At 38.5% G+C, this 57991-nt stretch overlaps 4 protein-coding genes across 6 annotated transcripts; 2 read left to right on the top strand and 2 right to left on the bottom strand.

The window, feature by feature from the left end:
- Window positions 1-13619: 13619 nt before the first annotated feature.
- Window positions 13620-20772, top strand: LOC107100721 (torsin-1A-like). Of its 2 annotated transcripts, none has more exons than XM_015399310.1 (5): window positions 13620-13923; window positions 16282-16547; window positions 16625-16800; window positions 19730-19857; window positions 19958-20772. In XM_015399310.1, exons 1-5 carry the CDS (start codon window positions 13725-13727, stop codon window positions 20200-20202), a joined length of 1014 nt encoding a protein of 337 aa, XP_015254796.1. In that variant the 5' UTR covers window positions 13620-13724; the 3' UTR covers window positions 20203-20772. The 2 variants fall into 2 exon arrangements, with proteins under 2 accessions (XP_015254796.1, XP_015254797.1); XM_015399311.1 differs by lacking the exon at window positions 13620-13923 and adding an exon at window positions 14073-14370.
- A 4968-nt stretch (window positions 20773-25740) lies between these two features.
- gfm2 (G elongation factor, mitochondrial 2) lies at window positions 25741-34025 on the bottom strand. Its single transcript, XM_015399314.1, has 20 exons — window positions 33748-34025; window positions 33578-33662; window positions 31547-31592; window positions 31349-31446; window positions 31142-31267; window positions 30963-31051; window positions 30793-30881; window positions 30639-30699; window positions 29793-29978; window positions 29632-29712; window positions 29409-29557; window positions 28252-28392; window positions 28048-28147; window positions 27769-27955; window positions 26956-27032; window positions 26739-26877; window positions 26481-26654; window positions 26211-26326; window positions 25956-26138; window positions 25741-25869 (listed from the first exon to the last, which is right to left on the bottom strand). The coding sequence occupies exons 1-20, from the start codon at window positions 33787-33789 to the stop codon at window positions 25741-25743; spliced, it is 2298 nt and encodes a 765-aa protein (XP_015254800.1). The 5' UTR covers window positions 33790-34025.
- Window positions 34026-34203: 178 nt separating this feature from the next.
- nsa2 (NSA2, ribosome biogenesis homolog) lies at window positions 34204-36965 on the top strand. Its single transcript, XM_015399313.1, has 6 exons — window positions 34204-34348; window positions 35536-35723; window positions 35806-35956; window positions 36042-36221; window positions 36308-36500; window positions 36708-36965. Exons 1-6 carry the CDS (start codon window positions 34346-34348, stop codon window positions 36773-36775), a joined length of 783 nt encoding a protein of 260 aa, XP_015254799.1. The 5' UTR covers window positions 34204-34345; the 3' UTR covers window positions 36776-36965.
- A 1665-nt stretch (window positions 36966-38630) lies between these two features.
- hexb (hexosaminidase B (beta polypeptide)) lies at window positions 38631-51391 on the bottom strand. Of its 2 annotated transcripts, none has more exons than XM_015399344.1 (14): window positions 51063-51391; window positions 50818-50963; window positions 49157-49222; window positions 47467-47513; window positions 47266-47376; window positions 47077-47178; window positions 46864-46996; window positions 46607-46787; window positions 46438-46524; window positions 46292-46364; window positions 43130-43310; window positions 40477-40567; window positions 39089-39193; window positions 38631-39001 (listed from the first exon to the last, which is right to left on the bottom strand). In XM_015399344.1, the coding sequence occupies exons 1-14, from the start codon at window positions 51314-51316 to the stop codon at window positions 38938-38940; spliced, it is 1641 nt and encodes a 546-aa protein (XP_015254830.1). In that variant the 5' UTR covers window positions 51317-51391; the 3' UTR covers window positions 38631-38937. The 2 variants fall into 2 exon arrangements, with proteins under 2 accessions (XP_015254830.1, XP_015254831.1); XM_015399345.1 differs by lacking the exon at window positions 43130-43310 and adding an exon at window positions 44304-44478 and having other exon boundaries at window positions 51063-51390.
- Window positions 51392-57991: the final 6600 nt, after the last annotated feature.

Below are 57991 nucleotides of genomic sequence, written 5' to 3'. Positions count from 1 at the left end.
GTAATTTTTTCTTTAAAAAAAAAGCATTAGTTCTTGCAGTGTGCAGCTTACTTATATTTTTCATTCATAGATTTTATTGTTTTAGGTTGAATTACAAAGAAAAAAATATCCTACTAAATTTGGAAAAAGTTTTAATGTTATTTATTATGGTTTTATGAAATTGCTTCAACTCTCGCTCCTACATTGCTGTGCCACAATAGCAGCCTAAAGTATTTTTTTACACTCTTTCAGCTAAAGGACTTGGAGATTTCCTTTTTTCCTTGTTTGCTCAGACAGTTCAATCTCAGTAGCTGATATAGAACAGCTGTTAGAGCAGGTGGATGTAAAACTAGCCCTATGTTTGTTTGTTTCCCGTCCCAATCTACTCCTGCTTCCCCCTTTCATTTATTGTGGGTTTCCTCCTTTCGGCCTCCCTGCTCTGTCTGTTGCAGGGTGTTCCCAAGCCCCTCTCACAGCAGGGAATCACACATGGTACAATAGTTGATGGTTAAATGATCTACTACTTCTGACCTTGTGGCAGCTCAGCATGTTTCTCTCAAAAAATAAAAAATGAGAGTTGTTACCTGTGACTGTCCACAGATTCTAGTTTCTGGTGGTTGAATAAAGTGTAAAAAAAAAGTATGTTATGATGGTTGATTCGTAAGGAAAATATTTAAGACTAAGACACCTGTCTGAACAACTTGTGACCCCAATTCACTTTTGTTTGTTTGGATTTCAAACCAGAACAACACTCAAATACTCCAACAAAAACAAGTGAAAAGGCCCGTTAGCTTGAAGGTCGCCACAGATTAGTTTGATTACCCTGTCCTCTAACTGTTACCGTTTCTTTAAAACAAACCTAGTATCTCAGCTGTCTTTTTGAGTTCCTGTTGGGTCTGTGAACTTTTTCACAGGATTTCCATGTTTCCACAAATTAGATCTGAAAAATGAGGTCAGTTTTCATACACAGTGAGAGTTTCAGTTAGTAATAGCTGTGAAAATCTTTTTGTTTTAGTGGATTTTTGCAACTTTAAAATCCAGCATGTAATTTAAAGGACTCTTAACCCTCTTATTTAATCCTTTTGATCATCTGATATCATTTTAAGAGAAAAAATAAACAAATAAAGCTCATTGGGAACCCTTTTCATACACCTTTTATATCTGTGAGAGAGAATTTGACTTGTGTTTATGCTCATTCATGTGAATGCAGCTTTAGCAACATTAGCAGTTTAGCAATATTACCATTTTTTAATCAGTTTAGCAACATTACAATGCTTTTTTCAATATTGTAAAGTAACGCAAGCAGCAGCACTTGCTGACTGGAATTGAAATCAAATCGAATCGAAACAAAAATTGAAGGCTTTTCTGTTTTAAAAAAAGAGCCTACTTAAAAAAACAAAATAAAAACAGAGAAAAACCAGGCAATTTCACACTCCAGATTGTTCAGCATGATTTAACAGAAGCCCAATACCAACACACAGGTTTTAACATGAAAAAATCTGATTTTCAGGTGATGACTTCTTTAAATGTGTCATACACTTTTATTAATGCCACTTAGCATCGGGGCAATGACGCTATGGTTTTACAATATGGATGATTCATTAATCCATGTTTTTTATATATTCTAAATTCTTATCCACCCAGTCCTGCATAAATGGAAGATGATGAGGTGTGCAATCTAAATCATTGTCTCTCTCTGGAAACAGCTCCCATAAATTCATAACTTAACCATTAAAAATAAAATAAAAACAGCAGAACTCTGAAACGAGGACCAATCAGGCCGTCTTTAGAAGTTTCATTAAACCTTTTTTTTTTTTTTACTTTAGCTAAAAGACATTAAACTGTTTCATAGAAAGGCCTTCATCCATTGTTTTACCACTCCCACCTATCAGCAGCAGTGTGTGTTACTGAATATTACATGTGGATTTGTTTTAAACTGTACCATAACTTGACCCTAAAAGCTTCCTCTCAAGTTCTCTGAATGTCAGCCAAGTATGTCTGCCTTTTCGTCAAACTGTTAGCCCTCTGCTGGTAGTTTGGCTTTGCTCCATACATGGTTCAATGTAATCTGAGCTAAAGTTGAACAGACCAAGAGTTAACATTTATTGGCTTTAACTCAAAATGCAATTTTCTCATGTACTATATAACAAAACCCAACAACAAGCAATTCAGCCACTTCACAGACTGAAGTGATCTTTCCAGAATCATAGTAAAAAAAGTAAACTGTTCTGTATTACTTCTTTACATCAGAGGTAAGAAATCTATGGTCCCTTTTCCGCTGTGCAACAGCACTCTTGTATTAATCAACTTAGGTGTAAGAGTCAACCACGAAATCCCGTCTATCACAGTTAGAGCCAACAGAAAGAGGCAAGCTGCTAGTAACTTTTATTTGAAATGATTGAAAAATGATCATCTGTACCTCAACAAAATAAACCCCCGAAGGTAAATTTAGAAAGGGAAATTCAAAAAAGGCTTACTACCCATCAAAGCTGATTATAGGTTGTACCTTTTTAAACTGTTATAGTGGTTCTAACCTGCTAGATGCAAAGAAGAAATCATTAGAGTTTGACCACAGAATTACAAAAATCTCCTATTTAACCAAAAGAGGAGAGCTTAAATTACCATCTGAAAAAAAAGCATTTCACCTTTTCCAGTTTCATTAATCATCACATAATCTCCAGCATAGGCTGATGTGTAAATAAAACTTGCTTGACATCTGTTCCTCCTGTCCTTTACTTGTGAACCGATGCAAGATTTATCTATTGGACCAATTTCTATTAGCAGTCAGTCAATGAATTCATATTTCTTTTGTAGATAAGAAATTGGCCAAAAAAAATGTCCACAATAGTCCTCTATATAGCCTATATAGTGATTGAGGGACTTAGAGGTTAGAGCGGACGTTCGGGCACAATAAACCTGTATGAGCTGTATGAAAACAGCAACTTTTAAAGACAGCGTGCATAAGGAAAAATGGGCTTCTGCATGCTGTCGCACACGTTTTATAGACGTTCTCTCTGGGGAGCGGGTACAGGGTTGTGCATGTGCTTTTTTTTTTTTAAGTGGAGAGGGCAGGTCTTTTCAAAAATTTGCAAAATTTCTCCACCATACCTTTAACTGATGTTCCAAGTGTCTTTTTTTCTGAGATGATTTGTTGTTTGCAGTATTCAGTGGCATCACCTCAGTCTAACCATCCCTGCTTGCTTGGCCTGGGAGGTCAGCGGCCAAGAATGCTGTCCACCTGAGAGAGGAAGAGTGCAGCGGACGCTGGACATGAAATCACTTCCTGTGGGGAGTCTGGATATAGTTGCGCCTCGGCATGGAGAGGATGTTTACATAATGTGCTGCTGCTCTGACACAATAGGAGCAACTCAGGGAATGTTTGTGAAATCACTGCAGGCATTGTACTGAGACACATTTTCTCCTATTCACAGCCTCAGTGTAGAGTTTGGGTCGGTCCTTTGTTGCTTTGTATTCTCCTGGTGCATGATGGGATTTTAGTGTACCATCTAACGTGAGGGGACACTGCGTGGCGACACAGGAAACCGTCCCAAGGTCGAGGGTCGCTGTTGTGACCACAGTGATTGGCATCGAACCGTCCCTACAGAGACGTCATTTTTCATTAGCCTGGAAACCAGAAGACCAAAAAAAAAAATCATAACTCACTCCTGCTGAGGATCCCACATGTGGTGCATCAGTTTGGATCTGACAGCAGGTGTTCCAGATTATCCGTGAGAAACAGAGCCCGGGATCATTCCGGTCTCTTTCCTGTCAGATGAGCAATCCAGAAGACAAGAAACAAACACAGTTGGTTCTGGTCTTTTGAGTTATCCTTGTCATATTTTATAAGAGTTAACATGGTCTGCATTAAAAAAAAGGTAAGCAAAGACCAACCCTTCAATGACCATCATCCATTCCAGAGGGAATACCTTTAAAATGTCTTATCTTCATCTCTTTGTATGACTAGATATGCTTTTCTTCCTAAGCCTTTAAGCATTGTTTAATTTAATAGTGACATAATTTCCAACTTTATTACAAGACAAAAAAATCAGTTGTTTAGTATCATGTTTTACACTCTGTTCCATCCATCTGTCCATTATTCAGGCCAGTTGTTAGACTTCAGTCAATCAGTTAAAGAGCAAGTGTTAAATCCAACTCTGGACAGAAAAGACTTCTTTTACTGTTTAATCTTATCTCATTAAGCAGAATAACAAATTACTCATCTAAAAGGCAGCAATAAACCTCTGAGTACGATAGATTTATGGCAGTATCCTGCGAAAAACTTTTAAACTATAACAATATTGGTGCAAAAATGAAATATCTTCCAAAGTTATAAAACTCTAGACTTTACAAGTATTACAAATTTAAAACATTATAAAGCTTTGAAAACTCTGCAGATTTTATTGTTTCTTAAAAAAGGTCTTAATATGTTGGTTTTACTGTATTTTTGCATGTAAAACAAGTTTCTTATAACTTTCTATCTATCTATCTATCTATCTATCTATCTATCTATCTATCTATCTATCTATCTATCTATCTATCTAAAGATAGATAGATAGATAGATAGATAGATAGATAGATAGATAGATAGATAGATAGATAGATAGATAGATAGATAGATAGATAGATAGATAGATAGATNACAAGATCCTGGATAAAAGCAGCCAAAATTAGCTTCCTCTGTAGGGTGGTTTGGCACTCACTTTTCTCCTTTTGACAACACTTATGTTGCCTTCAGTATAAAGCCATGCGTAACTTGATTAGTTAAAGCAAAGTTTTCGAAGAGCACAGTTTCTATATTAGCAGAAAACAGCTAACAATACACATTAACTGTGGCCTAAAGAGGTAAAGCAATGAGTTCTTGAAAATAAATGATTGCTCTCTGAAACTAAGGGCTTAAATAATATTTTACAGGTGCTGTCATCAAAGTTTTCCTGAGTTTTCCAAAGACTTTAAAAGGCTTAAAGGCATTGACTTACCATTCCACAACCCTGAATTAGAATTGGCCACCTTATTTTCCAAGACTTTGCTCTATACTTCTTCAGAGTTACACTGAAATCACTTACATTACACACTGCCATTGTTTGATTTAATAAATATGGAAATACTGGAAGGAGAGGTAAATTCATAGCAAAGTGCATGCTATTTTTATGTTAAATTACATAAAAAGCATTTGTTTTTAGTGTTGTATCCATTTTACAGCCGGAAGTAAAATGGATAAAAGGCCTGGGTCCTATAGATCAAAATGATGCAATAATCTCCAAATCTGGTAACAGCAAAAGTTTATCAGGACAAAGTAAAACACACCTTTTTCCTTTCTTGTCTCACCTATTTTGAATTTGCCGAAGAGAAATTCTCCTCTGTGTTCTGTCAATTTTTACACTGGTAGTTGTGGATGATAAACTGAAATATCCAAAACACTAACATACAGTTGTCAAATTTAAGTATAACTTAAAAGTCAGCATGCCTCTGTTTAGATTTCAAGCCTCAATGATTTGATGAGGTCCTGGTAAATCATTAAAAAAATGTTTTTAATTGCAAAGCAAGGTTGTTATGTGCAAATCTGCTCCTTAACCTTAAATCCACATAGCCTCTTAAATCCCACTGATTTAATGACTTTACAGTTTTTTTCTGCTTTCAAAGTGATGTTTCCATAGTTATGTTTATTACCATTTTTCACATTTATCAGTTAATCAGCTGATGTTTTTTTTTCTTTTCCTTTTTACTCACTTTTAACTTGGACTTTTTTTTTTTTTACCTGCCAAACCTTTCATAGAAAGAGGCAATCAGTTTTTTTCCTCACTGAGAGGTGTTCATTCTTTTTTTCTAACATGTTCTTGGTAGAAAACCCTTCAATTCTTGTATGCTTGGACCTCCTTTCTTAACTGATACATTTCTCTGATGACATGGTTTAAATCCTCTGTGAAATCTGTGGGTTTATGTGACGACGGAAGTACAAAATTGCCTGGAAAGTCCTAGTGTAAAAACTATACTTAGAGAAAGTTCATGATTCCAAGCAAGTTCAGAATTAGTGCACTAAAAAAAATCGAAATCTAGCCAAGTAATTTTTTCTTTAAAAAAAAAACATGTTATTTCCTGGTAATGAATGCTAACTCATACTGTAGCACAAAGCTTTTTTAAAATATGGTCAAAGTGATTGTAAACGACCCCTTAAGAGATTGTTTAAGAGATACCTCTGAGAGGCAGAACATGATGGATCTCTCATAAATTTTCCACAGACTGCTTGTATCAGTGAAATGTACCTGCATTCCTAAGCGCCACTATAAGGACAAACCAAGGCCCTCTAAGAAAGGACAAAAAAAAAAGTGGACCACCTAGAAGAAATAGTAATATGCATTAAGCTCAAGTGCATGTATAAAGCAAAACGTTGATCTGAGGCACGTCACACCTGTAAAAATCTTGCAAAAAGATTTGCAGTGGTCCAGTATTAATGCCTGCTTAAACTCAAATAAGATGTTCTGCATGACTTTAACCAGGTCATACCTGTTTGAAAATCACCTACGCTAATTTAAATCATTCTGGAAACTATCACAGCAATGAAGCACTTGATGAGAAGTGCTGCCACCAAAACTGCTGAAAACACACTTTAGAGTTAGGGATCTCTTTTGTAATGAAAGGTTAATTTGATTTAAGCTGATTTTTTCCCCCTAAAAGTTAAAATCATTATTTGGAGAATATTCTCTTTATACTCAGGTTATATAATACATCTTTGCAGCAACTTCAGGTTTAGGTCTTGATTTGTTTGTTTATGAATTTGGCTGAAGCAGATTTACTGCTCTTACAATCTGCTATACTAGTTTGCGAATTTATTTTGTGATATTTGTTAGATTGATGATGAAGATATATTAAAAGGGATCAAATTATATAATTTAATAGGTTAGTTGCTCAGAGATGTGACTTTAAATTCATTATTATATCCAGACCCACTGATTTAGAAACATATTGTCAGCTGTAGTATTAGGTCAAGGCCTTTTTGTTTTACACTTAACATTGTTAAATAATAGTAAAAATCCTCAAATGCTGGATTTAAAAAAAACTTTGTTACTTTTCTATATGGTATTTTTCTCGCCAATCATATTTATTCATCAAATCACCAACTAATAACTGTTTAATCTTGTGATGCTGGATAATTTTCTAAAGAAAACATGAAATATTTTCAGATAGATCTGGCCAAAATCAAAAGTGCTACACCCTCCTGGTGGTGGTAAGCAGCACCACAAGTGAAAAAGACAACTTTCTCCCTTCTCTTTAGACATACACACAGATTTTCTGATATGTTTCCGGTCATCAATTTCTGAATCTCCTTTTTGTGGATCATCTCATTGTTCATGTCATAGGAATGTGCTTTGATTATTTGATAGGATGTATTTTTTAAGCTGTCCCATTTGTGAGATAGGGCGAACAGAGAGGGGAAGTTGGACGGTCAATGTGTGGGGTGGCGTTTCTTTCTGTTTATGGAGGGATTAAAGATTGACCTGCACCTTCTGGGAGCCTTCTCCTAACGGCTGTGGGTATAAGCACCCAAAAAGGGGCAAAGAGCTCCAATCAGGTTTAGTACCAATACATCTCATCCACACCAAATCCTGTTGCATAACCTAAAAATAGACTGACTTTTATCTATTTATTTATCTCTTCAAAACACAGTTTCCATTGTTTACATGTTAATCTATACTAAGGAGACATGATATCATATTCACCTGTAGTTCAGAAAATCTCCTCATTTTCAGTACACCACACTAAGAATATCTCTGAATTAATTTTAAATAATGATGTTTTAATAATGTATTTTCTTTTGATTGATGCTTTTTTTTGTCTCAGTCTTTCTGAAGAGAAGTTGTTTTGTTTTTTTCTTTGTTAAACTTTTTGTAGGCCATGATTTTGCTTCTGTGTACTTTCTTTTTAACTCCATCACATTTTCTCGAAACTTACGTCTGGTCCTTAGTCCTTAAAGACACGCTGTCCCTCTCTTAAATCTTCCGAGGTTAAGTTGATAATCTCACAGAATTTCATTGGATAAAATCTGATTAAATTTAAACAAAACTAATATATACATATCTGCATTCATTATTATATTTTCTTTATACACCATTATGGTAGTCCTTAGACATTCCCGCCTTGTTGAGTGAAAGAATAAGCCACCGGTACCTACATTGAGCCTTAAATGCCTACATTCCCTAATTTAAATGCCCAATTTTTTGTGATGTGGAATAATGAAACTATAATAAAGGTTTTAAAAGCTCTTTCAACAAGTAATGTGACATTTACCTCCTGCAATTCTTTAGTTTTCCCCTTACTTAGCTGTTGCATGATTAATTTGGATGGATACAATAAGTCACTATGATGCTTAAAGATGGTTTGTTTTTTAAATGGTAAATGGCGTGTACTTATATAAAGCTTTTTAAAGTCAGAGGACTTGACCAAAGCGCTTTACACATCCACCCATTCATGCACACACTCACTGTGGAAAATTACATTGAAGCCACAGCTTGCCTGGGGCTCAATGACTGACAGAAACGAGTCTGCCGTATACTGGCGCAACACAAGGCCTTCTGACCACCATCAGTAGACAATGCAGGTAAAGTGTCTTGCCCAAGGACACAACGACTTTGAAAGAATACACAGGGACTTGAACCAACAACCCTCCAGTTGCAGAGCAAACTCCTTCATTCAACGCCCCTGTCGCCCCATTAACATTTCCATTTGTTTTTTTTGGCATTTGATCTAATAAGACAATATATAGATTATAATAGAAAATCACTTTATTGTCCCACAATGGGGAAATGTTGGTGTTACAGCAGCAAAAAGATTATAGAAAATGGTCACACAAATGTGGACTTTAGAAAAGTATATAACAATAACATAATAGTGAAGAGTTAAAAACATTAACAAATAAAATACTGTATCACATCAAATCTGCAAAAGATTTAAAGAGATTGATCATAGCCTTGATTTTATTTTCCCATCACAAAAGCATGGTATGTTAACAGGGTAGGGGTGTCTACAAACCTCCCAAGATCTGCAATACATCAGAAATAGATGAGATACTAAACTTTGAAATCAGTTTACAGGTTGTAGAGCTTTAGTTCTGTGTATGGTTCTGAGGCGCCATCTATTGGTGAAAAGTAGTTAATGCATGGCAAATAGCAAAGATGAATGTATAGGATGTGTGTTATTCACTTATGTAGATAGTTCCCTAAGTCACACCCTAAACTGTGCACCATGTTACCTTTTATTTTAGTTTCTGTTAGACTAGATGAGATCATATTGGTTAAGGAAGTATTGCCAGGATCCTGCAACATTGGCCCAGGCCCACGTAGTAGTAGTTTAATACAAACATTGATACCACTTTGCAATAAGCCCCCCTTTATAGATGGCTCATAAATAGTGATACATTATAGACACATTTTTAATCAGTAAGTACTTAATATCTCTGTTAATTTTAAACATTTTTGTCCTCAAACGAGTGTCCTTTGTCCTTCAAGTGTAGATGTACTGCCAGGTCTTGTCGGAGGAGGTAGCTCTCCTGTGTTCAGCCATGCGTCTGTGAAGAGGTTGTTTAGTTTCTCCAATATAAAGATCAGAGCTTTCCTCACTGCATTGAACTGCATACACCTCTTCGATCATCTTTGGTCTATGGCTTTTGTCTTTAGAATGCACCAGTCTCTGTTTAAGGATCTTGTTTGGTTTGAAATGTACTGGGATTTTGTGTTTGGTGAAAATCCTTGTTTTTTTCAGAGACCCCAGCAACTATGGGGATGCTGATATTTTTTGGTTTCATTTCCTCACCGTTATGTTCTGCTGCGTGTCTTTTGGATTTCCTTGTTGATTTGACAGATGCACAGTTATGAAATCCACAGGTTTGGATAGCATCTATGATGTTTTTCTGTTCTTTGTGCTTCCTTTCTGTTTTATTGGGGACATGCTCGGCCCAGTGGGTGGTTTGATGCTACTCCAGACATTTTGAACTGAGAAAGCTTTCTGGATGGGAAGCAAAACCTCTTAAAACTTGGAATACAAAGTTCAGTGGTTTGTTTTTAACTTTTTTGGAATGGCTTGAGAATGAATCATTGAAGTGTGAGCAGAGTTCGATCTGAGGTGGAAATCAGAGAAGGTGATTGTTGGGAGGCTGCCAGCTGGCATGAATGCACGGCTATTTTTTCTGAAAACACTTGAATCTGGTTGTGAGAAAGCGATCAATCTCTGGAGATTGAATCCAGGAACACAGGGATAACCTGAGAGGGAGACCACAAAGACAAGGTGAGAAAATTTGCTGGAAGGAAGAAACACTGGAGACAAAAGGCTGGCTAGCAGCAGACCACACTGATAAACACTGGCAAAGAAAGGCTGGCAGCTAAAACCTTTTAAACCTCCACCTAATGAGTCACACCTGTGAATCCTCCTCTCAGAGTCCACCTGAGGAGAATGAAGGAAAAAGTAGCCCAAAAACAGAGGGAGGACTCCCAGGCCCCAACAGCCCTGGCTGTCACATGATTTTTTTGAGTGTGCTAAATCAGGTTATTGTCAATCAAAATGTCTATCATTGCCTACACCAGGGGTAACCAATTAAAAATCTGTGGAGTTCAAATAAAGAAAATCATCAACTAGTAAAGGTCCAGAGACATTTTTAATTATAATCTGTTACTTTAAACAAAATTTAACACTTAAATAAAATTATTTGTTCATGCATCCATGTTATCCATTGACTTTTTAAATAAAAAAAAAATATCTAAAAAAAAAAAAATAGAAAATGTTTTCCATTTTAAAATCTAAATTGTCCTTTGAAGTAGAGAACAACAATCTTTCAGTATGATACATAGACAATTTCCTGATTTAAATATATTTAAAAAAAAACATCTGAACTGATAGTTTATTTCTTTTTTTTTATGACTTAATGAGAGAAGTGGGCTTTATGCTGCCCTGCAGGGCTTAAATGGTGACAAAGCCATTCTCAAGCACATATCAAGGTGCTCATTTTGAGCCTGGATCGATATTTATTTTTGATTCTGTTCATGGTGGAGAATCCTGCTTCACAGCAGCAGGTTGAGCCAATCATACTCAAAATGTGCAAGGTGATCTTTGAGCACACCATTTCACTTTTCTTTTCACCATTTCACTGCAGTTCTTCCAGCAGTGCACATTTTCTCTGCTCTCTGTTTTTTCATCGTCTTCTCCTTCTTTCCAATCGCCCGGCTATCATCAGGTTCTCCAACCTGAGCTGTGGCTCTCTGCTGCTTCCCAAGAGCTACCATGGGGTTTGCCACACACAGTCTTTCAGTTTAGGTCAGCCTTATCTTGGTAGATTTGGTATTGCACCCACTCTTGTTGTTTTTTCCCAGTGATGCCCTAAACAGTGCTCTGTTAACAATATCCAAGGTTTAAGATATTGCGTTAAAATCTGACGTCTCCACCTTTATCTCTAACGTGTCCGTTGAATTAAAAATCTAACAATTCATTGCTTTATACGATGCAACAAAAATGAAACCTTGATGTATTGATTCTGGTTTTCTTGCCACAGCAACGCAGGAAGAAGATGGTATCGCCCAGATGGCTCTAGATGTTTGAAGGCAGCTCAAGACTTGGAAACCACACTGTGTTCAATGATAACAAGCCAAGGCCGTGCCATCATATGTTTCCATATCGAGTATCACTCTTGCCATTTTCTTCTGAAAGCGCTTTTCTTTTTGTCTCTTGCTGCAGATGGCTTATTTCTTGCAACTTTGATTGACAAAAATTATTTGGTCCCTTCCTGCCTCTGGATTAGAAACACGTGGTCCGGTCAAGAATCATTCAACTGAAGCACGATGTGTCGAAAAAAGGGCATCAGAGATCTCCTCTACTTCCCTGAATTTCTCTGTAAAAAGCTGCAAAATAATGGAGGACTGGACTTCAATAGATAATATGAATGTCTCAAGGACATGAGGATTAGAGAGCGACTGATATTAAAGCTCTTTTCTTGCATCGGCTGATACATGGATGCATTCGCCAATTGATTTGTGCTTTCAGCGGCCTTGAGTTCACGTGAAGTTCATGCATTATTGCTCCGTTTATTTACCACCCACTTTGTTTGATTTGTTGATAAATGTTTGTGTTTTTGTCTACATGAAAAACTTGAGTGACATTTAGTTATATATGTGTCATTTTTTTTTATTATGTAAATGCAGAAAGAAAAGGCAACATTGGCCTCATGGATAGGCCTCCAAAAATCTTCAGCACATATCAGAGATCGGTTAGACCAGGGGTTTCAAAACCTCAAGATCTACTGTCCTACAGTTCTTAGATGTATCCCTGGTCAAACCCAGATTAATCAAATGAGTGACCCATTGCTATACCTCTTTCCAAACTGGATGGCATCCTGAAGAGATAACTTAGTAATCTGATTGAGCTGTAGTGGAATAAAATATGTATTAAAGGGATTTATTTTCCACTGTGTTTGAACACAAAAGGAAAACGTCTTTGTGTGGGCTCAGGGTTTCGCCAATCACAGCACAGAATTGTGTTTGACCTACTATTTTTACAAATCTCTGTTAAAACACCAGGCTTTATAGGGCTGCACTATACTTTTTAAATGAATTATAATCATAATGTTGGTATATTTACATCCTGTCCCTCTGATTTAGAAATTTACTGTGAGCTTCTAAGTAGTAAAAGTCCAAGAAAAAAAAAAGTTTTCAGTCAACATTGTTTTAAAATAGTAAAAACCCTGAAAAAGTATTATTCATAATTAAAGAAAATATTGATTAAAAATATTTTTTTCCTACAGGTTTTTTTTTGCCACCAAATGATACCAGACGGTGCTTTATTGCCTAATCTTTTGTGGGGACACGGCCTTCCTCTGTGTATCCAGCAGAAGTGTCAGAAGTAATAATATATAGGCCTATTACTAAAGTATAAATCCTACTGTTTAAAAACAATTTTGTAGAAGTAAGATTGTTAACTGAAACGTTTTACTCAAGCAAAAGTGTAAAAGTACAATTTTTAAAACTACTTAAAGTATAAAAGTAATGCAGGAAAAAATGTTATGGGCAGATGCTTTACACCTCATATTGGTTACTGTACCACCCTATTAAAGGAACTTTTTTCTACCATTCTGGATGATAAGTTCCTCATCATTTTTGTGGTTTTATAACTAATGGTAGCAGTGTCAAATTTAACTTTACATCATCTGGAAAACTGTTTATTTTGGTATGAGGCGAATAAGAAGTTGGTGCGACACTGAGTCCAATCACAAAGATATTGTCTGGATGAACAAATTTTTTTATGTTTTTTTTTTAATACTAACAGGCCATAACTAAAATGAAAACATAACTAATTAGTCTTTTTTTATGTATCTATTTATTATTATTTATCTATTTCTATTTTTGAGTCTATTTTTCAAATGTAAGGAGTAGAAAGTAGAGATAACTGAAAAAATAAAAATAAAAAAATAAAAAATTGAGGAGTAGAAGCAAAAGTTGCCCAAAAAATGATCAATTCTGAAAATAAGGGATACATATAGCAGTCAATTATGCCTGTTAATCTTTATTTCTTAACTTCGGGGTTTCAGATTAAAACAGGAAACTGTGCGCCCCTTCAAAGTAAAACCATGTGAGCTCCCTTAAAGATGAAGAAGAACCGCCACCTTTGGACCATGACGTCATGAACTTGACAACCAACCCAGTTCCCCACCGAGACATTTCGCCATAATAGTTTGCGCCTCTCTGTTTAAATACGACGTAACTTTTATTGAAATGCAGCCGAATAAGCGGCACGTTCTGCTTCTCTGGCTGCTTCTCTGCTCCGGTGTGGCAGAAGCGCTGGAGCCCATTAGCACCACCATCGCTGTGGGAATGGCTGCGGCTCTCACCGGGATTTTAGCGAGATACCAGAACATATTCTTCTATTTCCACGAGTGCTGCCGACCCGAATGGATATCCTTCAATAAAACAAGTAAGCAAGCAAACAAACACTACAGCCGCGACGACTGCCATACATAACCGTTATTTTTATGTGTTTAACACTTGTAAGCTTCAAGTTTCAACCACTCTGCAACCAGTAGGTGTTTTGAACGTAGCTCGAAATCACGTGACCGTTACGTACGCGGAAACACAGCAAACCAAGCTAGTTCTTTTTTTCTGCAGGTTTACCGCGGTTTACTTTTGGCCGTTGGTTATTAAGAAACGGCTCATGTTGAAGACAAACCGCCGGATCTGACAATGAAAGTGGCGCATATATGTTTCTGGTTCCATGTCTCTTTGACAGCCAGCGGGCTGGTTAACGCCTTCGATCCGTTCACAACAACATTGGTAGTCGGTCTCGGGGCTACGCTGGGCCGGACGATCTACAAATACTTCCAGGAGAATTGCGATCAGAAATGGATAGCTTATAACACAACAGGTGAGGTTGGAAGAAAACTAAAACCCTGAAATGTTTGTATTTGTTCAGCTGCGTCTTCTTGTGGCACATGTGGCAACGTTTCTACATGCTGTAGATAACAACTGTAGACACATCTTGATTCATCTGATCATATTTAATGATCCTCGACAAGATATGTTTTTATGATTGAATTTACAGCTTAAGATTATAGAATACACGTTTTGACCATTAACTTTAAAAAACAATGACCAATATCTCGTTTGGTTTGTGTATTAAGGTGTACTGCTTGTAAGGGTGCCTGCTATGGACATGCATAACTCATTTATTTGATTGTATCAGATTGTTGATTGCTATTGTGACACACGGGGTTAGATGCTCCCATCTACTCTAATCAGATAAATAATTTTCAAAAAGTTTTCATTTAAAAAAAAAAACAGCAGCACACATAAACACATCTTTGAGTTCAGCATCCTGGCAACCCTAGCAACCATATAAGATGCCCTATTATTTAATATTTGATTTCATGCTGTTTTTCTTAGTGTTTTCATCACTTCGGCATTTTTTCAGATTTCAAAATGATCTTAACATAAAAATGCAGCAAAAGTCGGTTTTACTGTACATGAAGTCTTACTCTTTTAGGTCAAAGGTCAGCCGTGGTAGCACTTCGAATGACCCTGCACCAAAGACACAGATCTCATGTTTAGGAGTGTTACCAACGGTTCTTTTGTCAAATTAGATTCGGACTTTGACTAGGCCATTTAAACTGCACAACATCTCTGGTCTTTAAAGATGTTGTGGGAGATCTTGGAAAAACGGTTCCAGCAAGCTATATTTTTGAACATACACAACCATGCCTCTCCCTTCAGACCAACCCTCAAAACCAGGCCTTCAAAACACATGAACATGCAGCGTTCTGCAGCGCATCTAGAGCAGCCAGAGCAGCACTGATGATGCAGAGCACTATGATTACTCCTCTGAAAGTTTTTTAACGCCTAAGTTAACTTAAAATGCCGAAATCTGTCGGCATCAGACCCACTTTTAAACAGCGCAGCTGGAGAAGAAATGGTGTTTTCAGCCGCATTAAGCTTGTAATGCTTCAGAATTAAGCTTGTAGAAGCATAAAAAATGAAGCAGCACGAGCATTTTTGCTGCTGTTGCTGCTTTAGGTGTGAATAGGGTGACCAGACGTCCTCTTTTATCAGACATGCCCTACTCTTAAATACCAAAAAAATGAAATGGAATTTCAAAATCCTCCAGGATTTTGGTCGACCCCAGGGCCGCCACTGTCCAGGCTAAAAAAAAAAGTGTCCTCATTTTCAGAAACCCGAATCTGGTCACCATAGGTGTGCAAGTAGCATAACACTGGCGTCCTGCACGAGCATTGGGGGTTCAATTAGTTCATGTGTCAGGGAACGCGCACAGGGGGGAGGGACAAGCAGACGTGTCAGGAACCAATCGTGTGATTGGTTGGGGTTATTCAGTGATTTCTCACTGGGACCATTTATTTTAGTTTTATTTCCAGACCTTCTATTTTACTGCTTGCTACACGACTGTGGTGAGATCTTTAGACCACATGGTAAAAAATGTATTAGAAAAGATCTCCTACTGCACCTTTAAGGAATAGTGTCCTGTAACCTTTGCATCTGTCCCTGGACCAGCACTCCTGAATCATAAGAGGCCGTTGCTCCATCATTGTGCAGTTCTAAGGACACTGACCCTGAAAGGCTGGAATTTAAACCAGCCTTTATTGTAGCTCTGATTTCATGTGTAGGATCATCATTGTTATCACTTACAATGCAGATTTTATCAAATGGGAATCACATCAAGAATTAAGGGAAACAAATGTGTGGGATTCCTACCAACCTTGGGTCACACGTTTATTGGTTTTCAGCCGCTATCCCTCCTGATGACCTTTATTTGTACATTTTCCAGGGCTGAAGAGCGACCTGGACAGCAAGCTCTTCGGACAGCACATCGCGTCCCGCATAATTTTAAAAGCTGTAAACGGCTTCATGAGCAACAACAACCCGAAGAAGCCCCTGGTGCTGTCTCTTCACGGATGGACCGGCACCGGGAAGAACTTTGTGAGCAAGCTTATCGCTGAAAGCGTTTACGTCGAAGGGATGCATAGCCGCTTTGTCCACGTGTTTACATCCACCCTTCACTTCCCACATGCAGAACAGATTGCTACCTACAAGGTGACAAATCCCCAGCATCTCTGGCTCTTCACCGTCCTGATCAGCTGCCTGACTTGTTTTTAATTTCTCGTTCACAGTCACAGTTACAGCAGTGGATTAGAGGCAACGTGACCAACTGTGAGCGCTCCATGTTCATCTTTGATGAGATGGATAAAATGCACCCAGGCTTGATTGACGGGATAAAGCCATACCTCGACTACTATGAGAAGCTGGATGGAGCTTCTTATCGGAAATCCATCTTTGTCTTCCTCAGGTAGACGTTTGCTTTGCATTTTTGGATTATTTGTATTGGCGGGGTAAATTTTTGTTCTGCAACAAATTTGTGAATCTTGTTTTTTTTGTTTTGTTTTCCTGCTTATCTGAGAAACCGCTACTTCTGACCATAGTCTATAAAGATCCTTGAATATTTTAACACACAACTTCTAGAGCTGGATGAAAAGGCCAAATCTTCTGTCATAATATATCTCTCAATTTTAGTCGACATGATATAATTTCAATTAACAAAATAAAAGCCTCAGAAAGACTAAAGAGAGCCCACAACAGAATCCTCTACAAATTGTTGACGTGTATTATTATTATTATTACGTGTGTTAACCCTTCCAATTTAACATTTCAGGAATATTTTCTTTAGAACATAAACGACATAAAACCCTGTAAAAAATGCTCTAATTATAGACTGTTGAAAGAACCCTGAATGTTGAAATCTGTAAATCATATACAGTCGTATGTTTACATTTGTCAATGCTGCTTACCTTTTACCACTGCTGATCTTTAAAAAAAAAAAAAGAAAGAAAGAAAATGTCTTGAGGGCTGAACTGAACAAAATTTCTTTTTGTATCTAAATGTTTTAAAAAGTTTAAGGGGTTTAAAGAACATGGTTGGATGGTTAGAAAGGTCCATTACTTAGGGGAAAAAAATGTACAAAGAGGGGTACGGATTCATTTAACTTTATGGAGAAAAGATACTTTAAGTGATTTTATTTTTACTCAGTAATTACAGAGATTTTTATATATTTTCTATAATGCTTCTTTATATAAAACTCTAAAACAGCCCTAAAAGTCATTAGTTTATTGCATTTTAGGATTTAGATCTGGACTTAAATTAGGCCGTTGAAACCATTTCCATTTAACTGCATATTAATGGTCATTATCACTATTTATCTGATCTCTAACGGTTTTTCCTCTTTTACTGCCCTATATTCTGCTCCATACCTCCCTACTCTTGTTAAAGAATTTATCCCCACTGCATAACACTACCTCTGCCATGTTTCACAGTAGGGGTGGCATGTTCAGGGTGAGGAGCAACTAATGATTATTCCATAAAAATTCAAAAATATCCACTGGACGAGGGACCTACTCGCTCCAGCCGGTGAACAATACCTCCTTACGACCAACCCTTAACAATCATAGACAGGTTTCAGGTATTACAGGAGACAATCCCCCCCTTAATGGCAATCCCCCCCTTTAACGACCAACCCCTAGAATCATAGACAGGTTCAGATATTACAGGCTAACGATGGAACTAAACGACCCATTCATCGGTTACCATTGCATGTTTCCAAGCAATACAAGGCCTTGTCCATATAATACTCAAACTCACGGCGGATCCAGACATTTGAATTGAGAAAGCTTCCTGGAGAGGTGGCGAAACGTCTTCAAATCTTGGAAACCAAGTCCAGTGGATATTTTTGAAGTTTTACAGAATGACTATGACCTGGATGACTGAGAACCTTCATCAGCAACTAATGATTAGTTTTCCTGCTAAAAAATTCTCCCAGCTAGCTCTCTGCTGCTTCCTGAGAGCTGCTGCAGTAGTTTCCAAAGTAGTTATTGATCTCCATGCTTGACTGTTCAGTTTAGGTTGGCTATGTCTCTGTAGGTTGGCTGCTGTGTGATAGATACTTCCATCTTTTGTCAGATCAGGCATTGAACAGAGCTCTGATTAATAGCTTGGGACTTTATAAACTAGCCCTTCTTGAAAGATCTCCACATTGTGCTAGGTTTTATTTAGAGGTGTTAAGGAACTTTGAGGCCAAATGCGAATTTTGCAGTTTGAGTGAAGGTGTCATCTCTTTGTAGAGGGCGGATCTGGAGCGAAGAGAGAAGGTGCCGAATTTAGGGAGAGGAAATGTGCAATTTTGGCTAAATTTGATTGCTGCCTCGCCTTCGAATCAAGCAAAGCAAAAAATCAAAGCTTTTGTTTACATTTGTTCCGGTAACCCCTTGCTCACACTGGCTCCGGTGCGGTTACCGAGCCGACGGAGACCGCAACTCCCGCACACCCCCTCTCACACCGCCCTTTTGACTACGGTGCGGTGCGGCTCTGCGGCTCCAGCAACAGGTCCGGAGATTTAACAGAAGTTCACTTGAGTTCACGTAACTTCACGCGATACCACGGCCCAAATAAGGATATTTGCGAGAGCTTGTTGCGGAGGGCTCCGGCACGCCGCAAGGATAGCTTTCTTGCGGAATTTTCTGCAGCGCCGGAGTGTCTCGGTAACCGCAGCCGGACAGCTCAGCAGCCGGTGAGAGAGGTTTACGTCTTTTTAATGACTTGGAATCACTGCGGCGCCGCACCCACCGCACCGCAACGGTAAGACCGGAGTCTGTGTGAGTCTGTTGTCAGGGTGATTTGTCTCCAAATGTGGGACAGCAAGGCCCCAAACTGGGTCACAGATCGGCAAAAGTACAGCTGAAAGCACCTGTCAACCAGACCTACCCTCTGAAGGAGGAGGTTGTTGTATTCTCCATACTGGGTCCATCTGTGGAAATCTGGTGACAGCCTTGTTCAGCTTTCAATAGTTAAAAACAGCGCTGCCAGTCTGTATTTAAATCCATTTCTGCCATGTTGAGGTGAAACCAACATCCTGCACATTGCATCCTGACGTAGGAGCCTTTCGACCTCTGGGCAAATTTACCTGTCATGCAAAATGCTTTCACTGGCCAGGCGAATTTCAAGGCAGACAGAACTGGTGACATTTTCACAGGTCTCACATTCATTGTGAACGCACCTTTAGATTGAGTCTGAACGTCTCAAAGTTTAGTTGTAGTTATGCTTTTAATATGCTTCAATGTCACATTTTAAATTGCAGCCGTTTGTAAGTGAAATCTCACATTACTTTGCTCTCTGTGATGCAATAAGAGGGAAATCTAGATGTATTATTTCTATTTTGCTTTGCACAGCAATGCAGGAGGAGACGGTATCATCGAGACGGCTCTAGATTTCTGGAGAGAGGGAAAACAACGAGAAGAGATCGAGCTCAAAGACCTGGAAATGGCGCTTTCTCTGTCGGTGTTTAACAACAATAAAAGTAAGGCGCGGCCTTGTCAGCGTATGTTTTAAAAAAAAATCAATTATCCCTTCGACTGTTTGTGTCTGAAAGTGTTTTTCCTTTTTTTCTCTCCCTGCAGGCGGCTTCTTTCGCTCAACTTTGATCGACAAGAACCTGGTGGATTTCTTTGTTCCCTTCCTGCCTCTGGAGTACAAACACGTGGTCCAGTGCGTCCTGGCCGAGATGAAAGCCAGAAAAATTCCACTGAACCACGATGTGGCAGACAAGGTGGCCCAAGATCTGGTCTATTTCCCTAAATCTGAGAGAGTGTTCTCTGTCAAAGGCTGTAAAACGATAGAGAGCAAGCTGGACTTCTACATATAATGTGAGCATCCGAAGGACATGAGGAAGAGTCACTATGAGCACTTTTTAAATGACAAGAACCCTGCAGACATTTGACTCCAATCAGGAGGCCAGTCTGGCTGAAGAGTTTTATGGAGGTTTCTCTGTCTGACCTTGTGGCCATCAAGATATCAGGAGGCCTTTTTCACTTACACTGAACGCAGAGCTCAACGCCAGCTGAATAAAATCACCAAATGATTGGAAAATGATGCTTTGTCGCTGGTTAAAGAGCCTTATCAATGTTTTTTATGCACCCAGCCTCTGATGTCTTCCTGTCAGGGGAACCTTTTCCCTTTGGAGTTGTTCTTCATCTCTGTGTTAATGTGGATGGGGCCACAGGAAATAACTGCCTTAAATTGTAATTTCCATTTTTAATAGAAGGATTAAGCATCCAGTGCAGTTTGTTTACCACAAGCAGCCATAGTTTCTGTTGTGAGGGCAACGAGGCTGTATAGAGAAAAGCATTTGTTAAAAAGACAAACACCTTATTTCTTCTATTTTACTGTTAAATCTTACAAAAAAAAATGCAAAAACTATGAGTAAAATATGTCTGAAAGGATTTATTTTCCGCTGTCTTTAAAAACACAAAGTCTATTTGTGGGCTCAGTGTTTCCCAATCAGAGCACAGCAGTGTTTTACCCAAAGGGTTAGCACAGCCTCGGTAAAACGCCAGGATTTTGTAAAGCCGCAACTTAATTATCAGAAAAAACTGCTTGGAATCGAGTCTTAAATAAATGAACTGATCTTATAAACCGTGCAGCTTGCTGTTGAATGTTTTAGGTGGCAAAGCTTTAGAAGTTTTTCATTAATATCTTGTTGAGATGGAAATATTTCCCAGTATAAACACATTTTTTCCATCAAGATTAGCTTTCCTGACATCATGCAGCCCAAATGTATGAGTCCTGAAAATAAAGCAATAAGGAAAGGGAGAAAAAAAGCCAGTTTAGCCTATTTGGATGATCCTATAAATAAAACCTTTTCAACATATTGATTTGTAAAGTCTGCCCTCTTTAATTTGGCAAAGTTCCACCAACTCTTATCAGGGTTTGACAGCAGCACTCAGTGACTCCACACACTGAAAAAAATAATACAACCGCTTTTGGCATTTCCTTAATCATATTTAGTTACTTTAACACAATTGTTTCATGTTATCAGGGTAGAAAATAAAACAATTGTGTTAAAGTAACTAAATATGATTAAGAAAAAGGCCAAAAGCGGTTGCATTATTTTTTTGAGTGCAGATTTCTTGAACTTTAACCAAAATATAAGTCCTTTCTTTGTGAGTTTGGATGTGTCACCTCAAGACAAACATTCAATCAAAACACAAGCTTGTTAAGTTTTACAGAAAAAAAGTTACTACAGCTTTTTATGTTTCCATTTTTCCACTTTTAAGTATTTTTTTAGATTGTTTAAAAAAATAAAATGGTTCTCAAAAGGATTTCTCACAATTTAACATAATCCAAAACAAACAATGGTGTGTATGCGTTTTAGAGAGACTGTATTGTACTTTTAAATGGGTGGAAGGAAGAATGAGCTCCAAAAGTATGTTTTCCTGTATGACTGCCAAATATAACCTCTGAATGTGAAGGCAAACTGCTGCAGCACATAGAAAGCTCTCTGATTATAAACAAAACCTCCCTAATAATAAAGGTGATTTGTTGAACTGATGTTTAGAAACTTTCATGAGGCTGCTGGGGAAGTTGTCTAATGATCAGTTTGTGTAGAATGACCGCCAGGTGCAGCTTCATGTTGTCTAGAAGATGCAGCAGGAGGTCATTTTAGGCAGAATTAACCCATAAGCTTATTTTTAAATAAATCTATTTTTTCATACACTGAAATAAGGAACTTTAAGACACATCTTCACCTCCGCAGCCAAGCAAGCCATGTTATTTCCTCTGACTTTAAATCATGAAAACTACTTAATGTTTCTGGTTTCTTTTATAGCTTGAAATGAACATGGATGGTAAGGAAGGCAGAAATAGGAAGTTTTAATGCTGGGAGAAAATACATTTCTATCATACTGAAAGATTCTACCCAAAAAAACACCAGATAATACATTTTAAAAGAAATTATTTTTTAAAATGATTTAATGGGCATTTGATAAAAGACATTTCTAAATCAATTTTTTCTACCATTTAAGATAAATGTTTTTTTTTTTGTTTTTTTTATCTCAGGTAGTCTGGAAAAGACTTGATTTTATGGTTTCCCAGGCCTCAATAGGTAAAGAGAAAATTAAGTTTACAGTGGAAAAATGTTTCAGTTTTTCTAAAAACATTAATGTGGTCCTTTCCAACATGATTTATATCTGACATACTTTGTCTTGGCTCACCTATAATTAATTAAAAAGTGGTCACTGAAATGTTTTCTAATTTTTATTAAATGCTTAAATTGGGCCTAAAATTTTGAAATGTTCAGTGTCTTTTAAAACTCAACTCTAATCCCAATTAAAAGCAAATAAAATAAATATATATATATATCAAGACAACCGCTGTTAAAGGTATAGTGGAGGAGTTTTGTGATTTTTTTGGGAATACCTGCCCTCTCCAATTAAAAAAAACCCCCAAAAAACATGCACAAGCCTGTACCGGCTCATCAGAGGGAACGCCTATTGAATACGCGTGATAGCGTGCAGGAGCCTATTTCTCCCCGTGCACGCCCTGTTTAAAATTTTGCATTGATTATACAACTTTACTTTCCGAAAGAAGATTTGCAATTTTTCCTTTATGTCAGACTCACCATCGGTGATATGCCGAGAAGTACCGTATATGATATTTCTTATGCATGAATGCCCTAAAATTTAGAGTTTTGGTGGACAGATAAAGTCGAATGAATATGATTTCTACTTGTATGGAGACACGTTTGTGACGATGAATATATTCTCTGCTCAGTGGATAATAATAATTGAACTTTATTGATCTCACTCTGGAGAAATTCACCTCTGCATTCCATCCATCCCCTTGGGCAGCAGTGGGCTGCCATTGTGTGGAGCCCGGGGAGCAGTTTGGGGTTAAGGGTCTTGCTCAGGGACCCAGAGTGTCAGTCAGTGGGAATTGAACTCAGAACCTCTGGATTCCAGGTGCAATGCCCTGACCTTTAGGCCACCACTCTGCATTTTCCACTTTTGCTATCAACAACATTCTATATAATTTCTGATTAAACATTAGGAATATTTTTAAAAGATTCCTTTTTAATCATATTTCTATCCGTTTTCTCATTGTTGTGCGAGAGGGGAGGTAATTCTCAGCAAGCTGTTACTTCTCACTGGTAAGTGAAAATGGGGACGAGCATGCAGGACGGCCTTATGTAAACATCACCAGAACGATTGATACTTAGGAGAACCACTTATTTTGATTATCCACCTGGAAAAAACATCCTCTACTAAACCTCTAGGTGTTTTCTTGCTCTACAAAACTAGTTTGATTCAATTTGTCTGACCTGAATGAGTTGGGAAAGGAGGACAGAATGAATTTGTTAGTTGGTAGTGAAACCCTGCCATTGTCAATCAAGATAAAAATAATTCTCAAAATTTAGCTTTTCAGTGCCTCCTGTAACATGCAAACACCCTGCTATACAGTAGAAGCAGTTCAAAATGGCCATTTCCATTCAAACACCAGCCAGTGGCAGCAAACTTCCAGCCACTAGAGTACTTGCATATTTTTTTTACTCTTGACTCCACCCTTTCACAGATTTAAAGGGTCGGAACAGAAGAAGGCGCACTCACTGATGGCCATTCACGCTGAGCGTTGTTCTGCTGGAGGTTTCTTCCTGTTATAGGGGAGTTTTTCCTCTCCACTTTCGCTACAAGCATGCTTAGTGTGAAGAATTGCCTTGGATTGGATGAGCCGATGCAATCAGCTGGTTTTCCTTAGATAGAAAACTTTGAATAAATTTGACTGTATGATCTGGTTGAACTGTGAATTGCCTTGAGAGACATGTGTTGTGAATTGGCGCTATATAAATAAACTGAATTGAATTTTCTTTAGATCTTAAGAGCTCTTATTTGGTATAGTTGTGAAAATAGTGGATAGGGAATGTGGTGTCAAAAATTTGATTTTATTAGCTACATTTTATTTATATAAACACAGTTTCTTCAAGTATAAACCATTCATATCCCAATGAAAGAATGACGTAAAAATCTAATAAAAAATAATCATTTGGAAAAAAACTACTAGTAAATTTCTTTCCTACTTTAGATAAACCTAATCTTGATAAATGCCCTCTCCTTTATTATACCATTATAATATTCCTTCTTTCTTTATGTTTTCTGTTCTATGTTATGAATTCTGTTAATGTTTTTATGGTTTGTATTTGTACCCTTTATAATGTATAGATGCCAAATAAAAGTAAAACAAAACAAAAACAAACAGAGCAGGAGTGTGGGCTGCATATTGCTATTAAGTTTAACAATTTCTTAGTGTATGTTGGACTCCAGCAGAGCTGCCTTCTGTTGGCAGTCCTCTTCATAACCTTTAAAGACAGGATTCATAGGCGCATTTAACCAATCTCCTTGGAGAGCAGTGGGCTGCCATTGTGTGGAGCCCCGGGAGCAGTGTTGGGTTAAGGGTCTTGCTCAGGGACCCAGAGTGGAGGCTGTGGGGATCAAACCCCGTACTTGCAACCTTCTCAGAGCACAAGCACGCTGCTCTAACTCCCAAATACTCCCCAAGCATCATTGAAGTCCCATCCGACTTCATAAGACCTTACCTTAAGCTGTCTTGTTGCCAAATGCAAAAAAAAAATTAGGAAGAAATTGTCAAGGATTTATATAAGCATGATCATATAGTTCCACTAAATGTAAATATAAAGTACATCAACCTTGCCTCTTAAGCCTGTATCTATTTTCCACAAAAACTAATATTTATAAGGCATTTCTCATATTGTACATTGCCTAAACTGCTCATCTTGTTATCAACTCACATACAGTTCCTCTAGGATGAAGTGGAAATAAAAAATTGAAAGTAAATTATTTTGGGCCTGGGTAAATACAAATAAAATGGGCAAAAAAAAGGCCCAGAGTAGAAAGATATTTACATACAAAACTTTTGTTTGTGATTTACAGTCAACCTTATGCTTGGGTTGTAAACTGGGGAAATCAAATGAGAAGCTTCATCTTCAAAGTTTCACATTGTAAATCAATTCTACTTGGTTGATTTACAGAGCGGCAATTCACGAAGCGTCATTTCAAGGCGCTTTACAGGCGATTAAACCAGAGCATGGAGTCAGATGGGTTCAAAGGTTTTTATCAAAGGAAAACCGTACTTATTGAATCTGTTTCTGAAATAATATTTTATGTGACATGAAATATATTCCACCTTTTTTTGTTGAGAATGTTTCCACAAACTCAAAAATGTTGATATTTTAATGGCTTAGTGTTTTTTGTAATTATTTGGAAAAGCTTAATGGAAATAAAGTCACATTATTTAATGTGCAAATACTCTTTGCAGCACATTAGGAGTTTAGCAGTTTATTTTTTTATTTATTTATTTTTTTATGTTAAAAAATGTTTTTCCACAATAAATATCACATCAGGCCAGACATTCTTTTAAGAAGTGCGCTCTGCTCCTGAGGGTTCATGGCCTCATAGGCGTCCAGCTCCATGGAAAAAGTGGCGTTTCCAGAGGTCACAGTTCGCAGGACGGTGGAGTAACCCTTCAATGAGTGAAAAGATGAATTAATGAATCATTTTCAGAGAAATCTTACAGATTATTTATTATTCAGAAGATGTTAAATCTCACCATCATTTCAGCCAGGGGCACAGTGGCCAGCAGCACCTTGTTGTCGTGACGAGTCTGGATGTCTCTCACTGTCCCCCGTCTTTGGGCCAAGTCCCCCAACACGGAGCTGAGGTGCTCCTCTCCAAGGGTCACCTCCAGGGACATGACGGGCTCCAGGACCTGTCCTCCTGCCAGCCTCAGGGCCTGCGTCCCACAGTGAGGCTGTTAACAGGGCTGCAGGCAGTGGTACTAACATGAGAAAATAACCAGGTTTACCTTCAACATGCAGCGGGACACACAGGCGGACACCATGGCCGGCGACGTCCCCGGTTCCACAGAAATGCTATGGATCAGAGTGGATACGCCTTTCATGGGGTAACCCAACAGCGGGCCTGCAGAAGGAAGCACAGATTTGGCCCTCAGCATAAAGTAATGTAGATGGAGAACATTTCTCTCAGAAAGACAACCTGATGTCCAGAGTTAGAGGACAATTACCGGTAAGTCTGCTTCTGCTCAGGGGGAAACATTCTTTAAGGCCACTTTTACCTTGCAGAAATGAGCTCTGTACTCCGTTCTCCACAGCCTCTTTTATTTCTGGTGAGATCTGCTCTTGTAGTTCTTCTGTAAATGCTACTTCACACGAGGCCATGTCCACCGGTCTGACGGTCAGATTCACTGATGCAGCATGCCTTCTGCTCCCCACGGTTCGGTCCAGTGTGTCTAAAAGAGTCAAAACGCAGAGCAGTTCATGCATTAGCCTTTAAGAACCGACCAGAGAACACAGCCAGACATGGGAAGCCGTACCCGTAGTTGAGACCTGTTGAAGAATAGTTTCTCTGTAGGCCACCTGCAGTGGCCCCAGCTGCGTTTCAATGCCGTATTCTCGTCTGATTCGATCATGGAGGACCTCGATGTGCAGCTCCCCCATCCCACACAGGACAGTCTGAGGACCCGAAGAACAGGAGCTTCAATCAACTCACTGCCGGAAGCGAAGCCTTAGCTGAACCCAAAAGCGTATTACCTGACCAGAATCAGGGTCAACTCGGACTTTCAGGCTGGGATCTTCTCTCTGCAGGCAGTTTAGCGCAAACTCCAGATCTTTTAGTAATCAAAACAAAAAGTTTTGGACACTTTAAATAACTGGGGTGCAGATAAACACCAAGGAGTCAAGTTTATTAAAAGTCAATATGATAATCTACACCGTTATTTAACAAAATTGCTGGCAGGTACCGGAAGTTTATTTGAAGCCTTTCAAAGTAAAATAAAAGCTAGTACACTGGAAATATTTTACATACATGTTTATTTCCTGAAAAGGGGAAGAAATGGGGAGTGGCGGCCTAGAGGTTAGATTTTTGCGCTTGGGTCACAGAGATTCTGAGTTCAAGCCCAACACACCCCTACAGACTGCTACTCTGGGTCCCTGAGAAAGACCCTTATTCCAACACTGCTCCCCGGGCGCCGCACAATGGCAGCCCACTGCTCCCCAAGGGAATGGGTTACATTTCCCCATTGTGGGACAATAAAGGATTTACATTTAAACCTGGGATTAAATACATGCTCCGAATAAAACGCCCAAAATAAACTTCCGGTCCTGACAGTGCAGGTCTGTGCAACCAAGTGCAACATTAGTGCATTGTGCAGGTCTGCAATGAAGGGTCCTGACAGTGCAGGTCTGCAGTTAAGGGTCCTGACAGTGCAGGTCTGAGGGCAGACCCCTCTTAATATGTGAGCAATCATGTATTCCCATCCAAAGTCGTATTTTATTTTTCTTGGTAGCATGTGGTTTTAATGTTTAACATTTTTGCTCCTATAACAATGTAATTACAGCACCGACCCGCCTGTTTGGCCATGGTTGGGGGTTCTATGGTGCAGAAGAAGACGGGATCAGGGACTTCCACTCCAGAGAGGATGATGTCGGCCTGCCCTCCTCGCTTCTTCCCCACCCCGCTGTCATTTTGGGCTCGACAAAGAGCAGCAGCTGCTGACGCCTTAGAGGAGACGATGGTGTCTCCTGTGACAGTCTGGTGTGAATGTAGGAAACATCACTAGCCTCTGAATTCCAAACAGTTAAAAAAAAATATAGAAATCCCTCTTTTGATGCATGAAGCACTACCTGCTTGAGTCCCACAGTCAGGGCGATATTCCCTGCACTCATTGAGGGGATTTCCACGTGCTGATCAGCAAAGGGCACCAGCAGCCTGCTCATCCTTTCCCTGGAAACAAAAGGCTTCTTTCAATTTGCATTTTAACAAGAATTCATGACTCTGCGGCTGCTTTAAATGTCAGATCAGACGAAGGTGGGATGGAAAGGACGTACGTGCTGTTCCGGTTGATGTTGTGGACTGCTGTCTGTGCTTTTAGAGTTCCGGAGTAGATCCGTAGAAAAACCAGGGGACCACGCTGCTTGTCATGGAGAACCTTAAAGGCCAAGGCACACAGGTCCTCTTTGTACCAGCATCTGTCAGGACCAATGGCATTATATCTGATTAAAATGGAAAACATTCTAAAAAAAAACTGGTGGTGGCCTATACCCCCAATTTTAATAAACACCTTAGTCAACATTGTTTATAACATTTCCAACACATACATATATTGAGGGCATCAGGGTGTGCATATTCAGGGTACTGGAGGTAGGTCAGTCTTCTTCTTACCCAGATGCATCTAGGCCTGTGGGGTGGGGTGGGTCTGCCTGCCCTGGCCCTGTGAGCGTCCATGCCTGCAGTTAGCTGGGGGAACGCTGGGGGGGTGCCTGTGCACCTGTGCTTGGCTGGCTGGCGTGCCATGCTCGGCCTAGAGGGGTGGACTACCTGGGTTGTGATTGCCTGGCAGCCATGGGTATGAGAGGACCATATGGATGTGGGGGCCCGGAATAGCTATGCTTGGCTGCGGGTGGGGTAGGCTCTTCGGCAGGTTAGCTACCTGCTCTTGCCTCTATGGAGGGGCAGGTGTGCAGCCCAAAAAAACCCCCAATTTGCACGTCCAAAAATAAACTGAGAAAAGGGGGGTTCATAATGCTCCTAGTGTGGTAATAACCCCCCGCCTCTCCTTTTTTGTTCAATTATAAGAATATCAAGCATTTAGGATGAAAAATGTGAAAACTATATTTTTTTAACCGTTTAACGTTTTATGTTCAGAAAAGGTTAACAATATATAAATGTATTTCTAAGAAAACTGTACTGATTTATAAATACACCATTCAGTAAAAGAGTAAAGGTTTTCAACATGAAGAAGATGTAACTGGTTTAAGTTGGAGTTTAATCATCAGACTTCCTTTTTAGCAATTTTGTTTTGGTAACCAGTGTTTTGAGGCTAAAACACTTAAATAATACATAGCATTAAACTAAGCTATTTTTTATTTTTTACAATTTATGTTTAAGCAAATTAACACATACTATGTGTGTTAGCTAAATGTTATATATGTGCCAGTGAGGGTGACGACGGTGGAAGGATTATAGGATTTGTATGTTAACTCACACCAGGTCATGGTGCCGTTCGTTGGGATTAGGCAGGTAAGCAGTGATGGCATCTAACAGAGGCTGAACACCTTTATTTTTTAACGAGCTCCCGCAGAGCACTGGTACGCCTTTCCGGGCCAGGGTCACTCGGCGCACAGCTTCCTGCAGCTGAAAGGACATTAAACCCAGATGTAATGATGCCTTAGAAAGCCTTATCTGGCTCTATGCAATGGAAAACTCACTAGGTTTGCAGGAACGCCATCAAAATTGTCACCATAATTAGTCAGCAGCAGCTCAGCAAACTTATCGTCCAGATCAGCCACCTGGAATTTCAGAAAATAAGCCTCATGTGAAGCCATTGTAGCTAAAAGCTAACTGTTGCTGCATACTTGGGGGCATTTACCTGCTCAATAAGCGCTGCTCTGGCCTCTTTAGCAGCTTGCAAGAGTTCTGGATCATCAGACTGGCCGAGATGTTTGACCTCAAATGTTCGTCCATCATCCCGTGTGGATGTTGGCTTCCACGTGAGCTTCTGATTGGTCAATAGGTCAACCACGCCTGTGAAGTTCCTCCCGCTGCCAATAGGGAACTATAGAGTGATGAATTAAGAGAAACAATCAGTATAAACTCGCTAAGATAACAGGTTTAGCAAGGAAGTTTCTGCATCCCTGCTAAAACTAAACAGTTTGCTTTAGTTTGATGAATTTGAGCTACAAATGTGTACAATGAGTTATGGATCTGAGCAATAATTTAAGTATATACTCATAGTACTGGGGCATTAGCATCCTTAAAAACTCCCTAAGGTACTTAAAGCTACTTATCTTCTCTTGTCATCATAATATAAGGCAGATATGATCAATGTAAAAGGATATTACATTACAGCACATAGTTGGTGACAAGCTGCATTGTAGCCAATGTCAAAGTAACAGAAACAAGGCTGCTGACACAGTGGCCACATTGACGTGAATAAAGTGTATTTCCAAAGGAAACCAAAGACTGAGATTGATAAAACTGGGTTGAATTTTTTGTTATCTTTACAAGAGATTTGACCAATATTTCTACGGCTCTCTGAAGCTTTTCTTTTTATGTTTTTCTTTAAACTTGTCCAACTGCCTGGTATAAAAGAGAAAGAAATTTAAGCTTTACAGAAACAAACAAACAGAAAATCTGGACATGACAGTATAAGGAGATCTGTATATAAAAAAAAACCTTGTTATGAAGATGATGTAAGCGTTTTAAAAAAGCCTACCTGCAGGACGACTGGGTTGGCTTTCAGTTTCAGTCTAATGCTTTCAATTGAGAACTGTAAGCTGGGGAAACAAACATGGCTTAATTTTCAATATACTGTAAAAAAAAAAAAAAAACCCATAATTTACAGAATCTGAGCTTTGTGAGTCACTCACTCTGCTGTAGGCTTGTCCATCTTATTCAGGAAACAAACACAGGGGATGTGGTGCTTCTCTGCCTGCCGCCACACCGTCAAAGTCTGAGCCTGTTAGGAATTTTAATATAAACATGTACCGTACGAATTTGCTATAAGCATGTATCTAAAAAAAAACAACTGCCTCCTAACCTCCACGCCTGCAGACGCATCAAAAACAGCTATCGCCCCGTCAAGAACACGAAGCGCCCGTTCCACCTCCAACGTGAAGTCAACATGTCCTGAAAGCAGAAAAGCTTCACTCATAGCTGCTCCTTCACTCTTTCATCCGAATATTTCAGGTCTAAAAAAAAATTTATTTTCTTCTTTACCCGGTGTGTCTATGAGGTTGATACGATGATTTTTCCAATCAAATGTGACAGCTGCGGACTGTATGGTGATACCACGCTCCCTCTCTTGAGCCATGAAATCTGTAACTGTATCTCCATCATCCACATCTGATGGAAGGAAAATGGTATGCACAAGCAAACATGTTAAATATGGAAAACAGAGATCTACAAGCTGCTGTCTGCACACACCTCCTAATGCTCTCGTATAGCCAGAGTAATACAACATCCTCTCTGTTGTGGTCGTTTTTCCTGCGTCGATGTGAGCCATGATTCCGATGTTTCGGATCCTGCAGAAACACACCACATCTCAACACTGATCACACTAATAAAGTTCGAGAAAATCACCACCAACAGCGACTTCTGAATGAATAAAAAAACCCCACTTACTTAGAAATGTCAGGGTTGAGCACCGCCCGCAGTGACTTGATGTCATCTGTGACAGTAAGCATGATTGTAAATAATCAGCATTTGACCAAATATAAGGTAATCAAGATTTACATATATACAAAAGGCTAAATTTGGTATCAAAGCAGCACAAGAACTGGAGTGCGATTTCTTCTACATCACAACTTAGTGAGAAAAGAAAATCTATAAAATGTCTTGAAAAATGTGTGTAAAGTGCATAAATGCTGTATCCCTTAAAGCGACTTTAAAGACTATTTCTCACATCTGAACATCTTACATGTTATTGCATCACAGCGACAAACCTCATTCAATTTTATCATGCTTTCATATGAAGTGGAGAAAAAAAAATGGAAAAACAGTTTTTAAAATACTTTACTACAACTTTTAAAAAGTGTGTTGTGGAAAATGTATTGGAATAATTTGTCAAAACACCCCCAAGTAATATGACTGTGGAGTAATTAAAAAACATTCTCAGAAAGAAAAAGGGCAAGGGGAACATTTAGCAATCTACCATACTGAGCCGTTCAAGCTTACTTTGACCCCTGGTGAACTTAGAGAATGTGGGAAGAGGGACAGTGAGAACAATTCTCAAACAAAACAAACAAACAAAACAAGCAGAACATGTTCTACATATTGGCATTAACTTGGACCAGATCCCAGTTTATGTTAGACTCCGGCCCTCTGTAAGCAATCTACTTCATAACCTTTAAAGACAGGATATATAGGCGCAGCCAATGGCCAGAGAGGTTCTGCTTTGGGGACAAACTAATTTTGTCCCTGCTTTCTGCAGATGATGTGGTTCTGCTGGCTCCCTCCTTCCCAGACCTACAGCATGCAATGCCAGTTCACAGCTAAGTCCGAAACAGCCAGGATGATGATCAGTTCCTCCAAGGACAAGGTTCTCAAACAGAAAAAAGGTGCCTTGTGCCCTTACGGTAGAGTTCCTGCCTCAAGTGGAGGATTTCATGTATCTTGGGGTCCTGTTCATGAGTGAGGAGAGAATGGAGATGTTGTGATCAAGTGCCGCTGATGTAACTGGAACTACTCCCTTCTGAAGTCACACCCCTCTGGCGGAGGGGTTTCAACATCCTATTTTACATGTGGTCCTGGACTGCCAAAGGCTGGATGCTAAAGCGCTTCCAGCTGAAGGCTGGTGGTGTTCATATTTTATCTGCTCTTTTCAATTACACTTTCACACACAAAGCATGTGAGCAAAATAGAAACAATAGCAAAATAGAAATGATAAACAAAGACATGTATGTATGTAGAGGGTTTTTTGTTTTTCCTTCACAGTTGAACATTTCAGGTTTTCAGTTTGTTGACAGATATTTAATGACGATAAATTGCGCCTTCATCAGTAGTGGATTAGAGATATACAATTAAGTTCAAAAGTGGGCCAATTCAATTCAATTCAATTCAGTTCAGTTCAGGTAAATAATTCATGATGCAGAAAATAACAATCTGATTGTGCATTTTATTTATAACGCTTTATAATAATAAATAAGTGCTATAAAATATTTGCTCCCCTGCTTGCATTAATTATCTGTGCCAATGCTTTTTTTAAAATAAATAATTGTCCAAAAAATGTTTTGCTTGCACACTTCGATCTTTACGTGCAAGCAAAATATTTTTCTTTTAGTGCCCTACTGTGCCCCTGCATAGTATTGGGTCAGCTGACGCCCCTGATTCACAGCTATATTATCAGCTGCTTTACCACATAAAAGTAAATTAAAATATGCAGTGACAGCATGAAATAATGCTAATATACAAGTTCTTTCTTCACCTTCCTTCAATTTTCAGTGAGAGGGATTGCCCTTAATCTTAAAACTGCAGACCAGACTTTTAAACAAATAGAAGAAATCCAAATAAGTCGTTTTATACATGTGTATGTAATCATGTTACTCATTCTGACAGAAATACTGGCATAAAACGTTGGCTCAACAGTTCCAAAACTAAAACTATATTTAATGAATGGTATAATTTGATTAATCGGGCCAAGTTAGAGAAACGCACCTTTAGGAGATCCATGAAATCTTCTTAAATGCCAGTTCACATCACACCTGCAGCTCTGTGATCCAGCTTTCAATAAACATCTTCCCTGTGGACAACGCTTTTTTTTTTAAACGAACCCGTAATTATAGACATATGTGAACATATTTATAAAGAAATACGACGTGTCTTACCCAAATGACCCTGTTGAGCGTCTGTAAGGCTCCCACAGGCATCTTTACTGCCTCGTTATAAAAACTCTTTAATTTCTTTCTGTTGCGACTTTAAGCAGAAGGAAACCGGACCAAGAATAATCACCTCAATTGTTACGGACGAAATACAAATGTCCATATAAACAAAACTGGACAAGAGAAGTATTAAAATATCCTTCAGACGAGAATAATTTCTGTTACACATAAGTCACGTTTAGAGACAACCCCAAAATACATCCCCTGGAAAACTTAGGTTACCGACATTGGTTCCGACTTTAAAAGTAAATTCACCTTTTTTATAAATTTGTTTAAATTTAAACATTTGTTTTTATTATTATATATTTTTTGTTTTGTAATGGAAACCTTTTGTTTCAGTAGAGAATGTTTTACGAAAAAAAGAAAAGAAAAACCGGATATGTCGTTTCACAGCAGTGACGCACTTCCTCTAAGTGTCGGCTCCGGGGAAAACAACATCAGAAAACCCCCAGCCTGAAGAAAAAACACCAACAAACACCGTGTCTTTACCTATTTAAACCAGCGTTACCGTAATATCTGGAGCAAGTATCATACTAAGTACAAAATGGTAAGAAAGACGATCGTTTAAATGTTGTTAATCCGTTGTTGGCAAACTATCCAACGCTTTAGCTAGCTTTTAGCTCTGGTCCGCATGTGCTAATCAGGACAGACTGCTCTCATCGAGGCCCTTTTTTGTTCAAATCCACATTATGTTCTGCTGTTAAATGTCTACATTTATTACATTCTCTGCTTTAAATTTTTAACAGACAATTGGTTTCGTAGTTTTGGCTTAGTTACTTTAAAAGTGTGACTATGTTACTAGCTTCTCGTGTTCTTAGGGCCACAGTTTGACATAGCATGATCCGTTACCGACTGTAACTAAACTACCAGTGTTTGGTTTTGAAGATAAAAAAAAGTATTGTAAAACAAGGGCTAATTGATTGTTTCAAATCGCTTGATGTTGTGCAAACCAGAAATAATTTGTGATTTTCATATTAAAAAAATAACTAACTAATGAGATGATCTTACAATCTATGTATTTCCAATGTGTAATCATCTTGCGCTCTGAGCAAGTCACATTGCTTTATTGTAAAAAAAAAAATCAGTTTTTAAAGATATCTGTTTATGGCCCATCAATTATTAAAAAGTTAATGCATGTTGACTCACAACTAGACTGATAGAAGGCTTTTTTTATCTACAACTAAAGGAATTAGTTTACTTAAGATAATTTGCATGAACCCAAGAAAGCACAACAACCCAAAATCAATCCCATGCATTTGCCACTTGATTGTGTAGTAACTGTCTTCATAATAAACAAAAATTATGCTGATTTTTTTTAAACTTATCCAACCGCCTGACACTGTTTTACTTTATGTTGTGTCTACAAAGGGTTAATGAATTATTTGTGGTGTTGTATTTTTTTTTTTTTTTACCCAACAATCTTTCCTTTTTTCTGCTATAACATTTTTTTTTGTGGTAGCACATTGAAAGGCTTACCACAGTTGAAACCTCTGGCACTCAGATACCAGTAATAAAAAAAAAAGTTCTATTTATAACAGACAAGAAAAAGAATGGGATATTTTCATTAAAATGGTACAGAGCTCTTGGCAATAATTGTTTAAAGAGGCCATTAGTGTTTTTTTTTTGTTTTGTTTTTTTTTTACATATTAAGCCTTGAAATTAATTAGTAAATGGTTCGCTTCAGTCCTGATTCAAATTTAGATTAATTATCCAACTCTGCACTTTGTTCTTCAGCCTCAGAACGAGCACATTGAGTTACATCGCAAGCGGCATGGCTACCGCTTGGACCACCATGAAAGGAAACGGAAGAAGGAGAGCAGAGAGGCCCACGAACGGTCCCACAAAGCCAAGAAGATGATCGGCTTGAAGGCCAAGCTTTACCACAAACAGAGACATGCAGAGAAGATCCAGATGAAAAAGACGTGAGAAAAGTTGCTTTTTTGTTGCCGTTTATTTTTTTTGTTTCTTGTTTCGAAAATCATTTTTGGCCTTTGTTGTTTTTAGCATCAAAATGCATGAGCAGAGGAAGACCAAGCAGAAGGCTGATGATAAGACCCCTGAAGGAGCAGTACCAGCCTACCTGTTGGACAGAGAAGGACAGTCTCGTGCTAAGGTCCTCTCCAACATGATCAAACAGAAAAGGAAAGAAAAGGCTGTAAGTGACCTTTAAAAATTGGTTAGATTGGATTTGTTGTAGGGTTATTACACTTGTATGTGCTAAACTGACATAATGTTTATAGGGCAAGTGGGAGGTGCCTCTGCCAAAGGTTCGCGCCCAAGGAGAAACAGAAGTGCTTAAAGTCATCCGGACTGGAAAGAGACAAAAGAAAGCCTGGAAGAGGATGGTCACTAAAGTTTGCTTTGTCGGTGACGGTTTCACAAGAAAACCTCCAAAGTACGAGCGTTTCATCAGACCCATGGTAAGCCCACAGTGCAGTGTGAATAGAAATGTTTTGATTTCATGGTTTGTAATTGGTCACCCATTTCTTTCTGTCTTTGTTTTTAGGGTCTGCGTTTTAAAAAGGCTCACGTCACACATCCAGAACTGAAAGCAACGTTCTGTCTTCCCATCCTGGGCGTTAAGAAGAACCCGTCGTCACCACTCTACACCTCTCTGGGAGTCATCACAAAGGGAACGGTCGTAGAAGTCAATGTCAGCGAGCTGGGCCTGGTTACACAAGGTGGAAAGGTCATCTGGGGTGAGTGCTCCATTTCAGTACCTTCAAGCTTTACTAGCAAAGGACAGCTTGATTGTATGGATTGTCTCTTTATTATGGGGTACATTGCACCTTTAACTGACCACAGGGTTTCTGAAAAAAAGTAGTTTATAACGGAAACCTTCCCCCACTTCTGAATAGATTCTACTAAATGTAGATGATTAAATATATTTATTTTTTTCTTCTTAGGTAAATATGCCCAGGTGACAAATAACCCAGAGAATGATGGCTGTATTAATGCAGTTCTTCTGGTATAAGACTCTTCATTCCTATTAACACCAAGAGGATTGTTGGTGTCACCGATGCGATGAACAGTGAAGCTACATTAGCGGAGCTGTTGGGAAGAAGGCTGGAGCTGTGATTGGCAACATCTACTGCAACAAGAGACACTCTGAAAGGAATAAATGTTTGATAATAAACTTGAGATTAAATAAGATATTCTCCTGACTTTTGTGCCTTTGTGAATTCCATGTAACAATATGATTGCAATATTACCTCGTAATATAAAAATCCCAAGATTTTGATACATAGTTTTTTTATAGTACCGTAGTTTAAATTTCCTTCATATCAGCTTTATCTGTACTTTAGCTTTTAAAGATGGGTTAGAAAAAGCTTTTTTTTTTTTTTTTTTTTTTAAAGCCACTTAAGAGTTGATATTAGCAGAGTTAGGTGGTGTAGCTCAGAAATAAAATATTCTGTTTTTATTGTGCAATATCCTGTAAATCTCACATTTTTTCTTTCCTTTTGGATTTAAATTGGAAATTATGGAAATCCCCTTTGAGAAAATAGCTTTTACTTCAATTCTACCTTCTCAGTGTTGCCCTGAATTCAGAGTTCAACTAAAAGCAACATGTGCAACATGCATGCCAATATTTGCAGCTAGTGGTATTGCACAGTAATAGTTTGTTTTAAACCGACCTAAAATCTGCATTGGATTAGCCTAGATTAAAAGCCTTAACATCAGGGATGCCAAAGTGTTGATGTTCTTTTGCTTCGGCTTCTTATCAAACTGAACAGGAATCTTGGGTCAGGTTTAAAACTCAAAAAGGTTTTTTGACCATTAAAACCTCTCAATTACTTTTTTTCTTTTCATTCTAGTTTTCCCAAGAAAATGATTTGGACTAAATTGTCAAAAAGTATTTTTTTGCTTTTGTAAATTTAGATCCACATTTGCAGGTAATATATAAAATTTAGTTTGCATCAAAATGTTAAAAAATCAACCTTACTTTTTTTTTTCAAACAAAAGTCAAATTGCAAAACATTAACCTGGTTCATGGAATATTTTCACCATCAGTTTGTACTTCATCCATATATACAAATATTCATTCACATTCTTAGTGAATCCTCAACCTAAAGTAATACAGTAAATGAGAGACTAGAGACTCATTGTTGCCCAATTTTGGTAGTTATTGTTTTTGACTCTGGTTTTTGTTTTTGTTCCTTGCTCTCCTCCTTCCTGGGCCCCCATCCACCCACCCTTGGTGGTTGTTTTGTGTTTTTTGCACTCAGACTGTTTGAATTCTGGAGTTCAAATGTTCCTCGTGCATGTTTGGGTTCTCTCCAGGTACTCTGGCTTCCTCCCACATTCCAAAAAGATGGCTGTCTGGTTAACTGGCTTTTCTAAATAGTCCTTAGGTGAGAGCACGTGTGTGCATGTATGTCATTTATTTACATTGGGAGAAACTAGTTTGCATTTCTTTTGTGTGTCCCTATTAATAATGGGATGTGTTTTAATGTATAATAGGTATTTAGTCAAATAAATGACAGTGTCAAACGCTCACCGTTAACTAAATAAAATAGACTCTGATAGCACGTTTGCCAGGCGCAATGTAGTTTTTTAGTTGTAGTGTTCAAGTGGAGTTGCCATATCATGACGTCATCTGCAGGCGCAGGGCCCCGAGTAGATCTGATCACTTGATCTGGTACCTGCACGGGCCGTGGTGTCCTCCTGTTTGTCCCGCTGCATGTTAAAGTCATGTTAGCACCATGAACCCTCAGGACCACAGCGCACTTCTTAAAAGAATTACAGGTCTGATGTGATCACTCCAGAACAAAAAAAAATATATTTACTTCAGAAAAATTTAGATAAAAAAAGAAAACAACCAAACAAAGTCCCAATGTGCTGCAAAATAAATGTACAGCGACTTTATTTCCATTCAGCTTTCCCCAATTAAAAACAGTAAAACACAAAAGCTTTTAAAATATCTGAGTTTGTAGGAACATTCTCACCAAAAAAAAGGTGTAATATTCTTTATGTCACATAAAATACAATTTGAGAAACAGATTTAATAAGTACAGTGGCAGCTCTGAAGATGAAGTTTCTCATTTTATTCCCCAGTCAACAACCCAGGCATACGGTTGGATGTGTTGGTGGGCGTGGATCCCTTTTTCTGCTCTGCATCTAACATCTCAGCTCTGCTCAGATACCTTTGTATTCATGTGGACAAAAGCTGGGAGACAGTGGCTCTGCTGGTATCCCACGCCTTATGGAAGAGAGGGGACAAAAGAAAAACAAGATATACACAATGTTTCTTGACATATTTTGGTAATATCTGGACAGGATTACTTACTCGACCAAACGACAGCGGTGAACAGAAAGTCTGCTGTAGGCATCGCCGATGTCTGTGACCTCTTTAGCGCTCCAGAGCCGCTCTGCTACAGCACTGGCTCGAGGCCTAAAAATAATAACACTGTATAATGAAACTTCAACATATAAAATACACAGTTAAGGGTCATTAGAAAAGGAATCGGCCTCTTTTGAAATAATCCACATTGTGCAAATTTACAAACAAACTATGTATTTTAAATAGTTCAGACACATAAATAATGATATGGATGATTAGCTGAAATGGGAAAGAGAAATTTACCATTTCCAGCAACTCTTACATTTAAGGCCAGCGTTTCTCACACCACTAGTTTACCATTAGACTCACTGCCAAATTTCAGTGAACCTGCACTGATGTAGACTCGCTATATAAGGGCTGAATAAGGCCTGGGCGATACACTGGATTTTTACGGGGTTTTTTAGGGTGTCTGATATTCCCAGCTTCGTGTGTGTAATCACATGACTCCACCCATCCAGTCAGAAGTGTAAAAGAATGGTGGATGAACCCAGTGAAGAAGCGTGCATAGCTGTAGCTGAGCGCACAGAGAAGAAGTCGAGAACACGTTGTCAGATTTGAGTGCGCAGCACACCGGTATTGAGTGAGGGTGTGCAAGTTTAAACAATGCACATCTTTCTCACTGTGTGCTCAGTTCTGTGGTTCTAATATTACGCCATAGATTTTGAGCAAAAGAACACAAACTGCAAAGTTTGTCAGAAAATTGTCGTGGATACCCAAAGTAACACATCCAACCTCCAACACCTACAGCACAGCAATCTGTGGAGTTCAAAGATGTGCAAAAGGCTCCATTACCTTTGCGCAAAAATGTTTGCAGGAGAGGAAACATTTTTCTCCTGTTCAATGAGACGTGTTGAATATAAAAGAAATATTTTTATAATTCCAAAAAAAAAAACTAAAAAAAACCCCTGCCAAACTGAATTGCTGAACATACACAAAAAATATATATATATATATATTGTCAAAGTTCACCTGTAAAAATTTCTCGTATATTCTGACTGAGGGTCATGATTACATGACCCTCCTTTTTGTGTAACACCCATACTTGTGGGATGAGGTTTCAGCAAATAATAATATTTAGAGTTGTAAATTCAATATATATAAAAAAATTCTCATTCAAAGAGAATATATTTCCTGCATATAGTCCAGCCAAGTGCATTTACAAAAATAACATTCCGTTATATTTACTTTCAGAGCATCCATTTCCTTTAGGTTAGAAATTCTACACTCTTTCTTAAGGGTTAAACTCACCAAATAGTATTACATTAAAGTTTGGGGTCAACACAGGACAATATATGAAAATAACATATATTAAGTCAAAAATGTGCATATTTTACCAGAGTCTTGGTGTCAAATTTGTAGCATCCACGTACTCTCCCCAGAGACAGGCCTCTCCACCAATCACCAGCTTCTTTTGTTCTTCAGTTCCTGTTTATTTGTTTTTTTTAATTAGAAAATAACATTTTAATTCTGAAGCATAATAACACATACACTGCCCTTTTTTATTCAACAGGTCTTACACAGTCTTGCACAGTAGTGACAACATGATGGGTTTAGGTCAGGATTTGATTGAAAATGAAATAAGCCTGTATAAAATCTAATAATTTTACTCACCTTTCAAATATTAATTTAAAGTGTTTATTTTATGAAATAGACTGTTTCTCAGAAAACCAGTATTGCTTCTATTGGCTAATTTAAAATAAGATATGACATAAAATTATTCTAACGGTCCGTCGAACTGAAGCTATTTATCGTTGATGGACAGGCATTATCTAGCGCTTATAGGACAGCCAATAGCGGCCTTTCTTGCTGGGGAGTTGACAACACTGGTGAAGGGATGAGAGGAGCGGAGAAGAGAAGCTATTGAAGACAAATTCTAAATTTTGATTAAAAAAAAGTGTTTAAATGTATGAAAAAAAATTATAATTAAATTAAAATGGGTCTTAGAGTTCACAAAGTTGTTGTTTTCCGCACATCCCATACTACTGAGTTCTTTATATATTATAGCATTTTGAAAGTACTGCATTGCAGCCATGCAAAATTCTGCAGGCAACACTTAGGACAGCTCAGTGAAAGCACTAGGGGGGTATTTCATAATTGGGATATTTAAAACATATACAGTAGTTTCGACTAGTCCAAATTAACTGAAATATCTTGATTATAATTCCTGATGTGTGACAATTAGAAAAAACAACTCAGATGACGTCATTTGAGATATCTCAAAGTGCATTTTGACTTTGCATTTCTTTCTAGGCATAATTTAAAAATATAAAAAAAAAATCATTAAAGGCAGTTTAAAATTTAGTATATAATGTTTATCTATTCTATTGAAATTTCTGTATCTGTGTCTTCTCAATTCAGAGGGCTCCATGCCTGTCTTTCCTAAATCGGCCCATGCTTCGATTCTCTCCTCCGGGTTTCCTCTGTTGTGCAGAGAATTACTTCCCCTGTCATGGGAGCGCGCACCGCCCTAAACTCACGGCCATTGATGAGAAAACAGATTGAAATAGGAACGAAAAGGGAAATTTTAAACACGTTCTTAATGTTTTCATATTTCTTATACATGGATGACTTAAAATTGATAGTTTTAGTGGACAGATAAATTGGAATTAATAGGATTTTACTTGTAGGGTGACAAGTTTCAGTCAATGCTACAGTCAGTGTGTGATGAATAAATTCTCTCCTCAGTGGATGCCAATTCTCAATTTTGCTATCAACACCATTCTAGATAATTTCTGACATTTTATTTGTTAAACTTAGAACCTGCAGAAGATTCCCTCCCCTCCTTATTTTCACATTCCCTCANTTCTGTATCTGTGTCTTCTCAATTCAGAGGGCTCCATGCCTGTCTTTCCTAAATCGGCCCATGCTTCGATTCTCTCCTCCGGGTTTCGTCTGTTGTGCAGAGAATTACTTCCCCTGTCGTGGGAGCACGCACCGCCCTAAACTCACGGCCATTGATGAGAAAACAGATTGAAATAGGAATGAAAAGGGAAATTTTAAACACGTTCTTAATCTTTTCATATTTTTTTATACATGGATGACTTAAAATTGATAGTTTTGGTGGACAGATAAATTGGAATTAATAGGATTTTACTTGTATGGAGTCAAGTTTCAGCCGAAACTGTGCTAGAGTCAGTGTGCGATGAATAAATACTCTGCTCAGTGGATGCCAATTCTCAATTTTTCTATCAACACCATTCTAGATAATTTCTGACATTTTATTTGTTAAACTTAGAACCTGCAGAAGATTCCCTCCCCTCCTTATTTTCACATTCCCTCAAATCGTGGTGTCTTTGCCGCTCGGCTGTTCAGAATAGCGCAGGCTTTACACTACTTGTAAGCGCACAGCCTGGCAAATGTTGAAAGGGCAATATTACCATTACTGTTAATATATAATAGAAATGTACACATTCAGTGATAAAATGTCGCAGGGGATGGTCATTTAAGAAGGGGGATGCCATCCCCCCTTAACTTGAGTACTATGTACACCCCATAGGAGCTGTGCTCTAATTGACTTTTCTCAGCTCTTTATCTCAGAAAGACTGTAGCTCATCCATGAGTCTCTCTGTTTACAGGCCTGATCTATGAAACTTTACCCTCAGGGTCAGTTTGAAGGCAGCAGACAAAGCAACTTTTTATGAACTGCAAAAACCTTTAGACTTTGCAGCAATTAAACTTACTGTTTATCTCACGGCTTTTGAAACATCGGATTTAGCGTGGTTAGAAACCCACTACAACAGGTTATCAGACTATAACTTCCTGCCGAAGCAAGCTGTGCTCCAATGCAAGCTCAAACTGTAATTAAGTCAGGATTAAGTTCAGTTTTATTATCATCCCTCTGTTCTTTAGCATTTCCTTATATAGAAGGGGCCCTACTTCTCACATGTTATGTGCTCTTAGCGAAGCCTGTTAATGAAAGGCATCACCAGGTGAGAATGGCAGCCTTCAAGCAATGAGGAAAAATCAATATATTATGGAAAAACAAACCCTTAAAATCTTGTGGGTCGGCTCTGTAATGGCCCTGCCAATCCTGGCCATAGGCGATACGGTTCAGGTACCAGGGCGAGGACAGCAGGGTCTGATACCCTGCCGATGTAATATTTGCCATCTCAAGTTGGTATTTCTCCTGGTTTCCTTTCCAAACGTGGATTATAGTGTCTGGTTTCAGCTACAGAGCACACACAGGGGAGGAAGACAGATGGAAATATGTGATCAAAATGAGTTTTGATTTTCCATCTGCTCATGATCCCTGTAAAGCTTGGGTCTGCAACCTGAGTCTCCACAGCCACAGATGGCTTTTTTTTAACTTCTAAAATGGCTCTTAAAAATCATATAAGGAAACAACAAATGTAGTATACTAACAATTACCAGTCTTTTTTGGGTTTATCCACATAATTTTCACAAAAAAATTAAATAAAGAATTGTCTTTTTAAATGTAGTTTTTTTTTAGTCATTAGGGTTGAAAATTATCTGGTCTTTTTACATCATCAAATATCCTATGAAAAAAAAAATTCTTGCCTTATCTATTTTTCAATGCTAAAATACAAATAAACTATTCATTTTAAATGCACAGGTATCAATAAAAAAATAAAAGAAATAAAAGGATATAAATTATTTGTGACTCTTGACAACTTTTTCTCAGCTGAACTCAGGACAAAATGGCTCTTTGGATTCTAAAGGTTGCAGACTCCTGCTCTGAAGTGTCTGAAACCCAAAGGTTCAGAACGCCTTTTATATTTCTGACAATAGCAAATATCAGGTATTCCCTGCTAGATGAATAGAATTTTAGTTGAAAAGTCTATTGAGCATGCCTGACCCATGTATGGAGGCCTTAGTCATCGATGCGGACGACCTGGGTTCAAATCTGGCCTGTGGTCCCTTCCCTTTCCTTTCTAGTGTCGCAAAAACTCAAAAAGTCTTATTAAAGAAAAAAGTTTCAAACTAAATAACATGCGAAACCACCAACCACACTGCCCCATGTTCACACAGCATCAATCTGACTCTTGTTGTCACAACTGTGCAGTTTCTTTAAATGTAAGCCTGCTGAACAAAATCAGGTCCAAATTTGTATTGTTTTTGTCCCCTTAACCATGATATGATTCAAGAAAAGAAAAAGATTAATCACCATTTTTAATCACCATTATCATCAAATAAAACTGACCGTTAAAGCTGAGCGGCTCAACCTTGTAGTACTTCTGCCAGTCCTGGCCAGTGCTAATATAATCTAAGTACCATGGGGCGGAGAGGATGGTGGTGTATCCTGCTGCCGTCACATTGCTCATCTCTGAGTTAGTCCCACTGCCGATCCACACGTGCACTACTGTGTCGGGCTTCAGCTGCAATAGTTACAAGCCAAACGTAGCTCTTACAAAGTGGAATTAAAGACAGAAATCAACTGGAGGCACAAACCTGCAGGTAAATCTGTAAATATTTTCCCATCAAATTATTTTTAGTTCCAATTTAGAAACATTTATTCAGTTTCTTATCTGCATTTGTATTTGGACATTATTCCAAACCCTCTGCTTTTTCCTTAAATAGGACAAAAATATATACCTAAGGGCAATCTAGCCATACGAACTGACCCAGCTGTCAATAAACTGTATCAAAAAGCTGGAGTACCTAAAGAGCATATCCTTATGCAGGGGGAGAACATGGAAAATCAATTCAGAAATATTCCAGAACGTCACTGCATAGTTTGGATTTTTTCATTATGTGACACAATATTTTGATCCACTTCCATCCGAAAATGTGATTAAGACTGATAGGCACTACATGGGATTGGGTGGGACTTTAAACTATGGTGGCCAAGAGGTCCAAACACAAATAAATGCGCTGCAAGCAGAAAGCAAAGCAAAGGAAGAAACTAAGGAAGAAACTAAGGAAGAAACATGCTGCATTCACAGAATATGGACAGAATTTAAACTACTTTGCAAATCTAGAAATGTGCTGCAAACAGAAAAGATGCCACCAAACAAGCAGAGAATAATAACTGAGAAGCACCACTAATCATTGGGTTTGCAGTACATTGTGTCTGAAGGGCGTTTAGGTATTTGGCAGCGCGTTTGCACCTCTTTACCACCACTAAACAAAACAGGGGGGAAAAAAACGACACGTCTAATGATGCGTTCACACAGGAGGCAATGAAGGCACCACAAGCCTCACAGTTAGTTCAGGAGCTTCAGCTGCGTGTTGCGAAAACCCAACAGACGTGTGAAGAAAAAAATAAAAATAACAAAAAAGGAAATAGATTGAATGGTTCTTGAATTGCCTATTTAGTTCTGCTTTGTGTATTTTAAATGGTCATTTGTAAAAATGAAAAATAAATAAAAAAGATCACATGTGCTGCTGTTGTTTCAGAGATATTAAAGATTATTTTTTAGGTCAGACAGGGGTAAACTATCCCCCATTAAACTCCAAATTGAATCCAAATAACCTAGTCTACTTTTTTATGCCACATTTCTGCAGGTAAAATCATCGTTTGTGCTGATTTGGTTTTTAATTTTTAATTACTGCCAATGACGTTACCATCCCAGCAGATGTTAATGCTGCACTTGTTCCTGATATAAAGTTATAGCATAACATCAAGTCATGTTGGGCATATTTACCCTATTTAGGGGCTGGAATGATTGTTAAATATTTATTAAATCACCAGCCTCCCAGATGCTCTGCTGCAGACCTAGCGTTACCCCTGGCAACCCATGTCATTTCCTGTAAAGGTCCTGCTTTCGGCAGACTGGATTCTGTGCTGGAGGTGATAAACAGTCCTTCTGGCACCAAATCATGATGGCTTTTTTAAAAACCACCTGAATACCTCTTCAGAGCATTCCTTATTTCTATCTTTTTTAACATCTGTATTCCATTTTAAGTGAAAAAAGCTTCACCTACAACCAGTCCCTGATTGGCTGCCTTGTCGCGATTTAATAGAAAAGTTCAAGTCGTTTCATCGCCCTTCCCGGTGCTGTTTATGCAGGAATTTTATGTGAATCCACGCACTCACCGTTGGTACCGCCTCCGGTGTGAACGCACCATTAAAGTGTTTCAAAAACCTTTTTTTTTAAATCATAATGTTTATTATCAATTGATAAAAGCCAATTTTACAGTAGTTTTCCAACAAACTCTACATAAAAGTAAAGAAATAAAGGAGTATACCTTAACACCATTGTCAAACACTTCCTGCCAGATGATGTAGCCTTTATTGGTGGTAGTGACAATATCCAGAAGTCTATCAGTTTAAGAAAAATAAATGAATTAGATCATTTTCAAAAGAAAGATTACAAATCAAATGAGACGCATACCTTTGGATATAGAAGGACTCCAGTTTGCTGTAGTCCTTTCCAAAGCCCTGCTGCTCCATGAACTTCTGGATGTCTGGGTTGGACTTCCTATATAGACCAAAAAAAAAAAATAAGGTCACTAACGTCCGTCTGGCCTTTAGGATGGATCAGAAAGTATCAGACGCCTCACCAGCATGTGAAGTCCACCTCGTCACCTCCGAGGTGAATGTAGCTGTCTGGAAACACGCTGCTGACCTCTTTAAAGAACTTCCTCATGAAGTCATAGGTCGTGTTTAGGATGGGGTTGACTGGTCCGAAGGTGCCGGAAGGCTTGGAGCCAGAGTAACAAGGCGTGAGCAGGTTAGGTTGGCCTGAGAAGCAAGCGCATGGAAGTGAACCACAGAAGAGCCGAGAAGCTGAATCTAGACAGGATGTCAGAGAACCCACCTTTTCCCCAAGACTGTGTGTGTCCTGGGGTGTCAAACTCAGAGACGACCCGAATGCCTCTGAGGCGAGCAAACTCAATCACCATTTTCACATCTGCAGGTGTGTACACATGGGTGTATGGGTGGTAAGCGCCCTGTGAAGATGATGATGAGGACATTTATGTGAGAAACACAGTAAAATGAGAAAACATTTGAGTTTGAGTCTTTCTGTGACCTTTCGGCTCAGCTCTGGGAACGTCTTGCTCAGGTAAGGAAAAGACGGATCGTCGACGATGTGCCAGTGGAAGACGTTGAATTTATTCATTGCCATGGTTTCCTGAGTGTTGGGGTGAAAGTGATAAAAATAAAATAAAAGTTCACTAAAATACTTTCAAATAAGATAAATGAAATAATATTTATATACCAGATTAGCCAGGATGACTTTAATTGGAAGGAAATGTCGTGAAGTGTCCAGCAAGACGCCCCGATGAGCAAATCTTGGAAAGTCACTGATTGTCGTATAATTGATGCTTTTCTGAAACAAAAGGAGCAAAAAAGGTTTAAAAAAAGAAAAAAAAAGGCTTCATAAACACTTTCAAATTCAAAGGTACAAATTCTCACTTACAGCTCCATACTCGTCCTCATAGACCAACTGGCTGAATGTTTCCAGACCTCAAAAAGAAAAAGCTGAATATTATTTACATCTTACCAAGAAAGTTCAACGCCACCTAGAAAACCATAGATGTTTGGCTGATATTACATCAAATAACATTCTGGAACAAAGTGGTACATTTGCACTCTAATGACGCATTCACACAGCACGAGAAACAGGCGGTGATTTCCACGAGCCCCGCGGGTAGTTCAGCGCTCTGCATTTCAGATACACAGTGTTTACACCTTGGACCGCATCATCAAATAGGACACGCCACCAACGTGAAAAAAGTCAGCAAATAGCCCTAATGGTTATTGCTTCTTTAGTGCAGGTTTGTGCATTTTAAATGCTAATTTATGAAGATGAAAACATAAATGCTGTTGTTTATGAGACATTTATTATTATTTTTTAAGTCACCCAGAGGTCAACTATCCTGCCATTAAGCTCCAAATTGAATCAAAATTATCTAGTGCTACTTCATTTCTGCAGGTAAAACTATTGTTTGAGCTAATTTGGTTTTTAATATAGAATTATTCTTAAATATGACAGATGACGTCACCATCCCAGCAGACGTTAGTGCTGCGCTCGTTCCTGGTATAAGGTTATTGCGTAACATCACATGTCATTCCTGTGCTGGCAATGAACATAACAGTGGGCATGTTTGCCTAATTTAGTGGCTGGATAATATTTAGTAAATCACCAGTCTCCCAGACCCTGGCAACCGCATGTCATTTCCTGTAAAGGTCCTGCTGTTGGCATTTCACAATAAAAGCACCGGTCAAACTTAACATCACAGACTGCTGCTAAATTGTTCTCAATGAACAACTTTTGAATCACCTTGGGGAGACCATCATTTAAAGCCCCAAAAGTTTTGAAAAAGTCCAATTTGGTTAATCTAGACGCAGCTCTGATTCGGTCGGATTCAGAAGGACTTCCTTGAAAATCTAACCCCTCAGAAAGCAAGGATGCATGGCAGCGAGTAGGGACAGACTGGGCTCTGTGCTGGAGGCGATGAAAAAACATAAGTCTACGACCAGTCCCTGATTTGCTGCCTTGTCGCGATTTTATAGATTTTTGTCCACAATCACCGCTCCTCTCTCTTCATACGGTGCAGCTGTTTGACAACACCTCAGCTCTATCTAGTTGCACAAGTAAGGGGGGAGCAGTGAACGCTCTCACTGCCTGGAGTTCACCTCTGGCTGCTTCACCGCACGGTTTGTATAGGTATTATATGTGAATCCACCGCAATCTGCGTTGTCGCCGCCTTCAGTGTGAATGCACCATTAAGCTTCCCTAAATTCTCAAGAGGTAAATTAACCAAAAGGACTGTGGTGTGTTGTTCCAGGGATGCATCTGGAGAACTGCAGGGCAGTGGCCCTAAAAGAGCTGGAATTTAAGACTGATGGTTTAATTTAAACATATTCGTGGTTGTCAGGACTTGTGAAAAGTCTGATCAATGTAATCAGCTAGGGCCTGAGCTAAAGCAAAGAGCGATGCGAGCATCCCAGGCTTTAGAAGCTGAGGTTCAAGTTCAAAGAGTGTGAACACTTTAGCAGGGCAAGTCGCTTTAGAAAAGAATACAAACAGAGAATTTCCAGTCAATTCTGTGCAGTGTGATCCACGCGGTATAGAATGTGAGACCCATTGGTAAATAAAATCCTACCATGCAAGGCTCCCCAGACCTTCGGTGCTTTCAGTACAGCAACTGGCTGATCCACGGACAGCTCATCTGTAAAAACAAACAGTCGTAGCAGAAGTTAGAAGTTCTAGTGTTTACTTCCTATCTGTTCCATGCAACACTTTAACAAGACAAAGCACCTCAAATTTGTTAAACTTTCTTTTTTATTCAAATTATCTGTTGAAGTTAAGCCACTCATTGAAAAATATCCCTGCGGCTTCTGTTTTTTCTTTTGAACAAGTGCATTGTCTAAATGAATCATGTTGGCTGCCGACTCTGGACTTTTCTACACTAAAAGTCACGTTTATTTCCACCATGTGATCATTTTCTGAAATAAATGACCTTTTACATTTTAACAGCCGGTAAATCAAAAGCAAACTTGATACAAAAACAAAAACACAGCCATTAAATAATGTTAGCACCCTTTATCTAAATGCATTAAAGTAGAAGTCAGAAATAAATGTTCTTTTATTCCAGAATTTCAGGTTAAGAAAATTAAAAGTGCACCAATAAAATTAAAGTACAATAAAAAATTATATTACTTTAACTGTTACCGGTGTTCTGATTTATAGCTTATAGGACACAAACATTTTCAAAGCTCTTATGTTAAGCAATCCCCTACTTCCTGTTTTCAGGGGACAAATATGGTGAGAACATTTCATAAAAAATGTGCATACCATCTTAAGTAGATGACTGTTAACCTTATAAATCAGGAAATGGCTACAAGCAATATATAGTCATCTGATCTTTATTATTTAAAATGAAGCGATGATCTATATGCATGCTACTACAACCAATTGTGATGTTTAAAACTCTAGATGGGCTTAAACAATAAGCAGAAACGCCCCTCATATCTACAACCAAGTACGGCAGAGGGTCTGTAGTGCTGTGGGCCTGATTCTCTTCAGTATGCACTTAGAACTTTGATAGATTATTTCTTTAAATGATAAAATGTAAAGGTTAACTGTGAAAGAAGTCATAACTGAGCCTTCCAACAGAATAATGATCCATCACTGATGGCTGAATGACCCTGCTTCTGAGGTTATCTTAGTCCTTAGATAGATCCTATAGAAAACATGAAAAGGACAGGGGCCAGGGATCTGAATAATCAAAGGAGATTGTGCAAAAGGGATGACTGGAATGATCCCTCTCTGTTCTATTGTTTTTGCTATTGGCAAAAAGAGTTTACACAGTTATTAACAGCAAGGCACAGGTCCGTTTCCCCAACATCTTTTTATCCTCACATCTTCACAGGAGACACCAGGAATCATTAAATCTGAAGATTTTGAGTAAGATGACTACGTTTTTATTTTTAATAGAATGTCAAATATAATTTAATTCATGTCGCTTATTCCAACCAACAGACACTTCACCGCATCTAAAAAAAAAACAAGATAAGATCCTAACATCTGAATGCTTTGCTGCAGATAAAGATAACTGCAGATCAATGCATCAGCAGAATAAGATGAAGGGTAATAAAAAAAAATGGAAAGCTTAAATTAAATCCGTCTTCAGTTGTGGTGGGGTTTCAATGCAAAACAGACAACATAACTGGTCACTGTTTACATAAATTGTTTATCATCTTTATGGGACCCAGATCTAGTTCCTACCTGCACCCACAGGAATGAGGAAATAGAAAGACTCACATGATTCATCAGAAGACACAGTTGGATAACTGTCACACTCAGTGTCAGGTGATGTGATCCACACCTGCAGCTCCAGAAGCTCTGTGGGATCTGCTCTCGCGCTTCTATCCACCTTTTTAACACCTTCAAACATGTAATCATAGTACCTGCAGAGAGAGAGGAGCAAGAAGGAAACCGGTCCGTAAAAGCATCACGACGCTGCCTGACAGGGAGACAGAAAAAAGAAAGAATCCCTTCAGACAGACCTCCTGTAAGCCAGCTGTAGGAGGCTGCAGCTCGAACCGGACCGGGACTCTTTGGCATCAGAGATCTGGAAGTTAGAGGGACTGAGCTTGAAGGAAACTTCCGAGATTTGGACTTTCTGCGGCAGAGGCCACAGGGAGCCGAATTTGGAGGGCTGGAAAACAAGCTCGGGCTCCTCGTCGATGCCGCTGTCCTGAAGCCCCCGGCAGGAAGCGAGAGCCAGCAGGACGAACGTTAACTCCAGCAGAGCGCTCATGTTCACAGCAGGACTGTAAAATCACAAGACCTGGCGGACGAGGAGCCCGATAACTGCTTTGTATGAAAACTGGAGGGGGCGGGACTTCCTGTACGGAAGTTTCTTTTTTATTTAAAGGGCAAGCGCGCAGATTCAGAGCTCTTCGTGTTTTAATTGGCTTTTCTGCTCACACACAAAAAAGGCTTTAAATTAACACAGAATAAACAGTTCATGAAGCAATGCACTCCAGCAAAGTTTCCATGGAGAACACAGGCCCACAGAATCATAGGACTTCCACCTTACCCTAACCCTTAACAGTGAGATGAGGTGATTCACTGCACATTTATTTACTTTACATCTTCTAAAGCTTGTTTCCAAAAACCCAAATTTTAATCTCATCTGACCAAATCACACGGTTCAAATTAAAGTCCAACATGAATCATAGCAGGACAGAAAAAAATTGTTCTTCTGACCCTTCCTAAACAATCAGTTGGCATGTCATATGGTAAAGGGCTTGTACACAATGGTGTAACGACACAAGCAACATTATCTGGGTGGGCCCCATATGAAGTACAAATTTTTACCAACTGTCTAATAAATTATACACAGTTATTAAGATAGTAATTAAAAGTACCACTGAATCCTGCCATGTCTTGGGGTATAAATAAGGTCCGGTCAGTTATCCTAGTATCAGGTGGGTTTAAGAGGAATTTTAAGAGTCGTCCTAGTCCAAGATTGCATAGAGGGCCAACCAGGTGTCAGTGACGGGGCCCCTAAGAGGTTTGTTACGCCATTGCTTTTACATATATAGCACTTTTTCAATTCAGGAGACTTCACCAAAGTGTTTTACTCTACATTTAGTCATTCAGCCATTCATGCACACATAGAGACAGATGCAAGGCCCTCTGATAAATGACATGTGGCCACCATCAGTAGGCAATGCAGGTAGGGTGTCTTGCCCAAGGACAAAAGAACCTTGAAATCCGGAGCTTGAACCAACAACCCTCCAGTTTCAGGGCAAACTCCTTCATTTGACGCCACTTTTGCCCAGTAGACACATACACACTCGGTTAAAAGTTTTAGATCAACCTAATTTTATTTTATTTTTTTTCTGTTTAAAACAGGAAGCATTCTCTTAATAATGGTTTATTCTCAATCTGACACAGAGGTTCACATAAATTTGTAGCACTTGCAGGTTGCTTTGCAAACACCCTCTAATGTCCCCTCTTGAGAGCTGACAGGCATGTTGAAGTGTTCTCTTGGGAGCAATAACATGCACCAAAGTCCCCTCCCTGCAGTCAAAACACATGCTAAAGAGCACTGTTGGGTGCCAACACGCCCTCTAAAGTACCCTCTTGAGAGCTGACATGCATGTAAAATTCTCCTCTTTGGAGCCAGAATGCTAAAGATCCTTTTGGGAGCCAATATGTGAGATAAAGTGCTCTATCGGCAGCCAGACCACATGCTTAAGTGTCCCCTTCAGAGGTAAGGACGATCTATGTGTGGCTGTATTTTTATTTATTTTTTTCGCCTTGCCCTTTAAAAAGCCTGTGCACGCCACTGCTGATGAACTAGAGATATTAAACATTGTCTCTGCAGTCCATAATACTTTCTTCCAGTCAGGCTTTGTTTTCTAACTCCGTCTTCTCTTCACAGCTAAAACTTGGACATGCTTACCACTAATATTAAGCTGTACCTGAAGCTCGGGGCCTGTAGGCCAGTGTTTCCCAACCTTTTTTGACTTGTGTCCCCTTTTGAGCATTTTATCTTATCATGAGTACCCTCTCAGTCAAAAGTAATGATGATCGTCCAAAAGTGGAATGTACAAGAACTGATTATAAAATAAAAACAATTTTACTAAGTCTGTTAACCTGAGCATTTTATTCTTTATATCTAAAAAAAAAAAAAAAAACATAAATATGTTGCCTGGAAGTTAGTAAGAAAAACAAAATCACATAATAAAATCATTTTCTAAACCTGTATTCATAAAACTGGAGCTCCTCTGAGTAACGTTCTTATAATCAAATTTAAACTTTATGAATTGGAAACAAAATACAGAACAAAAATTATTGTCTGACTGACTTAAATAGTTTTAATTTGTTGTTATCAAAACACCTTAGCCGCTTTGATGAACTTTGATAGCTCATTGTGAAAAACAGCTGATACCAGGCTGTTCTCTACATCCAGTCTGTTCTTCTGCCTCGTTTCTGTGAACTCAAACATATAAGAAAAACTTTTTGATATATAAAGTATTGTTTAATGTTTCAATTGGATCCTCACAAAGCAAAACCGATCCGAGCCCTATCTTATTTTACTACCTAAGAAATAAAATATTTTCATATACCCCTTGCAACAAACTCGCAAACCAGTAGGGGTTTGTGTTCCCCTGGTTGGGAATCACTGCTGTAAGCCACCTGTCTTTTTCCAAGCTTTATCAAAGCTTCTCAGAAACCTGTCCTCCACTTCAGATGTGGCTTTGGGACATCCAAAGTGTTGTCTGTCAGGTTTCCACTGACACCTTGACTTTTTTTGCAATTTCCTCATAGAAAATAATTAGATTTTTTTTAGTGTAAAGATTTTCTGTCTCCTTTCCATTGTTAATTGCCTTTTTATTACAAGTTTCATTGCAAGCCATCCCTTTCTGCAGAAAAATACCAATCAGCTGATTCTCATGAAGATGTGGTACCACAATGTTTCCCACTACTTCTTTTGTGCAGACATAAGGGGCTATAAGGAATCAAGAGAAGTTGGAACACCTGTAGGATTTATAAATATCAATAATCGCTGATTGGGGTGCAAGGAATTAGTTCCTTGCACAAGTAGAGAAGGTGTTAAACTGCCCTCTCTACCTGTGCAAGGAGTATATAAAATATTACAGATTAGCCAAACATTTACAGTGGTTTCTGGTAAGCTGCTTTTAGCAGCACATGTATTTGTGAGTTATTTGATGCATAAATTACCTATAACTAATTCATTCACTGTTTTGTCAACTTTTTTGCTTTCCTCTTACAATTTGAAAATACACATGGTGAATTTGTTGGTGATTGTAAAATGCATGCATCTCTGTCTCTATGCATGAGTGCTGGCAGTACATTCAGGGCTTAAAGCACCTCTCATCTATTGTGCAATCATCACATGATCTCAGCAGTATGTGGTCCAAACAACCTCTCACAACCAAAATTCACTGTCCTGTACATTAACAACATATTTTCACTTGATTCTATAAAACTTGAGCAATACAGGAGCTTTATTATTTTTTTAACGAGTGAAATAGATCACATTTAGAATGTGAACGATTTGTTTGTCCTCAAGTGTAAAGTTAAAAAATATATATATAAAAAAATTTCAGTTGCACATCACTCTTTGGCATTAATCGGATGATTTTCTTCTGCAGATTTTGATTCAGACAGACAGGTGTAGAGGTAGGAGTTGTTTGAAAGGTACACACTGTCTTTGGCATCAAGCTTTTCTCATTGATAGATAGGTGTATTCAGAGTCTATTTACTGAGCCTGAATGTGGGTTTAAAGAATCTGCTGCAGCTAGAGTTTCCTGTTGTGCAGACAAAACCAGATTGAGGCCCTCAGTGCAGGGATATTTGATTTATTGTCACAGTGGTTTCCCTTAACAATATGCAAATTATTAAGTACACTGTGACATTTCCTGAGAGCATTTTTTTATAAATCAATTTACAGATAAAAATATAGTGTAGTGGAAATATCAGTATTTTGTAAAACAACTCTTTCATGCAATTAAAGCTGCGTTGATTGAAATGAACTGAGGTTTATTAATCAATCTTCATTGTAAATATCTTACGCATTCTGGATTCTATGTAAAATTCACATTATTAACATTTTGTAACAGTGTGTCCTGAATCCTGTGTATGAGGTTGTAGTGGGAAAAAAAAAGTATTCAACTATTAACCCTAGTTAAATAAAAAGAAAGAACACAAAGAGAAAATGGTTAATGATACGGCCCTTATGGCAGAGTAATCTCTCCTGTTCTTATCTAGACAGATTTTTTCTTCCTTACTTAAAATGAGGAAAAAGCTATGAAGGTTGTATGAAAGTTAAAACAAATTGCACACACTTTGGTTAAACAATAACAATTCTTGAGAAAGAATTTTGGCTTGTTATGGGATAAGTATTCCTTGTATGCAAATCACTCAGACATTTTGTGGCCCTGCAGGTGAAACAGACGGAGAAAAAAATATTTTTCACTGAATAAAGGGCATAACTAAACATATGAAACAAGAGAAATCTAAATTTTTCGACCACAGAAGTTCAAAAATGAAAAAAATGTTCACCCCATCATTGCTTTTCTCCACCTCTTAGCTATAACGTATACTTCAAATGGTCTGTCTGAAAAGCATTCCCTTTATGATGTCATGGGGGAAATAAGCCGTCCAGAGAGGTGTGTAGCAGCCCATTGTCAAGCTACAGTAATATATTATTCCGCGCTCCTAGGCTAACTCTACGACTTCTGGCTGGTTGTCATGGTTGCGAGCTGTCCGAGCGCAGTCTTTGGCAGGAGGCGGTTGTGGAAAACCAAAAACAGCTCATCCAGAGGAGGTTGAATAAGAAGATTTTTGTTCAAGGCTGTTTGCCTATTCTGAAAGAAATGCTCCTGCACAAAGAGCTAAAACATGCTCTCGTTACCTCATTGTTAATATGTTCTTTTTATTTTTAAATATAGCATGATGTAGGACCTTTAACTGGGCTATTCTAACACATCCATCCATCCATCCATCCATCCATCCATCCATCCATCCATCCATCCATCCATCCATCCATCCATCCATCCATCCATCCATCCATCCGTTGCCTATCTCCCAGAGTCTATGGGCGAGAGGCGGGATATACCCTGGACAGGTCGCCAGTCTGTAACCCTCTAACACTTAAATAAGGCCATATTTAAAATGTAATGCGAATGTAAAATTTTGTTAACCAATCCTGTTTAAAAATTAAACAATGCTACTTACAAGATTTTAACAGGTTTCTCTCTCTTTATTTAGCTGCAGTCATTTCCCATCACCTCAATCCAGTTACCTGACTCAGCAAAGATAAAACATCCCTCAAAAGGATTCTACCGCCACCATGTTTCACCATGAGGATGGTGTGTTTGGGGTTATGTGTACTTTTGCAAAACACCTTCTTCCTAACAAACTTCTGTTAACTTCTAACAGAAGTTATTCTGTTAATAACAGAATAACTTCTGTTATTATTTTTTTCAGTCACTATTGTTCATTAGATATGGAATTAAACATCGCCCTTTTGCACATTTTCAGCCTAAAAAATATAAACATTCATGTTTTAAAGGTAGTTTTACCAATAGTAGGGTTTTTATGAGACAAGTTACATGACAATCTAAAAAAATCTAAATCTTTTTTGGCAGGTATAATGGAAACAACGGGGCTGTAAGAGTACTAATATCCACTAGGAGGCTGAGGATTACAGTAGAGAATAATCTGCATGCTGTAAAACAGCAGCTTAAAACATGCCTTTCTGAGAACCTTTCTGGTTCAGTTTTTCTGTGAATAGAGAATTTAATAGATGTTATATTAAAGTCAAAACTGAAAAAGCAAAGTAAGCTGGTAATATATTAAACATTATTAGAGATGGATTCCCTTTACAGGTAACATCAAATTCATCAATGATTGTTTCTGCAAAGACATATTTAAATTTTGCACAAAAAATAAAAGCAAGCTGACATGTTATTAAATAACTTTTATGAGGAGTTTTCTGGAAATTCTTCTGAGCAGCTCAGATAAAAGTCGGAGAGCTCAGCACACCCTGTTTTTCATACATGACACAGGAACACAGAGGCTCCACTTAACCCCGGCTTCTGACTGTGCTGGATCTCTTAAATGATTTGTGGAAACTGACGATAAAAGTGGTGCCAGATGTCAGCGGGCTCAGGAACAATAGTTCAGATGTGGTCAACAGCAGTATATTAAAGGTTATTCTCAGAAAAATAAACAACAGCAAAGAAGTAAAGTGCTCATAACTCTCCTTGCCAGGAAAGGCTGTGGATAATTATCAGGAACGCTTCGACAAGCCCAACCGGTTTGACATTCTTATCTTTCCACATCTATGAGAAACTGAATGGTGAGGCAAGACCAGTTCTCTCTTTTGAACCAAATGTACTGGCAATGATTACTCTTCCACTAATTAATCACCGGTGATGAACCTCTGGTTCTTAATTTTTTACACTTTAAGCCTTTTTAGGCATCTCCGATGTGTGTATCCGATTTTAACGGACCCAACAAAGAATCTGCCAAGTTAAAAGAACATCAACGAATGCCCTTCCACTTAGTACCTTTAGCATCTTCATACCTATTAATCCTCTGTTTCCTAATTATATTTTTTCCCTCAGTAAATTTTGTCCTTTCACAGCCTTCTTGCTTCCATTATATTAAATGTTAAACAAAAATATCCCTTTATCAGTGTTTTGGACAAGGCAACCACAAAATTCAATAGATTGTACATCAGGGGTAACCAACCTTTTTAAGGCTGAGGGCTGCTTCATTGGTAGTCAGTCATAGGAGTCATAGGAAGGGCTACCAATACTCACATATGAACTGGAGGGATCAGCGTTCACCTACACTCCATCCATCCATCCATCCATCCATCCATCCATCCATCCATCCATCCATCCATCCATCCATCCATCCATCCATCCATCCATCCATCCATCCA

The sequence above is a fragment of the Cyprinodon variegatus genome, unplaced genomic scaffold, assembly GCF_000732505.1.
Source record: "Cyprinodon variegatus isolate N-32 unplaced genomic scaffold, C_variegatus-1.0 Scaffold1004, whole genome shotgun sequence".
In the NCBI taxonomy this organism is placed as follows: domain Eukaryota; kingdom Metazoa; phylum Chordata; class Actinopteri; order Cyprinodontiformes; family Cyprinodontidae; genus Cyprinodon; species Cyprinodon variegatus.
This window is presented reverse-complemented; position numbering and strand designations above follow the sequence as displayed.

Bases quoted from the DNA above. Each gene is read 5' to 3' on its own strand.
- LOC107100721 (XM_015399310.1), top strand. From the start codon at position 13,725: ATGCAGCCGAATAAGCGGCACGTTCTGCTTCTCTGGCTGCTTCTCTGC. The intron at 13,924-16,281 runs GTAAGCAAGCAA...TACATTTTCCAG, and splicing joins GATATCCTTCAATAAAACAA to GGCTGAAGAGCGACCTGGAC. The intron at 19,858-19,957 runs GTAAGGCGCGGC...CTCTCCCTGCAG, and splicing joins GGTGTTTAACAACAATAAAA to GCGGCTTCTTTCGCTCAACT.
- gfm2 (XM_015399314.1), bottom strand. From the start codon at position 33,789: ATGCCTGTGGGAGCCTTACAGACGCTCAACAGGGTCATTTGG. The intron at 31,593-33,577 runs GTGCGTTTCTCT...TTACTGTCACAG, and splicing joins ATTTCATGGATCTCCTAAAG to ATGACATCAAGTCACTGCGG. The intron at 29,558-29,631 runs GTGAGTTTTCCA...ATGTCCTTTCAG, and splicing joins ATGGCGTTCCTGCAAACCTA to CTGCAGGAAGCTGTGCGCCG.
- nsa2 (XM_015399313.1), top strand. The intron at 36,222-36,307 runs GTAAGCCCACAG...CTTTGTTTTTAG, and splicing joins AGCGTTTCATCAGACCCATG to GGTCTGCGTTTTAAAAAGGC. The intron at 36,501-36,707 runs GTGAGTGCTCCA...TTTTCTTCTTAG, and splicing joins AGGTGGAAAGGTCATCTGGG to GTAAATATGCCCAGGTGACA.
- hexb (XM_015399344.1), bottom strand. From the start codon at position 51,316: ATGAGCGCTCTGCTGGAGTTAACGTTCGTCCTGCTGGCTCTCGCTTCC. The intron at 50,964-51,062 runs GTCTGTCTGAAG...CTCTCTCTGCAG, and splicing joins CTACAGCTGGCTTACAGGAG to GTACTATGATTACATGTTTG. The intron at 46,365-46,437 runs GTATGCGTCTCA...TTAAACTGATAG, and splicing joins GAGTCCTTCTATATCCAAAG to ACTTCTGGATATTGTCACTA.